Below are 58,848 nucleotides of genomic sequence, written 5' to 3' on the forward strand. Positions count from 1 at the left end.
CCTCCATGTCCCATCAGACCATATCAGACTCCTCATCTCTAACCCATTGGACTTCTAATCAGACCCTACAAATCCCACCAGACCCCTAATGCATCAAACATTTAACCCTGATCCCATATCTAACCCCAACTTCACCTTAATCTTTATTTCAACCTGAAGCATAACCTAAATTCAATCTTGATCTTAAATTTACTTCAAAGCTAATCCCATTTTTGGCTTTGGCTTTTCAATTTTATATCTTTAATCTTAACTTTGAACCCCATTCTCAACTCAAAACTCAACCCCAACCCCAGCCTGAAACCTAAACCTAGCTGCAATCTCAATCCTATTCTCAAATCCAGTCACAGTTCCAATCTCAACCTTCAGCTGGCCCTAACAATTGAAAAGGGTGAGGGAGTTCTCCTGCCTCCCCTAGGTCGGTACCCAGGATAAAGTTCCTTATGTATGTAGGCCATTTTTAGCCAGGCTCAGGGAGAAAAGTGGTTATGTCTCCCAAAGTCTCCAAGGGATAGGACGAGGGCATTGGCTCATGAATATAGAAAACCACCCATGCCATAGGCAGAAAGTGCAAGAACAGAAGGCTAATTCCATCACTGACAAAGAATTCTATTTTCTCACTTTTTTCTTTTTCTTTTTTCCCCCTCACTCTTAAGTAGCTTCAATAGAATATAATACAATAAAGAGAATTTCAGAATTTCTTTATTGACAATATCAAGTACTTTTTATTTGAGTCCAAAGACATTTCTCTATAGGCCAGAAAACATTCTCTAATGTGACAAGTCTTCCCACAACCTCCTCCTCAGTTGTCTTCCACCTTCCCATATCCTAGTTCTTCTTACATAACCTTATCCTCTTCCCCCAGAATCTTCCTCTGCCACAACCTCCTCTTTTCAAACTCCTTCTCTTTGCCACAATTTATTCTCTCTCTCTTTTTTTACATCCTCTCCCTTTTCCCCACAATATCCTTTTTCCAGACTATTTCTCTAATTTTCTCCTCCCTCTCATTCTATTCTCTCCTTTCTCTTTTTGTTTTCTCTCCTAGAAAACTGCCTTAAATATGAGCTGGTAACATAATGAATAGAACTGGGCCTGCATTCAGAAAGACTTAAATTTAGATCCAATCTCAGAGGCTTACTAGCCATGTGATCTAGGCAATCATTTAGCATCTTTTTGCTATGAACAGATAAAACGGGGATAATCTTAGCTCCCACTTCTCAGGGTTGTGGTGAGAATATTTGTAAAAGCACTCAGCACAGGGCCTGGCACATAGTAGGTGTGTGTAAATACTTGTTCCCTTCCTGTTCCTTCTTTCTTCCCCTCCACAGAACATCCAGTAATATTTAATTGGTTTCCCTACCTTAAGATCATCCTCATTTTGTCTTAGCTCTAGTCCCAGAGACTTATTCTTCTTGATTTACTTGTACAGAAGTTAAAAAAAAAAAGTCAACCAAAGAAGAGAGCCCATCTAACATTGAACTGTATAGGGCTAATGTTGGGGAACCCAGGGAAAGGGGCCAGAACCCAAAGCCCTCCACTGACCTTTTCCTTGTGGGCTCGTGACATTGCTAAGTCCCGGCCGAGGAAGGAATCCACAAAGCTCTGGACAAGGCTCCTTGGCAGGCTTCCTGCTTGGTATCTAGTGACTACATCCCGAAAGAAATCCTTACTCACCTCCTGAGACAAGAGAGAAACCAGAGATGAAATGCCTCTCATCATTTCCTCCATGTTAATTCATCAGTGGCCAGAATGAAATCAATCACTCAATAACCACTTATTAAATACTTATCATTAAATACTTATTATGTGCCAGTGCTAAGTGATGGAGATACAAAGATAAAAAATCAAAATATTTCCTACCCTCAAGGAGCTTATATACTACTGAGGGAGACACATATACATCAGTAAATATATACATATATACACATATTGCAAGATAAAGTGGGAAGAGAAGCACCAGCATCGAGAAGGCTCAAGAAAGGTAAGAGGTGTAATAGGTGCTGCTTGAGCAGAGTTTTGAGGGACACAAAAAATTCTAAAAGACTTTTTCTCATAGCTTATGCAGTCTCTTATTCTCAGCCAGCGTCCCATGCCCAGCTACCATCCGCCTTAGGGACCCTACCTCATTCACCATCTTCCACAGAGAGGAGTTGATGTAAAATGCCAGAGGTCCAAGACTCCAAAGTCTGCCAAGATTCCAGGATCCAGGAGCCCTGTGTCACAAAGAGAAAACAAAGAAAGGCATGGGGGATTTGAGGAGGGAAGTCCCTTTGACTGTGGGTCCTGGGCTTTTATGTTAGTTGGAGGCAATTGGTGCAGGAACCTGAAGTATAAGGAAATAGCCTGATTTTTGTGAACTTTATAGGTGACTTATGTGATACATTGAATTATTCAGTCTTTTTGAGGTGATAGGGACCCTGTACCTACTTTGTATTCCTTTTTTGGTCCCTATGAGCAGAGCAAGGGAAAATTAATTAACTCATTATTTCAGTAAGGTGGGCAGCACTCCTACAAATTTTTCATGTGATTTGACGGCTCCTTAAATGACTGAAAATGAGCCTGTGATCGAAGACTGGACCAAAGAGCTCCGACCAGGGTATGTGAGTTTGGCTAATCCTAAACATAAGGGCTTATTTGAACAATAAGTGCTAGTCTTGTCTGACGTTGGAGAACATGACAGAGGAACCAGCAATCTAGAGGAGAACACAGGAAACTGAGTTTGGGGAGAGTAACTTAGAAAATTAATTATTGTCCATCCATTCTGGAACTAAGTAGCTTTCTTTTTCGTACTGCTAGGCATATTACTTCTGAATTACTGTACAGTTATCCCTTCCACATCATGACTTTTCTCATCGTGATTTTGATGTATCATGGGATCAGTGTAAGAAATTAAATGGGAAATTTTTTGTGGAAGCTGCATTTGACACAAAAAGTTTAAAAACTCAAAAATGAATAATATATATTATTGTAGAATACTAACATTCTATCTTTTAACACCATAATAATAGTATTGTATAATACCAACATATTATATCTTTTAATACCTTAATAATTTAGATTTCTCTGGTACAAAAGGGAGAGCCAAAAATTTTTATGTGGATTTTCCAGGTCATAGGGGCTCAGGGACCCTAATTCCTATAATGTGGAAGGAATAAATGAATTCTCTTTTCCTTTTAAAATATATTTTTAAATAATTATGTGGTGTGGAATATGCAGCGGATAGAAGTAAGCAGGCAGAGAAGACCTGGTTGTGGTAATAGTAGAAAAAAGAGGAGAGTAATTAGGAATTGGGTCCAGCACATCTCTGAACCCAGAGTCAAGCAGGTCACTGGATCAGGAAGGTCAAGGAGATTTGGGCCTCAGGTAAAGGATTAGAAACTTATGAAAGTTGAGAATTTTGCAAAAGATAAAGCCCTGACTAAGAGCTCTTATTATTCCTAAGAGGGAAATTTGGTATTTGCAGAAAAGTGTTAATAAACCAGTGAAATCCAAGGCCTATCTCTATCAAAAAATAGGGCATTTGGATAGTAACACTCTTAAATGTGGCACTGGTTACGTGACCAAAACATGGCCAGGACCCAGCGTAGCCCTGAATGGAGCCCAAACTCAAAATCCCAGAACCTCAAATTGGAAGAGACCTCAGAGATCACTTAGTCAAATCTCCAGTTGGACCTAAATTCCTGAAAGATAAAAAGGGAGTGTGACATCTAATATACCCTCTCAGGGGCTTACATAGACCTGAGCATATTGGAGGCGCCTAATAGAAATCTGCTGAATGAATAAGTGAATGAATAAATGGAAGAACGTTCCAGGGTTTCTATAGCTTGCTGATCTCTCTCCAGGTGAGGCAGAAATTTGGAAATTGCCCAGTGAGTCTTCTCCTTAAGATACAGCTAAGTCATATTTTTCAGTTTCCTCCCCCTCTGAGCTAAGGGGCCACCATATAGGTAGGAGAAGAACTAGGAGAGAAGGAATGAGTACCTAAGGGAAGGCAATGATCAATAGTTAAAGGTTACCAAAATAACTGATAACTTCAGGGAGGGCAGTTTCATTTGAAGGTTGGAAACTAGGTTTAAGATGGTTTAGAAGAGAGGAGATAGAGGTCCTAATTATGGACAATGAGTTCAGTCACAAAAGGGAGAAAATACATAGCAGGAATAGTTGGATCAATGACTGTTTTTAAGGATGGAGGAGACATAAGCCATCAGGAAAGCAGTGAGGAGGTAGAAATCACGGAAGAGGGAGTAGGGATCTGCTGGAGAAGGTGGGATGGAGCAGCGTCCCAGGTGCATGCAGACAGGATGGCCTTAGTGAGGAGAAGGACCACTTCTCCATAGGAGACAACAGTGAAGGAGGAGATAATGGGGATGATGGCTGAGGGAGATGAGATGAGGAGGAGGGGGGGAGAAGGGAATGAGGAGTGTTCCTAGAGGTAAGTACAGGCTGCATTAAAATAGCCACATTTGCAGTTTATGCACTCTTGTGTCCAGTTGTAGGCATTTATAGAACAGCTGGTGGAGTTCAGGTGTCATTCTAAGAATGGAGGTAGGGCTCATTCTTGGGACCATTATGGCTTGATCTGGGGTTGGAGAACAGAGTGAAACATAAAGGACCACATCAGGATCAAGCTTTAGCTTTGGATTCATTATTATCAACACACTAACCCAAGAATTCTTAACCCTTTGCGTATATATCATGGACCCCTTTGGTACTCTGGTATATCCCTTTTCAGAATAATGTTTTTAAATGCATAAAAATACCCAGAATTACAAAGGAACTCATTGGTACATAATATATAAGTATTTGAAATAAAGCATCTAGTTCCATAGACTCCATAATATCTATCCACAGACCCCTCTGGGCAGGGGATGGGGTACAAGCTTAAGACCCCTTGCTCTAACTACTGGGATAACCAACCAGCTAAGTTCAACGAACCAGCCAAGTTTCACATCCCTTTGTCCCTTGGCACACTTCTGATTTGGCCTGAGAGAGTCATAGAAGGTGAGAGCTAGAAGGGATTTTGGGCACCGACTTTCTAATTATACAGAACAAGAAACAGGGGCCTGGAGAGAGACGGCCACCCAGCCCGCTGCTGTTTGCTGAGGGGGTGCTCCGTAACTGGGCAGCCTACCCCAGCCACGTGGCCCCGCTGCGAAGGAGAGCATTGAGGGCATCCCGCTGTCCTGCCGTCAGCTGGGAGCAGCGCTTCAGGTTGTCCAGGACGTGGGGGTCTGACTCCAGGATGACCGCCGGCTCCATGTCACAGACCAAGCCACCCAAAGAGCTCAGGTCCTCTTTGCTCAGACTGGTACCAGGATTTCCCTGCAAAGTCAAAAGGAGTAGAAACAGAGGAATGAGTTTTTCTGGGCTTAACCTGTACAAAGGCACAAATGTCATATATGGGGAACGTCCACGGGGCTAATTCAACTGAAAGATAGAGAACAGGAGGGGAAATAATGCGCAATCATCCTGGAAAGGTAGGCTGGGGGCAGGCTTTGGAAGGCCTGACCAGTCAAACAGAAGAATTTGAATATTACCCTGAGGGCAATGGAGAGTCACTGGAGTTTCTGGAGGGGGGAGATACACACTCCACATCTTCTGCCCTAATAATATCAATGACACATTTCTTCTCTGAACCTCCGTTTCCTCCTCTGTCAAATAAACTAGATGACCTCTCAAGTCCTTTCCAACTCAAAAATACCCCGAATACAATAATTAAGGTTCAGAGATCACATTGCAAGTCAGTGGCTGAGCCAGGGTTAGAATTCAGATTCTCTGACCCCTGGCCCAGGACTGTTTTGGCTGAAGTCATGGTTTTTCATTACGATTCTCTTTCTTTTCCAGGACCATGCAATTTTTGCCCCGAGTCAGGCTCTATTTCCCCCTTCCTCCCACCTAAAGGGGAGAAATGTCTGTACCAGACAGGTCAGGGACATGTTCAGTAGCTCCTTCTTCTGAGCTGACAGTCCAGACAGGAGGGTAAGGTTCCCCTGGGAGGCCCTGCTGATGAACTCCCGGCATTTGGCTTTGTCCACGTGTCTCAGGCTGTCAGAAATGCAAATCATTGTGAGTGGTCACACAAGTCCAAAGCTTACCCCTTCTTCCCCTCTCCCCTACCCAGCCCACACAGGAGAATCTGGGCTGGGGGGAAGGCTGCATTAGGAATAGCTAGACAAAGGAAGAGCTACGGTGAAATAAAGTTTATGGCAAAGTAGATCTCACACAAGTGTGGAAGACAGTGAGCTTCCCATTACTGGGAGAGTTCCATCAGAGACTTGGTTATTTTCCATTAGGGAGATTCATGTTGGATGAAATTAGATAATTTCTGAGGTGTCTTCTAGCCCTGGAAATTTATGATTTTATGACTCTATTCCTTTTTTGTTCCAAAGAGGAACTGTCTAAATATATAACATAACAGAATGGAAGCATTTCAAACACTGTTATAGGTAGGTAAGAGATAATTGTGGGAAAAGACTGGGAAATATTTCAGTTTGACCCTCTTCTAATACTTCATCCATCCATGGGTAATTTGGTTAAGTTCTCATTAAATGCAACAGATGGAGTGTTAAACTCGAAGTCAGGAAGACTAGAATTCAAATCCTACTTCAGACATTTACTAACTGTCAAATAATCACTATTTGCCTCAGTTTCCCCATCTGTAAAATAAGGATAATGATAGCACTGACCTTACAGGGTTATTGAAAGGATCACATGAGATAACGTTTGTAAAATGCTTTGTAGATCATAAAACTTCATATAAATGCTATTGATATTATTATTATTAATCTGATCAGAGGACACTCACTCATAGAAGAGCAGCAGGTCTGGCGGATAGTCAGCAAAGTCATTTGTCAAGTTATGGAGGGCCAGGAGGTTTGCCATACAACTCAGCTAGAAGAGAGAAACAAGCAGTGGGCAGGGGGGACAGACGTAGCTGCTCCAAATCCATCAAAGAGTATGAACACATCCCGACTCTAGCCTGTCCCTAGTGCACAGGAGCACCAGACCAGGGCTGCAGGGGTTCTAGCCCCAAATCTGCTTCTCAGTGGTCGGATAAATCACCTCCCCTCTCATCTGCCCAAAGGGTGGGCTTTTGTCACCAAAATCTGGCCTGTTTGGGCCGGCTGGGCTGGGGAGAGCAACATCGAAGGGGACAGACTCTACGTGCAGCTTCCCTAGCTAACCCTTCATCCTTCTGGGAGCTCAGGGATCCCAGCAGAGCGCTGGGAGCAAGGAGGGAGCAGGCGGGGTGTCCCAGCCCCAGATTTGAAGGGGAAGTGAGCCAGAAAAAAACAGCCTTTTTTCAGCACTTAGCAGCCAGTGGCCCCCTGGAAAGGAAACTTGGCCCAGCCTGATGCCCAGGGACCTTGCCTCATAGGATCTTAGCTTGAAACCTGAGAGTATTCCTTGGCATACCTCTACCTGAGGTGCATATTACCTGGCCATGTCATTACCTGAACACATTGCATAACACGGCTGAGCTCATTACCTGGCGTACATTGCCTGAGCACATAGCATCTGGCACAGGCCGGGCTGGCACACTGAATGCGTGTTACCTGGCACTTTTACCATGAATGTATTATTCACCTCAGGTAAGCACGTACCACGCTATTAACACAGGCGTGGAAACACAATTACCTGGCTACATCTATATCTGGATATTTGCCATTAACATACTATTTGGCATATATCTCCCTGAGATCAGACTTAATTGGCACTATTAAACCTTTGCCTAAATATATTACCTGGGGGTTGCTAGGTGGTAAAATAAAGCACTGAACTTGAAGTCAGGAAGACTCAGCTTTCCAAGTTCAAATCTGGCTGGTCTCACATTTTCATTATATATAAATTGTATTTATTTATATTGTATATTATATATTTATTTTGTATATAAATTTATGTTGTATATAAATATCTGTGAACGTGTCATATTCTCCTTCATCTTCTTGGTGTCATGGTCCTTTTGGGTCCATGTGTGAAGCTTGTGGGTCCCTTCTCAGAATAATGTCTTTATATAAATGAAGAAAAATTTAAATTTTTTTAGAGATCAGTGAAATGAAAAATGTAATCTTTTTCTCATTTAAATTCACAGATGCCCTGAAATCTATTCAAAGACTCCATAGGAGTCTGTGGCTCTCAAGTTAAGAACTCCTGACCAAGTAGATGTAAATTCCTCACTGATTTTTGTATTTGTATTCTTAGCACCTGACACATAGTGGGTATTTAATAATGCTTGTTGACTGGTTGAATATACATTTCCTAGGACACTATTATCTGGGTATATCATTTCTGAATATAGTACCTGACATTCCTTTACCGTACATGGCCACATTATTACCCGAACATATATCATGTGACGCTCCTCTAGCTGAATATTCTTTATCTGGAGCACCTTAACTTGGGCAGGCTGTTCCATCGTTCTGTGATTAACAGGCCAGCCATTGACAATTACCTTTTATATCCTTTCATAACAGGGAAGGGGACATAGCTTAGTCCACAGGGCTTCCCAATCATAAAAGGATGGATTTCTCACCCCATTTTCCTCAGGCATCATATTACCCTCTTCCAGCTGTGGTGCCTGGTGAATCCCCACCAACCCTCTTCTTGAACACTGTGAGAACAGCGTAAGGGATTCAGAACAACAAGAATTAAATCTGATAAACATTCAACAAGATTATTTCCCATGTGCAGGATGTAGAGGAAAAGAAAAAAAGGGGAAAGGAAAATAATTTATAAAATGAGTCCAAATTAACTTGGAGATAATTAGGTATAGAGAGCAAAGTTGTGTTGTCACAAGCAGATTATATAAATTTTAAATGCAGAATATATATTAAACATATGCAAATGTAACCCCCAATCCATCTAAGAGAGTGGCTCTGCCTACCTGTCTGACATTCAAGATGGCCTTCTGCTTCTGCACTTCCCTAACAAGGGAAGAAAACTGAGCCGGGTTTAGTTGACTGACCTCCTTGCACTGGAAACCTTGTAAGATGGAGGCAGAAAGGCTAAGACAAAAAACACAATTAGGGTCATTGGGATCAGGAAGGCCAAAGGAGAGAAAGCTTGAGGATGAATTCCATCACAGTCAGCAAAGAGTGAGAGCAATTACACAGATCAACTACTGTTCTTTTCACTGTTCACTTGTGGGCAAAGCAAGAAGAAAGGATTTGGAGCTGTAAGTTTGAGAGCTACAAGTTAGACAAAAGTACAATTTCCCAAAAAGGAAGAGATAAGACACACAAATTGGGAGTAGTCCTGGATATTCTTTCTCTGAAGATCATGAAAAAACGAATTAACGGCATTGAAGAAATATACACTGCAATTTAGGTTCAAGTCATTGATTTTAATATTAATTTATATCCAAGGCATTTCTAGCTTATAGAGAATCCAAATTGTACAGTTCTCCTTGCCTTTCAACATGCTTATCTCAAGTTAACATTGATTGGGAATGGAAATGAAAATGGAAAAAAGATCATAATATATTAAAATTCAATTTGGGGTTAACATTCTAGAAGAGTGCTATTCAGTTTTTTCTTGAGCCATTTCCTCTTAAAAAGAATTCCTTTCTGTGAGCAATGTATGAACCTTGAATTTCAAAAGGGAAAATATTGATCCTAGATGGTAAAGTCACCAATCACCCAGAATGGGAAATCAATCATCCCAATCAATCAATCAATCAAGTTTGGTTTCTTTTTTTTTAAGAAAATATTTCATTTTTTCTCAATTACATGTAAAACAATTTTAGCATTATTTTAAAAAATTTTGAACTCTAAATTCCCTCTTTTCCTTCCTGCCCTCACCCCACCTTGAGAAGGCAATCAGTTTGATATGGATTATATATGTGCGATTATGCAAAACATATAAAGCATGTCAGAAAGAAAACCTAAGGTTAGTTTCAAAAGAAGGCCCTAGCCTTTATTCTTCTTAATTTCCTAAGGGAAATGTCTGGAAAGAAGAAAAATATCTGAAAAAATAGTATTTATTAATATTTTTAGAGAAATAAGATTTTTATTAACTAACTTTTTAAAAAGTTTATTTTAAAGCTTTTTATTTTCAAAACATATGCACAGATAATTTTTCAACACTGACCCTTGCATAGCCTTGGTTTCAGATTTTCCCTTCTTTATTCTACCCTCTCCCCTAGATGGCAAGCAATCTAACATATTGTTAAAATGTATGTTAAATCCAATATGTGTAAACATTTTTAATATAATTCTCTTGTACAAGAAAAATCAGATTGAAAAGGAAAGAAAATGAGTAAGAAAACAAAATGCAAGGAAACAACATCAAAAAAAGTGAGAATGTTCTCACCACCCTCAGTTCCCACAGTCCTCTCTCTGGATGTATATGGCTCTCTTTATTACAAGATCATCGGAACTGGCCTGAATCATCTCATTGTTGGAAAGAGTCATGTTCGTCAGAATTGATCATCATATAATATTGATATTGCCGTGTACAATGATCTCCTGGTTCTCCTCATTTCATTCAGCATCAGTTTATGTAAGTCTCTCCAGGCCTCTCTGAAATCACCCTGCTGAACATTTCTTACAAAACATTAATATTCCATAACATTCATATACCACAATTTATTCAGCCATTCTCCAACTGATGAGCATCCCCTCAGTTTCCAATTTCTTGCCACTATGAAAAGGGCTGCCACAAACATTTTTGTACATAACATTTAATTTTTAAGGAATTTAAAAATATTTCTAGAGAGCCTAATAGAGGGTTTTTTTTTTTTTAAAGAATGTTTACATAATAGAATTACAAATTTAAGAACTGGAAGAAACTTTAGAGATCATCTCTAAAGAGTACAATCTCTTCATTTTTCACTCAAAAAAAAAAAATGAAGGCCCAGGGGCAATGGTTAAATTAAATGATTTGCCCAAGGTTGGAAGGAAACAATGAGAGAAACAGAACCAGGAGGTGGGTCATCTGACTTCTACACACTCCAGGGCTCTTTCCAATACGTCTTGCTGGGAAATGACTTGTTAAATTGAAAATCAGTGGTCAAAAAAGACATTCCCTAATAGACAAGAGGTCTCAGGATGAGAACACATAGTTGTCAAAAGTTGCAGTTGTCAAAAAAAAGTCTGAGCTGTCAAAAGAATTGCAAGTCATTAACAATCATGGGGAGGGATATTCCAAATCTAATAAGAGAAACACAAACCAAAACAACCCAGAGATTTCACCTCACACTCAGCAAATTGACAAAGATGGTATGAGATGAGAATAGTACATGTTAGAGGAATTATGGAAAGTCTGGCACATTAAATGGAGGAGCAGTGATTTAGTATAGCCATTCTGGAAAGCAGTTTAGAATTGTGCAAATAAAGTAAATAAAATGTCCATATCCTTTGACTCAGTCAGCTTGCATTTTTAAAGCTCCTATTATGTGCTGGGGCACTGTATTAAGTGACAGATCCAGAGATTTTACTCTTAGTCATATACCCCAAGGAGGTTTTAGATAGTTTCCCACAGATACCAAATTACTTAGAGCAGCATTTTTGTTGTAGCAAAGAATTGGAAATCGAGAAATAGCTAAACAAGTTGGACTACATGAATATAATAGAATATTCCTGTGTTGTCAGAAATAAGGAATATTCTGATTAGAGAGAAGCAAGGAAAACCTTACAAATTGAAGAGTCAAGAAAACAATATATGTAATGATTACAATAATGTAAATGGAAAAAGTAAGTATAGAACAATAAAAGATGAGCATCTTGACCCCATAGAAGAGATATGTATTAGTATTTTCACCTTTTTTGGTTGATATTATTTGTTTGGTTGGTTTTTTCCTTTCTCATGTTTTTTTCCCTTTTGATCTGAATTTTCTTGTACAGCATGTTTAGAAGAATTGCACATTTAACCTATATCAGATTGCTTGCTGTCTTGGAAAGGGGAAGAAAAAGAGAGCGGAAAGAAAATTTGGAACACAAGGTTGTGCAAAGATGAATGTTGAAAACTTTCTTTGCCTGTATTTGGAAAAATAAAATACTATTTAAAAAGTTGGTCTAAGAAAAAAAAAAAAGAAGAGATATGAGAATAATAGCTATCATTTACTATTCACCACACCGTTCTAAGTGTTTTAAAATTATTATCTCATTTAATCCTTCCTGAAAGGGAGGTACTATTGTTATCTTCATCTATAAGATAAGGAAATGAGACAAATATGAAGTATGTGACTTGCCCAGAATCACAATAACTAGTAAGTGTCTGAAGCTGGATTTGAACTTTGATTCCTTGACTTTCTGACTCCATCCATTGAATCGTTTAACTGGGAGAATACATCTCCTTTTCTATTTGCAAAGATATGCGGGTCCACCAGTATAGAACCTATGTTCTAATATGTTAACAAAAATGTCTAATGCACTAATCAGCTTTTTCTTTAAAATATTATAAAGAATGGCTCTTTGGGAAAGTAAAATTTAGATGATATAAAGTCACACTACCCAAAAGTATAGCTGGAAACAGTCTGCCTCTGACAGAAAACCACAATTCAAATACTAAAACTGAAGAGGTAAATTAAAAACAACAATAACAACAACGAAAAACCCTCTTACTAGCACCAAAATTCATCATAAATTTAGAGATACCCCTCCAAAAAGAAAGAAAAACAGGAACAATATGAAGCAGCTCCTCAAAGGAAATTTATTTTCCACAAGGAATATATAAATACCTATATGAAATAAAATAAGAGATAAAAAATGAAATAAAACCATTGGAGGAAAAAATTGGGAAAAGAATAAATAGTTCTGAAGAGAAAGTGGCAAATTTTCCAAAGAAATGAACTCCTTGAAAACTTAAATAGAACGAGCAGAAATCAATTTCTCTATGAGACAACAATAAGTATTAGAAAAAAATTAAAATATTGAAAAAACAGAATAAAACATATGATATCAAATATTTTTAAAAATTCACCTGGGAAACAGAAGAGAGAAAATTTAAGAATCACTGGACTCTCTGAAAACTATAATTTATATATACATTTTATATAAAAACATATATTTGGTATGTAAAAAGATGAACATTATATTTCAAGAAATCATCGTGAAAATTGTCCAAATCTATCAGAACTATATGGGAAGATGAAGATAGGATCTACCGATCACCTCCCAAAAGGAATCTAAAGAGGAAGAGTCTCAGGAATGTCATTAAAGCCAAAGTTTTTTACTCCCGGATCAAAGGAAAAAATACTGTAAGCTTTGAGAAAGAATTTAGTCTCACAGACTAAAGTTAGGTTTGTGCAAGAGCTGGAAGAACTCATAAATAAGAACAGATTTTGGAATATAATATTATAAAAATGGAAATATTACTGTAAGTTTATAACCAAGATTAGCTTAGTCTAAGAAGCTGAGCACAATCCTATAAGGGAAAATGATTGAAGTTGGATTTGAACTCAATTCTTTCTGACTCAAAATCCAAAGTTCTATCCATTGCACTATGCTACCTTTAAAGATAAAGATCACAACCTGCTTATATTGTGGTACCCACATATATGTCCTCCCATAGGGAGACCATGTGGTCAAATAACTTGTTAATTCATGTTAATTCAACATGCTGGGGCCACCCTGGGGTTGATGGCTAGCCAATGGAGCACAAAATGACCACTAGTTGTCTTTTACTCTAGATGACAGATTGATTCATTTTCTTTTCCAATTGTATTTGTTTGTGTTTATTCTATGTCTACTTTGTAATTTCCTGTTTGTAATACGTTATGACGTATTCACATCCACCATGTGCTCCTCCTTTGCCTGCTGGATATTCTTCATCCATGACTTGCAATTATACAACATTGCCAGAAGTATATTGGGTACTGTTAGGCTATTGATAGTGGGTCTTTGTTTCAGGGGAAATGTGGTCATTAAAATCATTTTACAGATGCTCAAAGGTAGTCCCTCATCTCTCTTCCTCCTCTTCAATTCTAGACCCAACTCATTCATTTGAAATGTCTGTCCAAGAAAAATCCATAAAAGTTCCATGGGTTGTTCATCTGATTACAAATTATAGCCCAGAAAACAAGCATTTTTCGTCTCCTCAGTCTTTCCTATGTGAATAGTAAGGCTGAACTCTTTTGAATAATCATGGGATATTATTTGGAGGGGAAGCCATGATCTGGGATGTATTGCTAATAGCATGGATCCAAAAGGGGAAAAAAATGGAGTGTTTGATGGATTTCATTCCTTTAGGAGATTTAGGAGAGAATCAAATTGAAATGCAATTGGAAAACATATAACAAAATAAATTTTAAAATAGAATACAGATAATGTTAATAGGTATTTTCTAAGTCAATATGTGACCTTCAGGGATCTTTATGTATTATTCAATGGCCCCAGTTTCAATTTGAGTTTAATGTCACTGCTCTGATCATGTTGAATATTTTTATTGAACATAATTTATCTTCTTTTATTAAGAGGCTTGATAATCAGCTTATCTCTGTCATATTTCTCAAGAAATCTCATGTAATTTTGACTCTTACATGGGAGGCACCTTGTTGGAGAATCTTTAAGATGCTGTCTTGTCTCATCCAACTAAATTCTTTTTTTCTGATCAACAAAGCTTAGAGGGATCTTATATTTTCTATACCTTTTAGTCTTGTGTGATGGTAAAAATGTGATCTACATATTTGCAAACACTTGCCTATTCCCATCTGATACAGAACATCCTTGATGTAGAATAATCTACATGGATTATTTTCATAAAAACTTTATATAAGAAAGCAAGCAACTAGGTTGATAGTTGCTGAAATCCTTTTTTGGATAATAATAAAATCTGAGCTTTTTTTTTTCTCATGCCTTTGATATCATCCCACATTGAGCATCAATATCTCTCAACGTCCTTAAAATTGTACCTCTTTCAGCACAGATCTCTTCTGTATAACCTCTAGTTGCTTTTTCCGTCTTTGTTTTCCTAAATTAAAACCTTGTGCTTGAATAACAAATACAAGATTGTAATGTTCAGAATCTAAATTGTAGTGGTTTCTCTGCCCTTTATGATGAAAAGAATTTGTTATAAACACTGTTGCCTAGCCTTCCAGTTTTGTCTGTTGTCCTTTCAGGTACACCCTTAAATGCTCTTGGGATGACTTTGCTTAATTGAATCTTTCACCAAAATTTCTGTTTTTCCTTCTATTGTTTATCATCACTTATTGAAGCAATATTGTTCAGAATCTTCCACTGGCATTCTCTGTAAAATTTCACAAATGAGTTTATATTCTATTTATATTTAGAACTTGTTTTGTTCTGGCCTTTCACATATCTCAGTTGATCAAATACTTACTGGCTAAGACGGCTTTAGCAACTACACAGAATTGTTTTAATCAGTATCAATGCCTTTTCTGCCATCCATTTTGGCATCAATAATTCTAAGTTAGGGTAGAATTGCACATCACAATTTTTCTTACATTTATTCTTTTTTCTAAGTTTCATTTTAATTCTTATCTTTACAAAGTTGGTAAATTGACTGTACATAGATCATTCAGAAATGACTCCCAATTAATAACCGGTCCTTTCCTTTTTGTTAAAATGCAATTTCATTTTTTTTTTTGATAATCTAATTGCTTGACCTGTTCAGCATCTCCCAGTTCTTTTTCTTGATGGGAGTATTAATGCTGTATGAACACGAGCTTCTCGGTAGTTTACAATCTTTGACCTTAGTGCTGAAACCTATTTCCCAACACATTTGCCGTTGCCCTCACCTATGCCTACTTTAGGATTGAAACCATTGAGTATCTAAGGATAGGCTGATTTCATTTGGAGGGCATTATGAAACTCCTCCCTGGAAGAGATGTTGCATAAGCTGCAGTTATTTTCATGTTTGTCTATTAGCAAATATTTATCCTGACTACTGCAATACAAGATGACTCATGAAATATCTTATGCCTTTGGATATAGGATAAAAACCAAGCCTGCCAACCTTTTTATCTCTCTCTCCAAGAGAAATCTGTGTGCCATCCTTTTCCGTCCAGCTGCAACTTTCCTTTTTTATGAATACATCTATAGTGAGAATGCCGACTTTGTTATAATTAACTTCCTCCAATAATATGCTCTTGTTGGTCACTGGACAAAGATTTCAAATGTAGAGTACCAGCAGCTCAGTTTATCTTTACCAGTGACCCATAAACTCTGAATCTCTTCTACCCTTGCTGCAGAAATGGAAGGAGACTGCCCAGGACCAAGCATTTCGCCTTTGTCTCTGTTTTCTGGATTGGAGTAGCCACATAATTGATCGGCAAGTGGCCATTAAGTAGGGGTGAGCCTATCCATACTGAGCCAGGCTGACTGCTCCTCAGAAAGCAGACACAGTCTCTTGCCAGAGATAATTTGCAGGATGCAAAAACGGCCAGAGCGCTCATTTCCTCAGCATAGCCTTTGAGAACCCAGGATTAGCTCCACACTACAATGAGCCATTGGAGGAAATGGGGATAATTAGCTTTAATCAATATTGACACTAGTATTTTGAAGAGTAGAGAAATAATTGCTGGTTTGTAAGCTAAATGCTCTGACACACCAAGGGAGAAAGCGCCTGCAGTTTAGTGGGAGCTACCATTTACCACACCAGCAGGACCTCCAGGGATATAGGAAAGTGCCTAGGAGAAAGTAACCTTCTCTAAGATGACTTGTCATCTACCTTGTGTGTACTCAGGAAATGAGTTTTTGATACATAGAACTGTCTTTTTATTTAGACCAAGGGCTCTCCAAGGAGGAGTTATTTATAACATCTCATCCCCCAAAGCCTTGTCCATTCCATCACGATGCTCACACACCCGCATGATTCCAATGGTTCAATAGGAACAGCACTAGCTTTGGAGTTGGACACCCGGGTTCAAATCCTGGCTCCATCCCAGCTGCATGGCGCTGGTCAAATAATTTGTCCTCCGCTGTTCATTCTCCACCATTATCATCCTCTCCCCCCCAGGTCAATAAGTGACACTGGACCACATCATCTCTAAGGTCCAGGGTTCTGTGACTCTGACTTCCTGCCCATCTGGTGCAACATCTTTGAGGTTGAATGAGCCAGTATAGAATCCTTTGGGTTCCTCTTTTTTACTTTCCTCATTGGCCTGAAGTTCATCCCCACCTATGGAACCAGATGGTCTCTCTCCCAAGGGACTGTTTCTATCAAACTCACAAACAACTAATTGCTCCCCTGGGGTCTTCCCTTTCTCTTCCTCTCCCTGGGTTGCTGACGTCTATGTCTCTTTCATTGAATCATCCAAAGAAAAACACTGATTTCATCCTTATCAGAGAGAATCTGGATTCAATTGCTCCATGCCTTACTTAGTGGGGAGCACCCAGGCTTTGTCTGGTCCGGCTTGGCTCTGACCTTGGGGACCCTTGCTTTAACTTGGGGGCTTTATCCAAATCCATCCTGGCCCTGCCCTTCAGAACTTCCTAGTTCTGAGGGCCACATCCAGCCCAGCCTATTCCTTTTCCCGGGGCACGTCCGGGGAATGTCGAGGTTTGACCGTAACGGGGTACTCACCGGGCCACTTGGCTGCCCACGCTGGAGGCCAGCCCTTGCTGGAAGAAGCCTGAGGCCTGAGGAGAAGAGCAGTGTGCAGTCAGAGACATAAGAAGGACAAGGCCCCGGGGCACTACGTAACCTGGAACGAAACCCAGACATGAAGAAAGACAGCACTTCTTTCTAAGTAGTAGCTGTAGCTACCCAGGACCCCTTGGAATGGCTCCCTTGAGGTCAGGTGGGCCCTTCCCCTCAGTGTTCACCCTAAAAATCTTGCTTACTTTGGGAATCCTTCCTTGATCCCACTCAACCTGGTCACTCCATCACCTCATTTTTCCAGGATGCTTTATGGTCTCCTGTAGTGTTCTGAGCACATTTCTTTCTGTCCAACTTATATGTATATGCTGCTTCCTTCCATAGGACAGGGAGTCCCTTATGCCATGATCTCAGATGTTTATCTTTTATTTCTCTTATCTGCTACACTTTGAACAAGGTAGGGTTTTGTAAACAATAAACATGTGTTGTAGACTGAAAGATCACTATTGGAATCGCTCCCTTCTCATTAACAGGACATAGAAAAGCGTCAAGGAATTATCTGCCATAGAGAAAAATCAGAAAGCCATCCCTCATGGAGAAGGATCAACGAGATGCACCACATCCCACCATAGGGAAAGGTGAGCTGTCCAACATGGAGAAAGATCAATGAATGATCTCTTATAGAAAAAGATGAATGGACTGCTGGTCATGGAGAAGGATCAGTGTGTGGTATTTCACAGAGAAGGGTCAGTGAACTGTCCTCTATGGAAAAGGGTCAGGGGGTCTGCTTTTCATGGTAAAGGATAAAAAGAAGGCTCCTTTATGAAGAAGGAAATGATCGTCTGGTCCTTCTTTCTTGTCTACGGGAAATAAATAGTTATTGACGTTTTTCTTTGGAAGTGGCTTCCTGACCCTTCTCTTTTTAAAAAAAATTATTTATTCATTTATTTATTTTTCTGAGGCGATTGGGGTTAAATGATGTAACTTGCCTAGGATCACACAGTTAGAAGTGTTACGTGTCTGAGGCAAGATTTGAATTTAGGTTCTCTTGATTTCAGGGCTGCTACTCCATTCAGAACTAGCCATCTAGTTACCCCTCGACCTTTCTTCTTTAAGGAAAATTACCCAAACCTTCTCCATAAGGGTCTACCTCTCCTTTCCCCACAGGTGGAAATTTATGGAGAAGTGGGCATTTTCTCTGAAGATTACTCCTTGACCCTTCTCCATAAGGGGGATTCCCCCTTGAAGGGCCTACGTGCCTCAATGCCACCCTGAAGGGCAGTTAATAATTATCTGTCCTCACGGACAAGGATCAAGGTGTTATCCCTCACGGAGAAGGGTCTCAGCCATTGCTCCCGCTGCTCCCACGGTGGCCTGGATTTGGAGATGCTGGGTTAGAATCTGTGTGAATGATATCTCGTTACCTGTGTGGAGCTGAGCTAAGTCCCTGGGACTGAGAGTGCTCATCTCTGCTCCAGGAAAGCTCCAGGGTACCCCTCCTCTCCTTGAGCCTCGGTAATGCTATTGCACCTCAGTCTGTAGGCTTGTGCAAGATTGGCTCAGGCAGCCCTGTGGCCGGGCCTCAGGCCCACATGACCTGCCATAGAAACTCCGCTGCGTCAGCCGGGACCCAGCAGCCTTTGGGGAGCTCCCTTATCTCATTGGGGCCTCTTGGGGACCATTTAGTAAATCACTTCTTCAGCACTCCAGGCGTCCTTGGGGACCCAGAGGATCTGCCTCAACAAGACTCAGGGCCAGGAGGAAAGAAGCGAAGGACTGGAAGGAAAGCACCCTTCTTTCCTTCTCCCCCACCTCCCCCGCCCACCCCGCAGGGGTCTAGGACCCTCAAGCAGAAGGCAGTCCTGTCATAGGTCCACAGAGAACATCACTCTTGTGTTTACTGAGTCATTACTGAGAAAATAGAAATGGGAGCCACTAAACCATGCACATGGGTCTCAGCTGGACTCCTATCGGCTTAGAAAACCACATATTAACATCATCTATGTTTTGTGGTCTGTTAATTTACTTTGTTAAATATTTCACAATTACATTTTAACATGGTTCTCAGAGTTCCTGGGGCAGAGATGCCCTAAAACTTAAGTCCTAAAACTTAAGAATTTGGTCTCAAAAGCCATTTAACCCAACCTCCTCATTGTACAGAGGAGGAAACGAAGGCCCCATATAAGTTAAGTTCCAAAATCATGAAAAGAGGGAACTCTATATCTTTACTTCTTCCCTTCTCCCCAAATCGGCTGGGTCAAAACTGATCTTCATTTCATCATCCTGGCCTTACATCTGAGAGAACTCGACCTTACGGGAAGGTCAAGAGCACTAGGTTTGGGCCTGAACTCTGGTGCTTCAAACCTATGTGATTTATATGTGCCCCTCTGTCAGGCAACTTCCTACCCTGTAAAGGAGGGCTGCACATCAACCAGGAAAGCGCTTTGTTAAACTTTAAATCAACAAAGAAGTGTGAGCGAGGGTTATTACTGTTGTTATCTTTTTTATTTTACTGAGAGTCGGCTTGGTTTAGTGCAGAGAGACCTAAAAAGGGAAATTAAAAAACCTGGATTCTTATCTTAGCTCTTCACCGACTCATGATGACATTAGAGCCTTCCTAGCCCTGTAATTCAGTGTCTTTACTTGTAAAAAGGGAAGGAGCAGATTAGAATTATATAAGTGGAAAGAATATTGATATCTGGGTTCAAATTCAACCTCTGACATTTACTACCTGTCTGGCTTTAGACAAAATCACTTAGCCTCCCTAGGCTAATCTTTCTTATCTATAAAATTAAGGGAATTGAACTAGATGGCCCCCAAGGTCACTTCCAGATTGGAACCCATGATCCTATAATCTATAAAGTTTCTTCCATCATTAATTCCTGTGGCTGCAGTCCCTACTTCAAGCTATTGGAAATATAGTCCTTTTTTTATTACTGTCACTGGTGGACTCCCAGCCAGTCCTGGATTCCTCTTTCCCTCAGAGACTCAAAACAGAAGCTGGGTATTTGCCTCTTAATCCTAGTGTTTTTCTTCTTTTTACAACTTCCTATTTGTCGTACACGGCTTACTTTATGTATGTTTGCATATTGCTTCCCATTAGATCATAAGCTAATTGGGGACAGGAGCTCTCTTTTGCCTCTTTTTGTATCCTCAGTACTAAACACATTGTTTGGCACTGGTAGGCATCTAATAAATGTTTATTGGATCAAATTTTGTAAAGAACTTTTACCAATGAAAAAGAATTCTTGATTGAGAATCAGGAAGCATCCTCAGCACTGCTACTACCTTACTGAATGATTTTTGGCAAATCATATTCCCTCTTTGGTCCTCATTTTCCCCATCTACAAAATGAAAGACTGAGAAGTTCTTTCTATCTTTGATTTAGTGATTGCATGACTGGATGGTCTTGAAAGATCTCTACCCCTTTAAAATTCCTATGAAAAATAGGTTAAGAGAGTCTAGAATCATTGAGTTCTAGAGCCTAGAGGTGTGTTACCAGGACATTAGAGGCTAATGTAGACTTTTGCATTCATTAGATCTGTCCCTTCCTTCTCTTTTCCCCTCCCTCCCTCTCTTTCTTTCTCCTTTCTTTTTTCTTTGTTCCTCCTTTCTTTCTTTCTTTCTTCCTTCCTTCCTTCCTTCCTTCTTCCTTCCTTCCTTTCTTCCTTTCTTCCTTCCTTCCTTCCTTTCTTCCTTCCTTCCTTCCTTTCTTTCTTCTTCTTTCTTTCTTTCTTTCTTTCTTTCTTTCTTTCTTTCTTTCTTCTTTCTTTCTTTCTTTCTTCTTTCTTCTTTCTTTCTTTCTTTCTTTCTTTCTTCCTTCTTCCTTTCTTCCTTCCTTCCTTCCTTCCTTCCTTCCTTCCTTCCTTCCTTTCTTCCTTTCTTTCTTTCTTTCTTTCTTTCTTTCTTTCTTTCTTTCTTTCTTTCTTTCTTTCTTTCTTTCTTTCTTCCTTTCTTTCTCTTTCTCTCTCTTTCTTTCTTTCTTTCTTCCTCTCTCTCAATTTCTTTCTTTTTATAAAATAAACAAATTATAGTTTTAGAATTTTGCTTATTTTCTTAAAATTATCAAGTTTTAAGCTTACTAGGTTTTATATGTGACCAAGAAAATGCACGTAAAATTGGTCCGTATAGCTCAATAGATTTGTATATTTAATAAAAACTGTCATAAAGTATTTGTGGTTTGTGTGGTTAAATCTGATCCTTTCTAACTAGGTTTTGGACTTTGCTCATAATGCCATAAATATTCCCCATGACTAGATTTCTCTCTATAAGGGAAGGGCCCATAGCATTTCCCAGACTCATAAGGCGCAGCCTAAAGGTAACCTGGGAAGAAAGTCTGTATCCAGACACATCACCATCTGAAGGCTTTGTGCTACTGATTCCAGTGAAAAGTGCCCACCAAAAAGTGTGAGACTGGAAGAATCCCATCAGACTCTTCCTTCTCTGATCCCTTCTCTCCTCCTATCCCCTAAAGCCAGCCTTATTCCTGACTCTGTACGGCCAGGAATGCCCTTCCCCACTCCTGCCTTGCTGATAAAAATCCTTCCTGTGCTTCAAAGACCTTTCAGCTCCTCCAGAAAGCCTCCTCATCCTCTTCCAACTCACACCAATCTCTGTCCCTTCTTATAGCTCCTTAGAATCCAAACCTCAGAGTTCAGCACTGCCTTATTCTCTCATTGATCTCTGCATGTGAATCCTGCCTCCCCAAGACTGTGAGTCCCCAAGGACAGAAGCTGAGTCTGTTTCTGTCCTGTCTCCCCCCCGACTATGGACTCCCTGAGGGCAGGGCCTACATCTGTTTCTCTCTTTCAGACCTCAAGTTTCATGAGGGAAAGACCTGGATCTCCTTTTCTGCTTTCCCTAGACTGAAAAAAAAAAAGGTTCTGGACCTGCATTTCTTTATAATCTCCCAAAAGACACATCTGGTTGTTTATTTTTCTTTCTTTGGTTTTTTCTTTGTTGTCTCCCTTTCACATGGCCTTTCTTAAAACAGGGTCTGGGTCTGTTCTTCCTGTCTCCTTTTCCCCTGAGGCTCCAGGCTCCCAAAGGGAAAAGGCTGTGTTTTTTCCTTCCCTTCTCTCCTACAGTGTCTAGCACTGGAGTACTAGGTGAAGACTGGGAGATTGATCTAGGTACAGTGAAAATGGATCGGGATGAATTGGCCCCAATTCTGAACTTTTCTGATAATGCCCTGTCTGCCATCTTTAGAAGAGCCTAACCAGCCCCTAAGCTTTAGTGGGAGGGCTCAGGCTGGGTCAGACCAACAATCCAGCCTGATTTTAGTGACCAAATGAAACAAGCTTGATGAGTGTCTGCTTCTGTCACCATTTCTCTTAAATGACCACTGAGGAGGGACTGAGTGCCTGGAGGCACTGACATTTTAGGAGAACGGACATCTTGGGAAGATGGATTATTTGGAAAGAGGGATGCTCTGAGATAAGAGTTATACTCAGAGAAGGGATAATCTGGGATAAGCAATGTGATAGGGCTGACACTCTGGGAAGGGGGATTACCCTTCTTGGGAAGAGTAACAATCTGGGAAAGGGGATAACCTGGAAGAAAGAGAAATGGACCCACTAGAATGAGGGATATGTTTCGAGGAAGGATAACCTGAGAGAAGGGATACATAGAGATATCTTGGGAAGAGGGGAAAACTTGGAAGAAGGAATAATCTGGGGGAAAAGAACCTGGGGATGGAGCAACCTAGGAGAAGAAGAATAAAAAACATACTAGAAGAAATCAAATTCTAACTTTATTTTGAATTTTCCCTCTGGAGTACTTGGCTTCCCTGGAATCTAGAATAAGCTTGGATTTGTCTCTGTTCTCTTTTCTTCATCATCATCATTATCATTATCACCATTATCCAAGGTTCTACAGAGACTGGTCTCTACAGTCCTTACCCTCAGGGAGTTTAGGGACTCATTGCTTGAGGTCTTGTGAACACTATCACCACCAACCCATCATCTGACCTGTCTGAGAAAAGATATAGCTTCAGAGGGCCCAAAGAAACAAGGACCCAAAATTCATGGTTTGTACCTCACTTTGTATGGGCAAAAGGGAAGAGTTACTGCTCTAGCTCTAAAGCTCTCTTTGGAAGAATAGGAGACAGGGTGTCTGTGGCAAGATAGGGGAGGGGAAAATGGGGGCAAGTTACTTTGAGGATCAAGCCATAGTGGGAATTTCCCCACTCATCTCCCTTTGATATAAGCATCAGACCTCACCTGTTCTGGTTCCCATGGTTGCTCAGTGATGGCTGACAGGTTGGCTGTAGTGAGATTGTCCCAGAGCAGGAAGGAGCTGGGGATCAGGGGCACCAGCTCCGGGGGCACAATCTCCACGATTTTGGTGACGGGCAGCGCGTGAAAGACAATCTAGGAGGCAAGAGGAGGCAGATTCAGCTGCTATGGATATTTCCTGTTGCCCTGATGCTGCTGTCATTCTGCTAATCCAGCGACCTCACGTCTTCTACCCACCCGGGCTCCTCTGAGAGCTCACCGCTCATTCCCTCCATGGCCTCATCCTGCCCCAACGGGGTGTGTGAGGTATGGAAGATGAGGGACTTGCCTGGGGTCACATAGAAAGTCAGATGTCAGATCCAGGACAAGAACCTGGGTCTCCTGACTCCCGGTCCCCCAGCTCTACTGCACTCACCAGCCACCTCCCATGTCTCTGGGGAGGAAAAAAGTCCCACAAACAAATGCCTGGGTTTTAGGAAAAAGGGATTAGGCAGGGAGGGAAAAGCCTATGGGAACAGGCACCTTTCTCAATCACCAATTAAATCTTATGGGCCCCCAATTTGATTCACAAAGAGATGCTTATTTAAAAAATTAATGTATATGTATAACCAGAAAAGAAAACAATAAAAATATTTTAAAAAAATTTTGTGGGCCTCAAGAGTACAATTTGTTTCTAGTCATCTAATCAGTTGGCTGACAAGTATTGATTGAATTAATGTGAAGTAATATGCAGGGTAATAAGGAAAAAAATTATGGAACTTAAAAATGAATGTTAAAAACTATTTTCCATGTAATAAGAAAAAAACAAAATACTATTTTAAAAAATAAAAATAAATAGTACTTGAGATAAGGCTCAAAGAAAGTGAGAGATTCTGTGAATACTGTTCTAAGGTCCCATCAGATTAAAAAGCATTGGATTTAGAGTTAGAGGACTGATTCTGGCTCTACTGTTTACACCTTTTGTGACTGGGAATTACTACTTCCCCTGTTCTCAGTTTCCTTAATCTGTAAAATAGATAGTTTTGACTAAATGGTCTCTGAAATCCCTTCCAACTTCCAGTCTATGACTTCATGACCTACTGTTTTATGTTCGAATATTCCTTCTAAGGCATTGGCATTTTATGTCCGCAATCAAAGGGCACAAAAATTCCTTGTGATTCTGTCCAAAAGGCAAACAGAGAAGGTTTGGATGTTACAGATTGGATCACAGGACTCCAGAATTAAAACCAGAAGAGATCTTAGGGGTCATTAGTCTGACCCCCTCATTTTACAAAAAGAGGAAACTGAGATCAAGAGAAGTTATTTGTTCAAGGACAGACTTGGACGAAATCACTTAGTAAGATTCAAACTCAGGTCTTCTCATTTCCAAATGCAGTGCTTTTCCCACTGCATGACAGATAAGCCCTTCAGGAGGGAGATAATTGGAACTACTGTATAATCCAACTGGGGGCATAGTGAAAGAATAATTAAGCAGGCTGGCCCTCTGGTATATTAAGTACAATGTCACTTAATCACTCATTGTTTACAGGCAATTCTAACAATTCAAACTGTAGTTCCATATAACAGTAAATTCAGTGGAATCACAGGAAGATAGCTGGACAGATGGCAATGGAGATAGAAATAGAGACGAGGATAGGAAGAGAGAGACAGAAAGAGAGAGAGAGAGAGAGAGAGAGAGAGAGAGAGAGAGAGAGAGAGAGAGAAAGAGAGAGAGAGGGAGACAGAAAGAGAGAGAGAAACAGAAAGAGAGAGAGAGAGACAGACAGAAAGAGAGAGCTAGACAGACAGAAAGAGAGAGACAGACAGAAAGAGAGAGACAGACAGAAAGAGAGAGAGAGAGAGAGAGAGAGACAGACAGACAGAAAGAGAGAGACAGACAGAAAGAGAGAGACAGACAGAAAGAGAGAGACAGACAGAAAGAGAGAGAGAGAGAGAAAGAGAAAGAGAGAGAGAGAGAGAATTCCCTTATGATTTTTTCTATAAAACAAGAAAAGAGGCTTCCTCTGTTACAGGGAGGAAGACTGGATACTAGATATTAAAAGAGACCTCTTAAGTCATTTAGGATACTCTTCTCTTTTCACAGATGAAATAGCCTTACAGGAAGGGTAAATGATTTGCCTAAAGTCACACAGGCAGCAGAGCCTAGGTCCACGTTGTTTCTTTCCTGTCTCTAAACCCCAAACTATTCAGCCATTTCTCCTCCCCACCCAAGGACTAAGTGCTTGAGGTAAAGCCAGGCTAGACTGGGCTGGGAAAATGCTCGGTGGATCTATCACAGAGGCTCCTGCTGGGTCTTCTGGCCTGGAGTAACAAGGGGTAACAAAGGTGGGAGGCGGTTGATTGCAGCTAGTCCCAAGTCCCTCAGACCCACCTGCTAGAGAAAGTCCAGATAAGTGTATTCTCCTCCCAAACTCACCCTGCTAAGGACCTCACCCCCAGACGCCCCCTTCCAGAGCACGCTGAGCTGAGACGTCGCCCCAGAATTAATCCCAAGCTCAAAGGGCCCCATCCCAGACTCACCCTGTTAGTAAAGACCCTCTTCAGATAGGCGGGGGCACCTCGGAGGCCACGGAGGAAGGTGGAAGCTCTGGCAAGGTGAGAGGCATTTGCAGGGGAAAGGGCACAGAGTACAGCAGTGGGTAAGCCAGGTACCAGGGATCCCAGCGTCTCCAGTTTGCCAACCTGTGGAGGCAGAGGTATGGGGGCAAGAGAAGGGTACTAGCTTCCGCAGGGGCACCAGCTGGCCCCCTTTGGCTCATGCTCCCCCGAGCACCCGCTTCATTCATTCTGGGACTGGCAACAAGACATGGCACGGCTCCTGCCTGCAGCCGTAGGAGCCGGGGGCAAGCAGGACTCCTGGAGGGCGGCAGGGAAGGGAGTGTGTGGGCTGGTTCTATGAGACAGGTGATACGGTAATATCTCCCCAGGGCCCCCATGATACAATCCCGCACCTGCTCCTCCCGCTTTGCTCCCCTGGGGGGACATCAGGGGAGGCTGAGCTCACTGTTTTCCTTAGGTCACACGCCTCTGCTCAAGGATTCACCCATCTGCAAGCTTCCTCTGGTTCCAGAAAAAGTGTAAAACCTGCTGCTTCCTGCAGGCAGTCCTCTATGATTGCTCCCCACCCCAGGGTTCCCTGCTGGCTTCTCACAGCTTTTATCACCTAAGATTTGGACTCTCAGGTCCCTAGTTTGTGTCTCTGTGTGTGTACATACATATGATGTGTATAGATTGGACATACACATAGACACATACATAGCCCACACATACAAAACTGATGGTAACCTTAGCAGGAAAGGTTTTGGCAGCTGGGGAGCCCGAAAGGGGTATTGGAGCTGTGTTAATAATCAGGATACGTGACAAAGTTTGCCAAGTGCCGTTTGACTCTTATCTCGCTTGTGAAGTGGGTGCTGTTATCATCCCCATGGGGGAGAAGTTCTCTGAGAGAGACTGACTGGCCCAGCCTAAGTGAGGGCTAGGAAGTCTCTGAGGCAAGACTGGAAGTCCTGATTTCTGCTCTAAGGGAATGCTGGCTCTAATTCTTCCAGGGCCGCCCACCTGCTTGGAAGGTAAGGACCTCTGGTAAGAAACCCTCTGATGAAAACTGTCCTCCAAAGAAGCTTTTCTTCCTCCCAACTCCTACGGTTAGTGTCTGTGCCCACAGTCTCTCTTTGTATTCACTGTTCAGTGCTTTCTCTATACTAAGATTTCCCTTGAGTTTGTCTAGAGCAGTAAGTTCTCCAACTTTTGTTTTCAGTGTCTTTATGCTTTTAGGAATTATTGACAGAGTTTTTGTTTACGTGAGTTATATTTATAGATATTTACCATATTAGAAATTAATTAGAAATAAAAACAAACTTGGAATTTGTAGATTCTCTGAAGGGGTTTCAGAGATCCTCAGGACTTTCTGGACAACATTCTGGTCTAGAAAAGGGCAGGAACCAAATTCCTTCCTTCCTCAGTTTCCTTGGGAAGAGTACAGCACTAGGATGGCTAGGGACTAGAGGTTTAGTAATAAATGTTATAGATAATAATGATGATGGCATTTATTAGCACTTAAAGATTTGCAAAGTGCTTTATCTCATCTTATTCTCACAATAGTCATAGGAGGAACATGTTCTTTTTATCAGATAAGGAAACTGAAACATACAGAAGTTAAGTAATTTATTAAATGACACTACTAAATAAGTGACTGAATTTGAACTCAGCTCTTTTGGATTCCAAGTCTAGCATTCTATCTAGTGCTAGATAGCACTGTGCCCCTTGGTGGGCCCATGAATGCAAATAATTGAAATAGAATAATGAGGAATAATGTGGAATAGAAATGGGAGATAGAATATAATGGAATAAAATTGAATAAAGTGCTTGGGGCTGAATGAGATGGGTTAATGTGGGATTGGATAGTATAGGATGGAGTGGAATGGGATTGGTGTAAAATGAAAAAAATCTTCCTTCCTGGAAATGACTGAAATCTTGATCTTTTCCTAGTGCATGAAGGAGAGAAAGAGACAGACAGACAGATAAACAGACACAGAGAGACAAGGAGAAGGAGAAGGAAGTGGGGAGGGAAGAGGGGAGAGAGAGGGGGGAAGGAAGGAGGAAGAGAGAAAGGGAGGGAGGGAATGGGAAGAAGGAAGGGAGAGAGAGAAGAAAAGGGAAGAGAAGAGGGAAGGAGAGAGGAGAGAAAGAGATAGAAAAAGGAGACAGGAAGAGAGAGAAAGAGAGGAAAAGAGAGAGAGAGAGAAAGAGAGAAGAAAAAAGAGAGAGAGATAAAGAAAGAGAGTGGAAAAGAAGAGGGAGAGAGAAGAGAAAAGAAGAGGGAAGGGGAAGGGAAATAGAGAAAGAAAAGAAGGTGAGGGAGAAAGAGAGAGAAAAAGAGAGAAGAAAGAAAGAGAAAGAAAAGAAAAGAAAAGAAAGAAAAGAAGAAAGGAAGGAAGGAAAGAAAGAAGGAAGGAAGGAAGGAAGGAAAGAAAGGAAGGAAGGAAAGAAGAGAGGAAGAGAGAGTAAGAATAAAAAGAGAGAGAGAGGGAGGGAGGGAGGGAAAGAGTGAAAGAAGGAGGGAGGGAAAAGGGCAAGAGGGAGGGAGGAGAGAGCCATGAAGCTTCTTACCAGGAGCTGCTCAGGTGTAAGCTTGGACACCAACTCGTTCACCTGGCCCTGGTCCCATCCAATGACTTTCCCAAGAGCCTCCACTGAGGCAGCCACGTCCTCCTCAGACAGCATGGCGATCTGTCCCTTGGTCAGGCCCACTGCTTGCTGACCCAGGGCAACAAGGGTGCTCTGGTTAAATGCCGGGATCTGGCCCACAAGCAGAGTGGCCAACTAGGAGAACAAGCTCATGGTTACTGCGCAATCAAAGCAGTCCAGGCAGAGGCTAGGGCACAAAGGAAGAAGAGGGGACCAAAGTAGAGACTTCTGGACCTGGAGAGTTAGGCAGCTGGGGAACCATCTCAGGGGAAGGGACTCTCCTTTTTAGGATGTAAAACTGTACTCTCCTTTGGGATATTCCAGAAGCATGCTCTGCAATTCCCCATGAATTCAAGGCTTAGAATACAGCATTAACACGGACAGCTCACAGTTTTGTTCTTATTAAATATGATTTCCCTGCCACAGACTGACTCCCATCCCACCCTGGCCGGGGCTCCAACTGTGCCTTAAACCCTGGCTTCTGACTAACTCCCTAATCGCAGTTTAGGAAAAAGGAGCCCTTTACCTGCCGAGCAGGGGGCAAAGGGGCTCGCAGGACATCCGTGTCAGTCCTATGGGAAGGCCTACAATTGTCATTCAGTTTCCTTATAACCTTCCATAGGGCCTCTTCTCCAAGGGAATGGAGGGCAGGGGCCTCAGGTGAGAAGCAGAGGAACTTGTCTGGGAGCCTGTGGGAGAGATAAGTGTCAGTGATGCTAAATGGTGGGGAAATTTTGATCTCTCTCCAGGCCAAGGAGTCTGGTTTCCTTTAACACTTTTTTGTGTTCTGGACTCCATCCAGCAGACTGATAAAAGCTTATGGATCCCTTTCTCAGAATAGTAATTTTAAATGCACAAACTAAAATACACAGGATTGCAAAGGAAACCAATCAAAATGAAATGAAGACGCAATTTCTCTTTTTTACTCAAGTTTACAAACTCCTTGCAATCTGTCCACAGGAAACCTGAAATTAAGAATCCAAATTGTCTTCAGTTGAGGCTCATGGTTTAGACTAGTGTATCCCATATCATTTGGGCAAATCATCAATCTCTCTTTGCCTCAGAATTCTTATCAATAAAATAAGGGGCTTTGCCAATGATCTCTTTTAGCTCTTAATCCTATGTTTCTAGGAATGAAATGAGAGTTTTTAGCCACATCAATGGATACCACTTGTTCTTTGGGGACATCTAGATGACGCCATAGTTAAAATTCAATCTCAGGTACTTCCTAGCTGTATGACCCTAGATAAATCACCTTCATAAAATGGGGATAATAATAGCACCTAACTCCCAATGTTGTGAGGAGCAAATGAGATAATAATTGTAAAGCCATTAGATACAGTGACTGGCATATAATAATTTATATGTGTGTGTGTGTATACATACATATGTATACATATATGTGTTATTATTATTATACACAAAACATTGCTGGATGACTTCAGAATATATCACATTCATAGGTAGTCAAATGTGTTTATTTTACCTTCCATGTTACATTTTATTCTAGCTGATAGCAAAATGGATCTGCTTTTCCCAGTCGGGAAAAGGAGATTAAATTTGTTTTCAGGGAGAGAAAGAACTGACCCCAGAACTCAACATTTGCTATTTTTTTAAGTCACCCACTGAAAATAGGTTGACATAAGATAAAAAGCAAAGGACTTTCCCAGAAGATCTACCACATGGGAAATGCTCTTCTTTACAAAAGTTCTGTGTTCAGATATATATTGTTTGCTTTAAGCAGATTCAGTTTGTTTGGAATAGTTGCTAATAGGTAGTATTAGGTAATAATTTGGGTTTTTAATTATTTAATGAGTTGAGCTTATAAAAAACCCACTATAATAAAATGCGTTTGTTGCTTTAAAGAAAAAAAAAACAACTTCTGTGAACAAGTTGTTTTTCGTTTTTTTTTAGCCCTTGGTTTTCTTCTCTATTAAATAGGGGCAATCATAACACAACCCCCTCCCCCTTCCTCTTACTCAGAGACAGTGATGTTAGGGGTCTCAGCCAGAAGAGCAGAGGTGAGTGTCCACATCACGTTCCTGGGGATGTCCTGCTGACTGAACAGCTGGAGGCTGTCCTGTTGAGAGGCTAGCATCTGCAACTGGAGAATGAACCAGATCAAGAGGAAGAAAATCAGAATAACTTTCTGCAACTCCGTCTGTGAAAGCCAGGCTCAGTTCTAATGAAAACCGGGCAGTAGATCTATCATAAACTAGGCAGTAAGAAAGCAGGCAGGGGTCCAAGAGACCCTGAAACTCCTCTGTCTCCCTCAGACCCACCTTCCAGCTAAAGAGCTGGTCCCCCAGGAAGTTGGGCCCAGGCCCCACTCACCAATTGCTGGTCATAGCCCAGGAAGTCACGGATGTCATCAACACTGCTCAGGTGGATATAATGACCCAAGTAGGCTGTGAACCAGCCGTGGCTAAGGGGATCACTTAGATTGTAACACCGGGGCCTGGACTGGGTACCTGCAGGATTGATCACGGGAAATCATCAAACTGGGGTCACAGGATCAGACTTCTGCATAAGTAGAATATACATAGGCATAGGAGGAGGGCCAGGAGAGACTTTTAAACAGAGGCGTGCTGGAGCCAATTGGAATGATAAATGATAAATTTTCCGTGAGAAATTGGTAAATGCTACAAATAAGTGCTTGGTTTATGGATTTGCTGTTTGCCTAAACTGAAGAAAATGATCAAGAAAATGTAAATAATGAAGATTAAATTTTAAAATGTGCCATGCTTACATCCCCCACCCAAACTGGCTTTTAAACATTTACCAGCACACATTTATTCTTTAATTAAAATTAGACACTTCACTCTTTGGGATAAGACCTTGAAAGACAATGTTAAAATGCACATATATTATCTGAGAGGTAACTCATTAACCTATTTGTTTATTAAATTAGTTCTCCATCTTACGAACCTATAATCTGATACAGAGGGAAGGGAAGGGAAAAGAGGAAAAAGCATTCATTTAGCACCTACTACATGCCAGGTGCTGTGCTAAGCCCTCACTTGATTATCTCATTTGAGCCGACTTTGTAGGCTCAGCTTTCTCATCTGTAAAATGAGCAGTCTAAGCTAATTGATCATCAGGGTCCACTTGAGTTATAAATCTTATTATTCCATCACTTGGCAAAAAGCAGGATCCCCAGATGCCATAACACCAAGGTTTAGAGGAGAGGAGGGGAGGTAGAAAGGAGGTCAGGTAGTGGTTGGAGAGCTCAGAGCACAGAGAGGGGAGGCTTGGAGACCATTTCTGTCTTTCCCCAGGTCCTCTGTCCTTCCTTCCAGGCCCAGGAGTGCTGTGCCTTACCAGTCAGGTAGGAGTAGATGTGATGATATACCTCTTCTTCCCGACCCTTCAGGATACGCGGACCATTGCTCACACTAAAAGTGAGAGGTGCAGAACAAAGAAAATCAGTCTGGTCCGATCCAAAGCTGAAAAAGCAATCCCCTTTACAGTGGCTGACAACTGGTCCTCTACCTTTTGCTTGAACACCTCACATGATGTAGAACTCACTACCTCCTAAGCTCATCCACTGAGGTGGTGATCAGAGCACTAGAACTAGAGAACTAAAATTCAAATCCTGTCTCTGATATTGCTGGATGACCCCGGTTCTCTGAGCCTTGACTTGGATTAAGTGACTTCTAAAGTCTTTGACAACTCTAGACAGGCAATTCTGTAATTGTTGAACAGTTCTTGCTTTTTAGGAAGCTTCTCTTTACATTTTGACCAACCAAGTGTTTATTAACTCCTGCCGTCTGCTAGATAGAAAGGTACAAAGAAAATCAAAGCAATCCCTGTTTTCAAGGAGCTTCCATTCCTGTGCTAAAATCCACCTTCTTGCAACTTCCACCTATTAATCTTTTCTCCGAGCTAACCAAATACATCGACTTCCTTCAACTGATCCCCACAAGCATGGTTTCAAGCCCCCTAAATTTTAAGCTTCAGTGGTCATTCTGATCATTGTTCTCTGGATTAGCACCAGTTTGTTCATTTCTTCCCCACTAGAAGAAGCTGGACACTGTGTGCCAGATATGCTCTGTCCCATCCCTGCCATTGGGCCCCTTCCCCTTACTCCCACCCTGCCAGAGATTGGCTCACTCACATGGCTTGAAAGGCTGGGCAGCTGGTGTTCTCTGTAGGGAGAAGTTTACTTTGAAGGAAATAGAAATAGAATAACGTCCGTGCATCTGTCCATGTGGCCACAGAAACGTTGCCATTGGTCAGTAAAGAAAGGCTAATCTCAATGACCTCCTTGGTCCTGTTCAATAATGACTCCTGGGAAGAAGGAGGGAGATAGGCATAATGGGCCTGGGCATCCTACCCCATATGGTGGCAGCTTTAGACTCTCAGGCCCCCATCTCAGGCTATAAGGATGAAATTTTCTTCTAGGTTAAACATGTTCTTCAGTTCTGCTAAATATATTTCTATATGCATCATGCTATGCAAAAAAAAATCATATCAAGAAGGAAAAAACAGCAAAAAAATAACAACCAAAAAAAGGCAAAAATACTATGCTTTGATCCACATTCAGTCTCCACAGTTCTCTCTCTGGATGTGGAAGAGAGTTTCCATCACTATTGGGATTGTTGAAAAAAAGGATTTTAGACAATATCCAAAAGTATCTCCAGGAACCAAAGTACTCAAATTTTGCCTCAGAGAAGCAACATAATATAATGGGAAGAGCACTAAATTTGAAGTCAGAGTGTGTGGATTTCATTATGACACTTACTATGTGTGTGACCATGAGATATTGCTTTCCTTCCCTGGGCCTCAATTTCCCCATCTGCAGAATGAGGGAATGGGACTAGGTGACTCCCAGGGTCAGTTTTGTCAGTTGTTGTTCAGTCATGTCTGACTCTTTGTGACACCTTTTGGGTGTTTTCTTAGTAGAGATAATAGAGAAATTTGCCATTTCCTCCACTAGCTCATTTTACAGATGAGGAAACTGAGGCAGACAAGGTTAAGCGATTTGCCCAGGATCACACAGTATCTGAGGCTGAATTTGAACTCAGGAAGATGAGTCTTTTTGACTTCACGTCTGCTACCTAGCTGCCCCCCGTATATACCTTACCTTTCCTAAATTTATAGTCCAATTATCTTACATAATTTTTCCAAGGGCTTATAGGTAGGTAGAAAGTTCAAGAGCTGAGTTCCTTTCTCTTTCATCTTCCTGAATCAATTCAGCTCAACTCGGTCCCAAGATCATTCTGTAGATCCCCCGCTCCCTGGATTGAATCTATGTCATGGGGAAGAAGGAAGAACAGGAAACACAGCCCCTACTCTCAGGAAATATCAGACACTTACTAGCCAAGTGATTCTGGGCAAGTCACTTAATCTCTGCCTCACTTTCCCCACTTCTGAAATGGAGATGATAATAACAAGGTTGTTTAAGCTCAAGGGAGACAGTATTTGTAAAGTGCTTTTCTGAATCTGGAAGTTCTAGATAAATGTTAGTTATTGTTATTACACTCAATTTATCTCTTTTTTTTGTTTTGTTATTTTTTATGTAGCATCCCATACCCTTTTTTTTCAGAAATGTTAGTTATGCTTTGTAAATTAATTAATTAAAAAATCAAGTGCTTCCTTCCTTCTCTGTTTTTCCTATTTAAAAAAAAAGAAGTATTAGTCAATGTGACCACAAATGATTTCAAGCTCTGAAGCCCAGTGCCTTTAAGAGAGTCACCTCCAGGAAGCCCTCCCTAACATAGGGTTAGACACACACAATCAGCATCCAATCAACATGAATAGAGAATTGAGGGTACATAATGAGATATTGTAACTATTGAGTGTTCCAGGCCTCCAATGCCATGGAGCAAGTCACCTGCAATCTCTCCTCACCCTAGAAAAACATTTGGGACCAAAATACCTGGATTTTATTTCTCACTCTCATATTGGTCCCATTGTGTGATTGATCCTGGGAAAACATCTCTCCTCCCTGGGCCTCAGTTTCCACAAGTTAAAAAAATAAGGACCTCTACCTCTAGGTTCTCAAACTGGTTGTCAGTATCTTTATATACAATTGAAAATTATTGAGGATCTGTCCAAAGAGTTTTTGTTTATGTGGATTATGTTTATAGATATTTACCATATTAGAAATAAAAACTAATTTTGAATTTGTAGACCTTCTTAAAAGGTGTCAGAGACTCTCAGGGTTCTCTGACCCGCACTTTGAGAACCAGTGTTCTAGATGATGGAGGGGGGACTGTCAGGGATGAGAAGTGTGGAAAAGCATGGGGAGAAGGAGACTCTAGTTCCCTAGTCCTGGATGTGAATTGCTTACAGAGCAGGGCAAAAGCTCAGGGAACTGAATTCCCTGCCCAATGCTCCCGAGGGGGCCCATTTGCCAAATACCAGCTGCTAGGTGATAAATGAGCCCTTGAGGGTAGCTGAGGGTTGATGATGAGTCTCTCTCCCGCCTATGTGTTTCCCCTTCTACAAGGAGGGTTCTTGGGAAAGGACCCAAATAGATGGGGGGACCTTGATTCATGAAAGTTACTAGGAAACTCAAGGTGAAAAGGTAGGTTCCGGGTAAGAGCAGTGAGAGATGTGAATAGAAAGTCCCTCTCATTTGTGATTGGTAGGAGTTGTGTGGATTCTTCCAGCCCGCCTCACATTCAGGGTACAGGGTTTAAGGCATGGGATGTGGATCTAGCTCAGGCTTTGGAAATGGAAGTTGGCAGGTGGAATCCATGGCACTGAGCTGGCAAAGGGCCCCTAAAAGGAAAGAGGGTGACTTGTACACGGGTGTGTCACTTTTTGGGGGGAAGTGATCGGGCTTAAGTAACTTGTCCAGGTCACATAGTAAGTGTCTGAGGTCAAATTCAAACCCACCTCCTCTTCATAGGAGAGGGAAAGGAGATGCAGAGAGCAGGTGGGGCAAAGTTACAAAGGTGACAAAAGTAGGATCTGAATACGGATTCTCTGACTTCAGAGTGTTTTCTTTTCACTTTACCACATTGTTCCTATCAATAAAGCTTGAAAAAGTCAAGAAATGAAAGTTGTGGAGGCAGGGGAAAGGTCCTTTTGATTAGTGACAGAGGAGCTATTGCTCTAGGAATTTCACCTAGAATCAAGAGAGATATCAGGCTGACGTGTGATCCTTTACATTCATCCCACATACTCCTCACACCCAAACCCCTACAATATAGTGTAGTGAGAACTGTTCTGGCTTTGGATACAGGTGACTTGACTTCAAATCATGGCTGGGCAAGTCCCTTCACCTATTTTCTTCATCTATAGAATGATGCAGTTGGACTTGTGTTGTTCAGTCATTTCAATTATGTTCCATTGTTCATGACCTCTTTGGTGTTTTGTTGGAGTGGTTTGCCATTTCCTTCTCCAGCTGAGGCAGAAGACAGGATTATGTGACTTGCCCAGAATCACACAGGTGATTTTAATTCAGGAAGATGAGTCTTTATGACTCCAGGGCTGGCACTCTAGCCGTGCCTTTGTGACCCTATTTTTTTTTTATCCGTAGAATGAGGAATATGAATTCGATGACCTCTAAATTCTATCCCAGAGAAGTCCATAGCTTAGAAAAACACCCATAGAAAAAGAATAATGTTAATTATTAACTTATTAATAATATAATAAAATTATTATCAAATTATTAAATAATAATCCAAAAGAATCAGTCATAGTATTATAGATCTAGAGGCCTTTTTGTCTAAATCCTCCATTTTACAGATGAGGGAACTGAGCATTTCATGCACTCCAACATCATCATAGGATCATAAATTTAGTGCTGGAAGATAAAGTGAAACCATCTCCCCCAAACTTCGCCCATTTCCAACAGGTGTTTGGCTTTCACTTGCCTGCCCTCCCTCCTTTCTGCACCTTTCAGTCCTTCCTAGCATTATTAGTGCGCAGATTCTGGAGGCCCAGCCAGGGCCTGAGGGCAGCTGTGAGTGATGGAGGTCACAGCGGTCCTTACCTGACAAGGGAAGTTGTTTGGAAATTCCTCCACCATGGTCTCATTTAAGGCACCTTTGGCAGCTGCAAGCTGAGCCAGCTGCCTCAAAGTGAGCCGGTCCAGGACTTGGAGCTGGGGACGAGCCAAGGGGAAGGAAGATAAAGGGGTTAGACTAAGCCCACTTGGACCATCCTCCGGGATGGGAGAGCAGTAACTGATGGAGCTCTGACTCTTAGGAAAGAGGCCTCCAGGTGGCGTCAAGCAACAGCCAGCAGCCAAAACTCTGGGGAAGAGTGTGTTTATTAATTGTCTCAGTCAAGGTCAAAGGGAATCCCCTTAACTCATCAGTTATTTTTCCACTGGGGAGAACTTGGTACCAGAATGACTCCTAGACTCGAGACTGACCCCCATCTCTAGTTCTGCACTGAGACTTTGGGGAACAACTGATTTAGCTGATGTAGACCTCTATCTGTTATCCAGGCTGCCTCTCATTTTGGGACCCAATCCCAGGCAAGGGCTGATACAATTTAGGACATAGACTGTCCTCTAACCGGCCACAGCTAACCTAGAGACGCAATCCCATCCCAGGCCATAATTTAGACTCTGAAACATTATCTGGTCTGGACACAGGTAGAGAGGTAAAAAGCACAGTGCTTCTGTAATCAGAGAACCGGGTCCAGTGTCTGGTTCTGCCTTTGGTGTGACTTTGAATGACTCTGGATCCTGTTCTAAAATGAGGGGGTTGGACTATCCAGCCTTTGAGAGCCTCTCCCTTTCTAGTTTTGTGATCTCAAGACCTCCAGGTCTGGCCCTAAACTGACTCCTATTTTTATGTGTAGATCTCAGTCCCCGAATACCTCAGGCCTTAACTCTAACTGGAAACGGCTTCTAACTGGGCTGTCTTCAACTCCAGCTCTAGCCCTGGCCTAAGAGAGAGTCTTAATGCAAGCCACAGACTGAGACTGGCTCCTGGATCTTAACTTTTTTTTAACCATCAAAAGTTTCCTACTTTTTTCAATAATAGCTTTTTATTTTCAAAATGCATGCAAAGATAGTTTTCAACATTCACCTTTGCAAAAACTTGTGTTCCACTTTTTTCTCCCTCCCTTTTCCTACCTCCCTCCCCTAAACAGCAAGTAATCCAATATAGTTAAACATGTGCAATTCTTCTAAACATATTTCCACATTTATAATGCTGCCCAAGAAAAATCATATCAAAAGGGAAAAAATGAGAAAAAAAAGCAAACAACAAAAAAGATGAAAATATTTTGTGATCCACATTCAGTTCCCATACTCATCTTTCTGGATGCAGATGGCTTTCTCTAATTGAAATTGGCCTGAATCACCTCATTTTAACTAAATTCTTTTCATTTATTTAATATTTTGTTGAAGTTTTTTATTTTCAAAACATATGCAAGCATAATTTTTCAACACTGACTCTTGAAATCCTTATGTTCCAATTTTCCCCCTTCCTCCCCACCCCCTCCTGTAATCCAATATATTTAACTAACTTCTTAAACTGGTTCTAAACCAACCCAGCTCCAGACTAACTCAGAATACTCTCTAACCCCAGACACTAATTGATCCCTAATTCTGGAACTCAGGAGATTCTAAATGTGGCCAGTGACTAACTACCTCCACATTCATTCTAGTTCCCCATCTCACTCCCAGCAGTGTGATAGAGCAAAAACAGCTCTGGATTTGGAAACAGAGGACCAAATGGCTCTACTGGAGATCTTCCTCCTTTTCCATGGACCAGAATTGCCCTCTAAATCCTGGGATGAACATGGGTGAGCACTAGCAAATCTTAGGTACCCCTGGAACCCAAAATTCCTCGATTTCTCTGTTCATTCCACAAACTGGGACTTACCCCATCAAACTCAGTGTTGAGAGTAACCAGGTCCTGATATGTGGCAAATTGGCTAAATCGGCCCAGGTTAGCATCCAACCAAGCTGTGCTGCTGTTGGCCTCTGGAACGCAGGTTAGCCCTGGCAGAGACATGGCCCATCACCAGTCGTCCTTCCCCTCCCTGCTTCAGATGGGATACATCCATAGTAGGACATGTGGGGTGGGATGCTGGCAATCAGCATTAGGGCAGAGATGGGAGGGGAAATGAAGTAGGCAGAAGGGGGAGGAACTGATGAGCAGCCATCTAGATCTTCTCTGTCCATTTCTACTAGGCTATTTTGATTTCCTCCTCTGCTCTATTTTCTTTTTTTCCCCTCTCTTAGGTTCTTCATTTTCATCCCTTTTTTTTTCTCTTTCCATCAGCTCCCAAGTTCTGTATTTCTCCTGTTTGTATCCCCCTTTGCTGTCCCACCCTAACCCACTCATTTCTTCCTCTCTTCACCACTTTCCACTCTCCTATGCCTTCTGAACTCAATTTTTCCTCTCCTCTTTTTCCTCCACTATAAAGAAAGCCAAAAGGAGGAGAAAGTGGGTGAAGGATCCTCACCACCGGTGTTCAGGCGTGTCAGGACAGGCCGCTGGAAAGTTGTGTAGACAGCTTCTTGGATCTCTTGGCTCATCCTCTCAAATTCCATATCCAGCCTTTTCACACTGGGACACAACCCCAGGGGCTTTTTAGAAAACCAGACACTCACATGGTGCAAGACCCCAACATCCCCTAAATGATCCTTAGATGACCCTCTTCATCATTCCCTTCAGAGAGGACAATGATAGCATACCTGCCAGGCTTAATTAGATATGACAATTGGGATCAGCAGTCTGCAAAAATGTGCTATGTATATATGGAGGGGAAGGCACCTTCCCCTGCTCCAGGTTAGAGTAGGAGAGGTACCTGTAGGAGATGGGATATAGGCAGGAGACTAGACTGGTGATAAAGGGGAAAAACCAGTATCAGTAATCTGATGCTGTAATCTAGACTGATCTAGGATGGGTGAATCTCTCTCCATCTCATCTAGTTCAGTCTCAACACAGAAAGAAATCCTCACCATAACTCCCTCAGAGACTGGTTATCTAGGGCTTGCTTGATGTCCTCCCATGACAGAGTTTGCTACCTTATGAGGAAGTCTTTTATTACTAATTGTTAACAAGAACTATGTTCTTAGCCTTACAGTTCCTAATAATACCTCTTTCATATGACTGACCCTTCTCCACCAGACTCTGAAATCTCCAATTTCTTCAAATGATCCATGTCTGTTATAGTTATGGGTCCCCAGATCACTCTTTTGAACACACTTCAGTTTATTAATATTTCTCCTAAAATGTGGTGTCCAGAACTGGAAGCAATATTCTAGTTGTGTTCTCATCAGGCGATGGGGTGGAAGGTGATTACTTCTCTTTTTCTAGGCAAGATGCTTCTATTAATGTAATCTAAGAACACATTTGCTTTTTTCCCTAAAAATCAATGACACTATTGATTTGTATGCAGCTTGTTGTCCAATAACAGCTTTAGGTCTTTTCCTTGTGAATTCTCCCATATACCTGTATTAATCCTCTCACGCTCACATCTGTATGGAATCTTGCAGTGACCAAGGTATTTTCACAAGATAGTTTGAGAGTTGTGAGAATTGAAACAGCAGCCATAGAGAGACAGGGCATGTGCAGGGTTTAACTGGACTGATGGGACAGGGCTGGCAGGTTCTAAGTAAACCACCAATTCCTTGCTTTTCTACACTTAGCTAAGAGACAGATTTGAGCCTTTAATGGAAATGTGTGTGAGGATGAGACAGGACTCATGAGACTTTAGGATGGGAACCTGATTGGGAAAATAGTTTTTGTGCCCAGTAATAGAAGCCTCCGGGTTCTGCTTCTGCTGGTATGGGACCTCACTGTGTGAGTTTATCAAAGACAGATTTGATTTTTTTCTCTCTTAGGAAGTGGGTTCCCTGAGGACCAGAGCCATTTCTCTCTCCCTCAGACAGAGTTCCCTGGGAGTGGAGGCCATTATCCTCCCTTCAGACATGAGGATTGTGTCTCCTCCCTCAGATTGGGGGCTCCTTAGAAGCAAGAGCTATGTCTCCCCATCAGAAAGGAGGAGAAAGGGCAAGAATACTATCTCTCTCTCATGCTAAGGGTTCCCTCAGGTGGCTCCCTAAGGGTAAGGGGCAGCTTGGGAATGCCCCAAGAACAAGTCCCCTCTGGAAGGGGCTCTCTGAGGGCAGAGACCATATCTCTCCCTAAAACTGGAGGCTCCCTGATGGAGGATTATGTCTTGCTCGCACACTGCAGGCTTCCTCAGAAGGGGGAAATGTTATCTGCTTCAGTAACAAAAACAGGGATACAGTTCCCCTTCAGACTTATGGGAGTCATGTTGCCTTTTGAGTGAGCAGGGACCAAACTTTCCCTCAAAATGAAAGATTCCTGGTAGGGGAAGGAGTAAAGAATGCAGATCTCAGACCAAATATTTCCCAAGGATGGGAAAAGGTCTTCTGAGATTTAACCTTCAGAGGATGGGGGCTATATTTTAACCTGCCCAGACCAAGGCTCCCCAAGGACAAGAATACTACCTCCCCTCATACTAAGAGCTCTCTCAGGGGGCTTCCTAAGGGTAAGGAACAGAGAACTATGGGGCACTAAGGGCCATAGACCAAGAGTTTCCTTAAGTACAGAGTCTTCTTACCTTCTCTATTTCTCCCTTCCACCTCCCAGCCACAACCCAGAATGATCGGTTCTATATTTTGAGAAAATAAAGCCCAAACACCTTCTATGTTGGGGGAAATAAAGTTGTTGATTTTGATTAGCCTCCCCATCTGGGTTCTGGGAAGATGGAAAAAGAATCCAGTGTCTAGCAAACCTACAAAGCCTGGTATTGTTTGCAGTTCAGGGTATTGAGGGGAAAGCATCGTTCATCTCTGGACAGTGATGTCAGAAAGGGCTGGAGGAGACCCTGGAACCACCAGCGCAGGGATGGGGTATCCTTAAAATCCAGTCGTCCCTGTAGCATAAGGGTCCACAAAGCTTTCCTAGTGGCAGCGTGGCAGAGAGAGCCATTCAGCTGAAACAAACACAGGCATTTTCCCCAAAACATGTTATCCACTTGTCGGTGAGTAACCCAGGGCCTGCCCCCGCCCACCCCAGCCAGGGTCCTCCATAGGAAAACAGAGACAAGAGACCCAAGGAAAGGTACCAGACAGTCTAAATGCCAGGTCATTTCCTGGGTGCAGCTCCCTCCCTTTATCATATCATTCAGCCTGAGAGCTAGAGAAGACATGTTAAAAATTCTGGGTCACTAGGATTTGTGAAACACCAGATATTGCGTGGTCCCCTGCCCAGAGCCCATCCTTCCATCTCCCATCCCATCCCTCAGGGGGTCTCCCACAGGTACCTGGACAAGGATGTCTTGGAGTTCTGTGAGGACGTAGCTAAAAATCAGGACCAAGGTCTGTATTATCCCTTGATCTTTACACTTGGCCCTGCTCAGTCTCACGTCTAGTTCTCCTCTGTTCAGCAGTGACCCTTGGGCTCTCTGGGGATCAGAATCCAGAGGGAAATTTCAAAAAAGTTACAGAACTAAGCCCCTCTCCACTTCCACCCACAACCCCCCCACTTCCCCACTCCCTGGTTTGCTGCTTCACAAAACCACTAACTTGTCAAAGCTTGTTTTCAAGACTTTGCCACCTTCCCTATGCCCTGCAGGGCTCTTCTCTTCCTCCACAGGACCCCCTATCCTTGGTGTTCAGACCCTTGCCCCATAGTCCTCTACCTTTCATAACTTCCCAATTCAAAAGATTTCTAGAAAAGTAAAGTACCTGATTCATAAAGAAATGTGTGTTTTAAAAATAAATAAGATAATTATTTTTTTAATAAAATACCTTAGAGACCATAAAGTTAAAGATCCAGACTTGAGAGTATTGTTAGAGACCACTTAGATTAACCCCTTTATCTTACAGATAAAGAAACTATAGCTAAAAATCACAGATAGGAGATTGTAGAGCTAAGTGCAGAGTCTGTGACTATAAACTCTATATGTTTTCTCTCCACAAAGCTGTTTCATAGAATAATGATAATATTATTATTCACAAATAATATTATACATATAATATAATAATAATTACATGCATAGAAAACTAATAATAGCAGTCAGCATTTATATAGCACCTATTATGTAGCCAGGCACTAGCCTAAATGCTTTACAAATATTCTCATTAAGTTGCCCAATAACTCTGGACAATCAGTACTACTATTATCCCCATTTTACAGTTGAAAAAACTGAGGCAAATAGAAACAAAATGGTTTGTGCAAAGTGACACTGCTATTGAGTATCTGAGACTAGATTGGAATTCAAGTCTTCCTGACTCCGGACCCAGTGCTCTACCCACTTCATCATCCAATTACTTAGTCCAACCCATGAACCTTAGAGATAAGGAAACTGAGGCCCAGAAAGTTTATAATTTGCTCAAGGCCACCTCATCCCAGGGCTTTTGAGGAGAAACCAAAGCAAGAAACTAGGAGAGAATTCCCAGAACCATTGGGATAAATGGAGGAGGAAATGGGCTCCATCCAAACACGTTCCCAAAAAGCCAGGAGACTGTGTGGAATTTTTAAGGTCAGAGGAGCTAGGGCTTTGGAAAGCAGAAATAGGACTTTGTAGGTGAGATTTTTAGTCTCCAAGGGGCCAGAAGAGAGGACATGGCAGGAGAGAAAGACTGGGAATTGGTGTCCATAGGACCTCCAACTTACCTTTTGGCAGATAAAATCCCTTAGGCTGATGTCTTTGGCACTTTCTCCAGAGCTGAGATACAGGAGAAAGAGAGAAAAAGAGAGAGAGAGAGAGAGAGAGAGAGAGAGAGAGAGAGAGAGAGAGAGAGAATGAGAAATCACTCTATGGTCATCACATCTAGCCTCTACTTGACCATTAGTCCCTCTCCACAAGCTAAACACTGTCTATCATTAAACATTTGGGATGAATGCTGACACTTTTCACTATAACTTGGGACTCACTGGGAGAATCAGGGCTTCAGGGACTGAAGGATACTGCTTCCCCTACTTTCCTTACCTTTCTGGGGTTCCCTGTTAAGAGAGTAGATAGGTGTAGTATGTAACTTAATATGATCCATACTCTCCTACCTGCTCCCTACTTCCTTTGAGAAGCCACAGAGCATGGTTAGAACTCAGGAAACACTACTTTCTTATTAGGAACCTATCAATTTCCTCTCCTTTCAATGTCCTCTATCCTCCATGGTTATCCCTGGACCTCCCAAGGGTGACGGCAGGAAACATGGGACAGTTAACAGTAAAAGACTATGGGATTTGGTTTTGTGGCAAAGTTCTTCCACTACATCTTAATAACTATAAAACCTTTCCATTTAACTCAGAGTCAAACCCTCCTCCCATTTGAGAGCAAGAATAGTCTTTGCTCTTTGTATACCCAGCGCTTAGCACAGAGCTTTGTACATAGTAATCACTTAATGCTTTCCCACTCATTCACTCACTCACTCACTCATTCATTCTTTCAAAGGCTTTACTAAAAAGCCTTTGCTTTTTTGCTTTTTTTGCTGGCTGGGTGAGAAGTCCTCTGCCAAGTGCAGCAGACCTCCTGCTGGTGGTGTGCTGAGGATGCTAAGAGTAGATGAAAGAGTGAGGACCAGGATAAGTTTGTCAGGGAGAGGGAGGAGTAAAGGGCTTAAGAGAACTGAGCTTGCTTGGAAGGTGTTCTGCTAAAAACAGGTGTAGGAATAGCTGGATGTAGAGAGGCATTAAGGAAAGATTTTCTCCTTCCAGGCCAAGAGAGTGTAGGAGAGGTTTGGACCAAAGGTGATTTGTAATGGGAAGGGGACAGAAAAAGATTTCTCAAAGACCAGAGGAAGGGGCAGAGGAGTCTGATGGAGGAGATATCTCCCAGCCTAATTTTGTTTTGCCTTGGTCCCTGGGATACAAGTGAGGGCAGAGGCTGTGCTGGGGGCAGAGCTGGGGAGATTTTGAGGCCTCAAAACACCTGACCTGGATAGGGGCCACTATCTCTGCCCATCCTTTAAGTGGAAGAACAAGCAGGAGAGATAAAGAAGCTAAATTCGAAGGTTTTAGAACACAAAAATGGGAGGTAGGGGAGTAGGAAGAAGTGACTATAAAATAGGATATGAACTGAGGAGTCCAGAGGTGAACAATGAATAAATGCTTGTTGATATTTAACATATATTGGATTGTTTGTTGTCTAGGGGAGGGGATGGGGGCAAAGGAGGGAGAAAAGTTTGGAACACAAGGTTTTGCAAGATTGATGTTGAATTGCATATATTTTGAAAATAAAAAGCTGTTATTAAAAAAGAAAAAAAATAAATTCTTGTTGATTGAATGAATGATTGCTTTCTAGGAAAAATATAATTGTAAGCACATATCTTCTATAGAGATAATCTCTGGAGTCCCAACAATTCAGGTTGCTGAATTCCCCTTTAACTCCAGAGGGGTTAAAGAGCCCCCAGCTCCACAGAACTCTTACCCCTTTCTCCCTAAATCCTTACTCCCCTGGAGCTCTGGCTCCCCTGACTTCTAACTTTCAGGATCCTCCCATTCCCACCCTCTGTTCCCCAGATCCTTGGTTTCTGACCCCTAGATCCCCAGATAGCTTTCAACTCCCTCCCTCCCACCCGAGATCCTGGTCTGGCCTGATCAGAAATTAAGTAGCACAGTGGATAGAGCACTGGCTCTGGAGTTAGGAGGATCTGAATCAAATCTCAACACTTACTGGCTATGTGACCTCCCCTCCTGCCCCCCCAACTGCCCTGAACCAAAAAAAAAGCAAAATAATGTGCTCCTTACCTGAGCTCACCACGGCACAGTGCTGTTTCTGATGGGGAGAGAAAGGAGAGTATAGTGAGGATTCTTGACTTAGAATGTCCCAAGAAAAGGAAGGAAAATAGGAGAAGGTATGTGCTTCTGAGAGATCAGACACTCACCGTTTATCCCAGAATCCCGGCACTAAGGGAGAAAAGAAACAAGGAATATCTGATGAGATGAATCATGGCTTTACTCCCCACCATCCTGCCATCTTTCCTAAGCCACTTCCTTGCCTATTCTGGGTTACGCTTTTGGGGGATCTAGGAGAAGGAAGAGACATGGGCCACACCTTTAGAATAATAACTCATACATAGCAATATACAGAGCTTTACAATTCAGAGACCATATTCCCACCTGTTATCTCATTTGATTTCTGAGGGAATCCCCAGAGGGAAACAGGTGTCTATCACTTTCGTTTGACAGAAAGTGAGAACAAAATCCCAGAGAAAGGAGGTAAACTTTAGCTCCAAACCGAAAATTAATGGCAAAGATACCACCAGAACCCAGGAGTCTTGACTCCGGTTACCCAGTTTAGAGTTCTTTCCTTTGAGTCAAGTTCCTCCATGTGTTAACAGCAAATCCCAAGCCCAAACCAGTCTAGTTGAGTTCAGTTTAGTCCTTCATAGGCCTGTTCCTCCCCACGCCACAGCCAGCCAGAGCTGGACCCCAGCTCTGAGGAGGAGGAGGATGATAAATACTGATAATCACATTTTTCAGAAGCCGTGTTCTGTATTCCAGAGCTGGCCTTGCAGAAAGGAAAACCTGGATTTATGGTCTATTTCTAACCCATCCTAGGTGTGCGGTCCAGGCAAATCACTTAATTTCTATTCAAACCAAAGGCTTTAGATTAGCTTCTTGAACTTTAGGTTACAACCCATGAAGGGTCTCATAACTGAATATGGAGGTCACAAAATCATGATTTCTCATCAGCAAATGTTTGATTTGTGTACTTTTTATGTACATTATGTATGTAACATGTAATATTATGTACATATTATTATGTATGAAATAAGGTATTATTTCACCTTTCAGGTGAAAAGCTGAAGAAGCCTTGGGGTCTGGAGTTTCCTGATTGCAAGATCCCACTACCAAAGAACTCATGGCACGGGCCTACCCGCTCCCTCCTAGGACAGGGGTTTGCTAAGCCCTGGGAGGGCCTTGGTCACCATGAGACAGAGCCGTGGGATGTGGCTGTGGATGCTGTGTTCATTTTTCTGGAGAAGCTCAGAGCCCAGGAGAGCACATGGGAGGAAGGTGACTCAGAAAGAGCCTCGGATCGTAGCATCCCCTCCCTCCAGCCCCGTAGCTCTAACTCACCCGTGTGTCTTCCTCCAAAGGGCTGATAGTCTTCGCCAAGACTCCCTTGCTCCCTGTGTTGGCGCTCCCCGTGGTGACATTGCTCCCCAAGAGTGGAAGCATGGTAGCATTGTTCCCCAAGGTGTCTCCGCTGATCCCCGTGGAGACACTGTTCCTTGTGGTGCCGTTCCCCAGAGTGACGTTCTCGGAAATTTTGCTCCCCATGCCGGGGTTCTCTGTGGTAAGTCTGCTCTCCAGAATGGCACGGCTCTCGGTGGTGAAACTGTTCCCCACGGCAGTGTTCTCTGTGATGATATTCTCCAGGATTTTGTTCTCTGTGGTGGCGCTGGTCCCCAAGGAGGTGCTGTTCCCCAAGGGTGTGCTGATCCCCATGGAGACGCTCTCCTGGGTGCCGGTCTCCGCGGAAACGCTCTCGGGGGTGATGGCGTTGGTCCCCCAGGTAGCGTTCTGCGTGGCTCGAGTGCCGGTGGTGGAATTGGTCTCCGAGGTACCGCTGCTCTCCGTGGCTCGCATCTCGGTGATGGAATGGCTCCCCAAGATATCGCTGTTTTCCGGGGCTTGTCTGTCGGTGGTGATACTCCCCAAGATATTCTTGTTCTGCAAGGTTTGGTTCCCGGTGGTGACATTGTTCCCCATGGAAGCGTTGCTCTCTGAGCTCTTGTTCCGCAGGGTCCCTGCGGCGGTAGTGCTCCCCATGGTACTGTTGGTCACTCGAGTTTTGCTCCCCAGGTAGATATGCATCTCTGCGATGGTACTGTTCCCCATGATATTGCTGATCCCCAAGATTTTGGTCTCTGTGATGGCACTGTTCCCTGTAACCGCATTGTTGTTCCCCATGGTAGCGTTGTTCCCCAAGACATGTTTGGTCTCTAAGGTGATTTTGTAGTCCCAAGTGCTGTTGTTCCCCGTGGTAGCACTGTTCCCCAGAATGGAGTTGCTGGCCGGGGTGCCATTGTTCTCTGTGATGGCATTGTTCCCCACGGTGGTCTCTGTAGTGGCGTTGGTCCCTTTGGTGGTAGTCCCTGTTCTGATAATCCCCAGGATAGAACTGTTCCCCATGGTGGGGTTGTTCCCTGCAGCCCAGGACAGCCCTGTACAGCAGGGATGAAGACAAGGAAGGAGCTACACATGTTGCTCTCAGGGGAAACGGAGGAAGGGTGGACACTGGGGCTAGAGGGAGATACTCTCAGAACAAACAGGTAAAGGTATTTTCTGGGGAACCCTTGGGATCATCACAATTGGCTAGATTTATCCTATTCTAACTCCCTCTCCTCCAGAAAGCTCCTTCGCTTAAAGGAAGTCGATAGAAAATGGGGGGATAGAAGGGAGGCAAAGATGGCCCTGCACTGGAGAGTCAAGAGCCCTGGATTCCATTCTCAGCTCTGCCACTAAGTGACTTTGGGCAAGATTTTTCTCCCAAATTCAATTTTCCTCACCTATTAAAAAAAAGGTAGGGATGGGTAGATAGAGTACGGACTAGAATCAGGGGTCCTCAAACTTTTTAACTAGGGGAGCCAGTTCACTGTCTCTCTGACTGTTGGAGGGCCAGACTATAGTAAAAACAAAAACTTTGTTTTGTGGGCTTTTAAATAAACTTCATAGCCCTGGGTGATGGGGATAAATGTCCTCAGCTGCCGCATCTAGCCCGCAGGCCGTAGTTTGAGGACCCCTGGACTAGATAATCTTTGAGGTCTCTTCCATGTAGGAGAGAAAGAAAAGATTAGGGAGACAGGACAAAGAAAGGACAGAGGAAGAAGAAGAAAGGGTAGAGAGAAGGCTCACTGGGTAAGGCTGCCCAGCCACTCAGCTCACCAAGGCATAGTCCCGGCAGCAGAGCCAGGAACTGGGTGGGGAGGCCCATGGCTTCTAGATCCTCTTCCTCCCAAGGAGCAGCTCCTGAGCCTCAGAGCAATATGGGGAAACCCTCAGACACAGTCCCAGATGTCCCCTTCTCAGCCCTGGGCTGAAGCAGAATAAAGGAATTCTCCTAATTGGGGCAAAAGGGGGTGGGGGTGAGCAGAAAAAGGTCTCAGTCAATCACCCACCACCCTCTCTCCATACTCAGCCTGACTCCATTCTTTCTACCACCCCTTTCTATCTCATCTACAATCCCTAGTCTACACATCTCAGGCCCTCAGCCCTATTCCAGTCCTTGGATATGATAAGATAAGAATAACGGGACCTGAAGGAAGAGAGGAGCAATGACTGGCCTTTGGCGTCCACTTGGGAGTGAATATGGCCACTGAACCCCAAGGAAATGGATACAGGTTCCTGCTCAAGTGGGAGCTATAGCCAGTTCAGCCCCACTATGCCAATTGAGGATGGGTGGGTGGGAAATCAATTTTATTTCCCACCTCCTCCTCCTCCTCTTCCTTCTCCTTGCAAGCCAGCCCTGTCCCAGTGATCATAGCCTTAAGCCAGGTCCAGGGCATCCCTGAGAAATAGTGGATACAGCCCTGGGAATATGATGAATTCATTTACTGTATAATAACAGTTATTAATGATGGCAATTTGGTCCATTGGGCTGAGGATTCCTATTTCTGTTCAGCAGCATGACATCCACCCTCAAACCCCCAAAGCAGGAGACAGAAACCTTATAGTAATAATAATAAAATAAGACCTTAGGCTCTGGAGGACCAAAGTTCTCTCTCACTACTCACCCACTTTGGGACATAAGTGCACCTAGGTGGTCTTACCTGGGAAGGGGAACATATGTTGACCTAATGGATGGGATCCAGGTCTGTGTGTCCCCCAGAAGTAAAGAGTCCAGACTGAGTGTACTGGACAAGATTTTATGGGATGGGAGGTACTGAGGAAAGGGGTGTGGTAGGAACTAAGCCAGAGGTTCTCAGGGGGAATTGAATGGCAAACAGGACAGCAATTTCATCAGAAACTTCCTTCTGAGACAGTGTGTCTTACTCATGCTCAGGGTGACCTAGAGGCCAAAGACTAGTCCTTCCATCTGCCCTCAATCCTTTTCCTTCACTCTTTTGCCCACGTTCCCCCTCTTTCTCCTCCTTTCTTTGTTCTGTTTTTCCATCCCTTTCTCTACAACAAAGACAAAAAAAAAGTACAAAGGGAAACATAGCAGAAAAAGAAATAGAATAGTGGAAGAAAGAGCAGGGGAGAATCACAGAATCCCTGAAGATTTGGGAAAAAAACCTCAATGATCATCTAGTATCCAGCCAGCCCATCACTGAGTAGGAATTCTCTTCTGTGACATCAATAAGAAATGGTCATCCACCCACACTGCCTGAAGGCCTTCAGGGAAGGGGAACCCAATGCCTTCCAAGACAGCCCTTTTCATTTTGGGAGAGCCATTTTGTTAGGAAATTTTCCTATATATTGAGTCTAAATCTGCTGCCCAGTTGCCTCAGTTTCTGTCCTCTGGATCTAAATTGAATTAATTTAATCCCTTGTTTCACCTGACAGCCTTTCAAGTATTTAAAGACAACAATTATGTTCCCACTGGGTCTTCTCCAAGTTAAACAGCCTGGAATCCTTCAATCAATTCTCTAATGGCACAGGGTTTCCATTTCCCTTAGTATCCTGGTAGTCCTACTCTGTAGACTCCCTAGCTTGTCAGTGTCCTTCTTAAAATATGGTTCTTTACATTAAATACAATGTTTCAAATATGGTCTGGCAGGGCAGAGGGAAGCATAAATGGTACCCCCTTCCTTCTGAACCTTCCTCCTCTTGATGCCATCTTCTACAGTTAAACTGTCATACTGCTAACTCATATTGAATCTGAAATACACTCAAATCTACAGATCTTTTTGACACAAAATGTTGTCTAACCACAGCTCTATATCATTCTTGTGAAACTGTTATTTTTTTTAGTCCAGGTATAAGGAATTTACATTTTTCTCTGCTAAATAATTAAGTAATAATAATTACAGCATGTGCCAGGAACCATACTAAGTATTTTATTAAATTATCCCATTTGATCCTCATAACAACCTTAAGAGATGGGTGCTGTTATTATCCCCATTTTATAGCTGAGGAATCTGAGTGACATTGATGGAATACCTGTCCTGGATTTGGGAAATTGCTCTTATTGTTCAATCTTTTCAGCCATGTCTGACATTTTGTCACCCCATTTGGGATTTTCTTGCCAAAGACTCTTGAGTGGTTTGCCATTTCCTTCTCCAGCTCATTTGACAGATGAGGAAAGTGTGGCAAACAGAGTTAAGTGACTTGCCCAGAATCACCCAACTAGTAAGTGGCTGAGACTGAATTTGACCTCAGGGAGATGAGTAAGACTTTCTGACTCTAAGCCCAGCACTCTCTCCACTGTATTGCCTAGCTACCCCAGAATCAGAAAGATCTGAATTCAAATCATTTCTTCAACTAGAAAATAGGGTAATAATAGCACCTGTCTACCAGGGTTGTTATAAAGATCAAATGAGAAAACATTTGTAAAATGCCTGCCATATAGTAGGTGCTATATAAATGCTATCTATTGTTATTGTTGTTATTATTATTATTATTATTATTATTATTATAAAACAGAGGTTAAAAGATTTGTCCAAGCTTATATTGCTAGTATCTGAGGCTGGATTTGAACTCAGGTCTTTGTATCACTTTCTTCATCTGTAAAATGAATTGAAGAAGTGGCAAACCATTCCAGTATCTTTGCCAAGAAAACCCAAATGTGGTCAGACATAAATGAACAGCAACACAAAAAAACCAACACAAAAAAAACTTTCTGACTCTAGAGATCATTTCTCCCTCTCTTGCTCTTGATGTCTGCTCCATCCTCTCCCAAATGTGGAATGAAAGGCTTAGGTCAGATCATCTCGAAGGATTCTTCTAGTCTTGAAAGGCTGTGTCCTGTGATTTCATAGGCTCATGAAACAGAGGCACAGAGAAGGGTTCAGATTAACCTAAAGTCAAACAGGGAGTTAGAATGGCAAAGTTGGGACTCAAAACTCAGGTCTCTGATTCTGAGTACAGAGCACTTCCCTATTAGGGTGAAGGTTTTAAAAACTGGAAAGGAGAACAATGAGTCCTGGTCCTGGTAGAAAAAGTAAAAGGCTCAAACAGGAGAATTTCTACATGCCAAATGGATAGGACCTTGTAGGTGCCAGGATTTGAGTTCAAACAGAGAGGGTTGAAAAACGAATTCCCTCTAAGGAGGATTCAGACTTGACCAGGGACCAAAGCAGCAAGCATGGGTTTGAGGGAAAAGCAGACTTCTGCAGGGAAGAGTCCCAGAGGCTTCTGGGAGCAGCATGTATAAAAGCAGCACAGTACAAACTGGGCTGAGGGGGTGATGATTTAGGTCCCATGGGCAAGGGCTGACCTTTCCCAGGTCAGCCTGAGAGCAGAGATAGAGGTGGTTGATTGCTGTCCAGTTGATAGTGATTGTAAAAACAAAGCACTATAAACTATTACTTTTCTTCAGCTCCTGTTCACATGACTTTTAATATTTCCATAGCTGCCTAGTAAAGACTGAATAATCTCCAACTTTGCTTTGGGTAAGATAAAAGGAGAAAGTTTCTGTCTCTAGTTTCAGCAAGATGGAGTGGAGAGAGGAGATGAAATCTCCTTGCAGGTCCCAGGCTGGAGACGGGGGCAGGTGTCTCAATAATCTCAGAGTGGTTATGGAGGCATGAGTCTATTGGATAAGGAGAGAGAAGGCTCAGGTAGGATGACCAGAGCTTCAGCTGCCATTTTGGAGCGCTCACCTCTTGGGAAGAATGGCATCCTCACATTCAGGTCATGAGTTTGCTCATAATCTAAAGGAAGCAGGAAATGTCTCTGTGGAATAGATTAGATTTTCAGAAGCCTATGATCCTGAAAAGACCTTAAAGATCATAGAATCAAAGATTCAGAGCTGGAAGGGACCATGGAAGTCAACGCTTCCAGTCTCTTAATTTTAAAGATGAGGAAACTAAGTTAAGTAGCTTACCTATCATCTCATTTAGTATCTTTTTTTTCCTTACTAGTTTTAAAAAAAAGTTCAGGGGTAACTAGGTAGTACAGTACACAGAGCCTTGGACCTGCACTCAGGAAGATGAGTTCAAATCCAGTCTCAAACACTTTAATAGTTGTGTGATACTGGGCAAGTCTATAAACCTCCATTTACCTCAATTTCCTCAATTGTTAGATGGAAGAGAATAATAGTACCTGCTTCTCAGGATTGTTGTGAGGATCAAACAAGCTAATATTTGTAAATCGCTTAGCACAGTGCCTGCCACATAGTAAGTGCTATATAAATGCTTATTCCCTTCCCCTTACTTTTATTCCCTTGAAGTGATATGTTCATATAATGCAAATAAATGGCCTTGCCAGACATCTTACTCTCAGTCCAAGTTCACTTTCCCAAAATATTTGGTCTTCTTATGGCATAAATTGAAATCAAATGGTATAGATAAATTCAGGAAGAAAAGAGTTCCTGAGATTCCAGGCCAAGGGAGACTTCCTGGAGGAGGTAGGAAGAAAAGGGATCCCAGTGGTCTGAGATTCCAGGCCAAGGGAGGTTTTCTGGATCTAGACCAAAGGTAGGAAAGGAGGGAAGAGTGAGAGCTTTCATCTGAGAAGGCTAGCATTAAAAAAAAAACATGTAAGAGGAAATGAACTATGACAAAGTATTCAGTTTAATCGTCAAAGACTATAGATGTCTCTAGCTGCCATTTTGGAATTGTCTGGATTTCTGTTTGGCCTATATTCATCTTTAAATTCTTACTGTTATTTTGAAATTTCCATTCCTCTTTCCCTACCCTACAGGCTATGAAGTTCTCTATCAGCACCAAAAATATTCACAATACCCTTCCAGTACCAAGAACTTACCCTGACCTCTCTCTTCCTCCGGCTCAACATGGAATTCCCCTCTTTTCCCCTTCTTGCTGGCTCTCCTCCATCTGTACCCCATAAATATCTGTCCTGTTTGTTTGACTTTAGCACCAGCTTGTTGTTTGTGTATATAGATATCCTCTACAGACCTGTCCCTCTACTACATGACTTTGAAAAGTTATCTGTTTTAGATTGAAATCTAGAAATATGGCTAATCCCAGTAAAATGCCTACTCCACCCTCTGGGTAAAGGGGAACAAGTTTATGGGTTCATAGATTCAGAGCTGGAAGTGACTTTAGTCATATTCGATCACTTTACAGATGAGGAAACTGGAACCTAAAAAAATAAAGTAACTTGCTGAAAGTCAATGTGGGACAGTGTTTTGAATTTGAACCATCATTCTTGCCACTTGATTAATGCCTTCTAGTTGAGTAGAATGAGGCCCTGGGGTCCTGAGAGAGTTACTGAACAAAAGTTTCACTGGAGAAAGTGAGCAACTGGAGAAAGAGGCTCAACACTACCCAGATTTAAAAAAAAATACATTTTAGACATTTCTAAACTTCACTCTCATATTAAAAGTTTTATATCTAGGACAAAGAAGGTGATAGTCTTAGAATCAAAGTTGTTCAGTCAGAAGAAATCTCAAAAATTAGCATTTAGTCCAAAGGAGAGCAATCCCCTTAATATCACCAAGTAGTCATCTAGCCTCTGCTTAAATACATTCATTCTTCTATAATCCACCAAAATCTGCCTCCCTCTAACTTCCCTTTATTAACTCTAGAGCTCTCCTTCTCCCCCCACCCCCAAAAATTGAATCTCTCTTTCTCTTAATGGTCCTTCAGGTATTTAACGACTGTGGTCATGCTTTCTTCCAAATCTCTTCTCCAAGCTAACCCCAATTCTTTTAACTCATCTTCAAGAGACAGCTTCAAGTCTCCTCACCATTCTGGTTAAGTGCTCAGAATGGGCATATTCTGCCCTGGCCAGACCATGATTAGAGCATTCTTTCTTGTTTGGATGCCAATTTTTTGGGGGGATAGATGTTAGGGGGGAAGCTAGAGCAAATCTGGAGAAGGGTAAGGATAATGAATCAGTATCTAAGTAATTCTTAATTAAAGGAACCTGAAGAAGGGGAAGATTTCAAGGATGGCAGGAACTACATAATTGTTCTCTTCAAATATCTCAAGACTTGTGATGGGGAAGAGGAAGGAGAAAGTCTGTCTATCTCCAGAAGGCATCTGGGAGCAATTAGAGAAAAATTACATAGAAGGTGATTTTAGCTCAATAACAATAAGGGCTTTCTGATAGGCCACTATATGGTAGACTATGGCGATAGTCCACCATAAAGGGGGTACCTCTAGGTTAGTGCACTCATCTCTGTAAGTATTCACACAAAAGCTGTAGAGACAATTATTAGGGATACAACAGAAGGACTTCCATCATAAGGAGGGAGGTGATCCCAAGGGTCCCTTGTAGCTTTATACCCTCTGAGTTTAGGATTTGAAACCTTCTGGAAAAGACAAAAAACCTGGTTTGAATTTTTCATCTGCTATCAGTGCCCCATTTTTCAATTGAATCCTCCTTTTCTGGCATCTGTTCACACTGCCTCTCTTTATCCTTGGTCTTTTAAACCTCTTTATAACTTACTTCATTCGATCCTTTTTCTACTCTCTCCATTCTTATTCCTCTATTCACCCATCCCTCCTACATACTAGACACTGAAGGGGATCAGAATTTCCAGGCTGGTAGAAGTGATAAAATATTCATTACATTAATAACTATGATAAGTAAAATGTGATAGAATTTCCCTTGTCATTAATTATCTTATTGGATCTTTATAATAATCATTCAATGAGTCAGTGGCACAGTGGGGAACCAGAACCTAACCCTCCTGATTTCTCTCCATGTTTCCATCCCAACCTTAGGAACTCAAAGTTCTTAACAATGCATCTCTGTCTCTCTCTGTGTCTCTCTCTTTTTTCTCTCCTCTCTCTGTCTCTCTTCTTTCTCCTCTCTCCCTCTTTCTCCTCTCTCTCTCTCTCTCTCTCTCTCTCTCTCTCTCTCTCTCTCTCTCTCTCTTCTCCTCCTCCTCTCTTTCTCTCTCCTCTCTCTCTCTCTCTCTCTCTCTCTCTTCTCTCTCCTCTCTCTCTCTCTCTCCTCTCTCTCTCTCTCTCTCTCTCTCTCTCTCTTCTCTCTCTCTCTCTCTCTCCCCCTTTCTCTCTCTCTCATCCTTCTCATACTCTTTTCCTTTCTCTCTAGAACTCCCATCTTTCTTCTCCCTGCCTCCCTAACAGGGTCAGTCCACGAGAGAACAAAATTGTCAGGACCCTCCAGCATCTTTTTCTCTATCACTCTCTTCCCAAGGAAAATAATACATTCATTCTCATTTTGGAGTGAGAAGCTTTTCTTTCAAACTGGAAGGGACCTCAGTCCAATCCCCTCATTTTAGAAATAAGAAAACTGAGCCCTAAAGGGGTTGAGTAAGTTGACCCAGAAAACAAAGTTTCTAAACACCATTGGTGGGATTTGAAGCTAGGTTTTCTTACTCCAGAGGCAGTAGTGATTGTGCTTCTTAGAACTAGCTCCAGCCTCCAAGCTAAGAAATCCTGAGTTAACACCCTCTGATTCACACTTGCAGCAAGACTCTGGGACAAATCATATTTCTCTGAGCCCTAGGCAACACTTTGAGACCATAAATTTCAGATAAATGCCAATCTACCTAGGTAGAAGGAGTCACCTCATTACACAAACCAAGTCACAAATCTGATTTCTGTCCCTTAAGTAACATAATTATTAGCCCAAAGAGGCGATTCTCGAACTGTGGATTGTTAGGAAGGCAATGTGAAACGGCATCTGGGGCCGGAAGGACTTTGCCAGTCTCCCTCATTTCACAGTTTCATAGGTAGCTGGTGAATCTGTCGATATTTAGAACCCAGCCAACTACCACACTGACCACAGGCATAAGCCGGGGCTAGTATGAGTGCCAGAGCCTCTCCCTCCCCTGGATGGACTCCAACTTGGCAGTTCATCCCCATCCCAGACCCCATAGTGCCACCTCAGAGGGAACCAAGGCCCCAGAGCTCGCGGCACTTCCTCATCCCCCAGTGGTTTCCAAGAAAGAACAAGCCAGGTCCCCTGCCCCCTTTTTCTTCCCACCCCTTCCCACCCCACTCTCTTATCTGGTCCTTTAGAAAGGCTGATTTCCACACCCCTGATTGCCGAGGGCAAACACGCCAGGACCCCGGCCAGAGCCCATCAGGAGACCAACCCAGAACCTTTCTTAGAATTAGAATTGTGGAACTATAAAGGCATAGAATGTCAAGGCTGGAAGGGACCTTAGAGACCATCTAGTCCAGCCCCCTCCATTACAGAGGAAGAACCTGGGGGTCTAGGTCAGGGAGAGATCATACCATGAGATAGTGACAGAGCTGAGACTAGAAAATCCAGGTCTCTGCTCTCCCAAGCATCTCCCTGCTCTCCCCCCGTTTAACAGACCCACTCTCAGCTAATGGGGTCACAGAAATGGAGGGAATCTTAGACACAATCTAGAGCACAGACTACCCATTTTTTTTACAAGATCTTGAGACCCTCCATGACTAAATGGGAGATGTGTTCAATTGTCAGTTAGCCAGTGTATGGATCGTTAGAACAATGGTATCTGCTCCTCCAGAGAATTCAGTTCACTGTCTCTTCCTACACATATACTCAGGGAAATTATTGACTTGATTGCCTTCATCTGCAATGCCCTTCTCAGCCCACATTGCAAATCTTACTCATCCTTCAGGGATGGAGCTTTCCTTCTCTTTTCCACTGAATTATTTTATTCCCTATATTCTAGTATTAGGGATGGATTACCCAGGCCATCCTACATCCCATCTCTCTCTCTCTTTTTTTCTCTCCCTTCTCTCTCTCTCTCTCTCTCTCTCTCTCTCTCTCTCTCTCTCTCTCTCTCTCTCTCTCTCCTGTTTTTCCCTTTCTCTCTCTCTCTCCCTCCTTCTCTCATTCCTTCCTCCTCTCCTGAACTCCCCACTCCCGTTTCTCTGATTTGAGTTCTCCTTGACTACCAAAGAAAAACATATGTATAATTTGGGTTCTCCTTAACTACCAAAGGAAAATATATGTATAATCTCCTTTTTTCTCCTTCCCTTCCCTTTTCCTCCCTCCTTCCTCCTCTCTCTCTCTCTCCATCTCTCTCTCCCTCTATCTCTGTCTCTGTCTCCCTCTGTCTCCCTGTCCCCTCTCCCTCTCTTTCTCTCTCTCTTCCTCTCTCTCCCCCTTTCTCTTTCCCTCTTCTCTCTCCCTCTCCTTTCTCCCTCTCTCTCCTCTCTTTCTCTAACCCCCCTTTCTCCCTCTTTCCTTTTCTTTCTTACCCCTCTGATTTGAGCTCTCCTTGACTACCAAATGAAAACATATGTATAATTTGGGCTCTTCTTGCCAAATAAAAACATATGTCTATTAATAATAATAATGATAGATTTATACAGTGTTGGGTAGCCCTTTTACAAATCAGAAAATAAGTGGGATCATTATCTGCCCTTGATAGATAAGAAAAATGAGGTATAAATCAACTAAATGGCTGACTTTGGCTCTCATAGCTAGGTTGTGACTGAATTGGAACTGGAACCCTAGTCTTTTTACCCCCCAGGTCAATGGTCACTCCAATATACTATTCTGTATGTTTCTGTTGCTACCAGCTTCCCATTCCATCCCCACTATATGAGTCATTGTTGCTTTGTCAAGTCCAAGTTTTCCACAGCTTCACATCCCTCCTCAAAATTATTATCCCCTCAGAAATAGAGTTAATCCTCTGTCCGCAGTCTTAATATTCACAGAGTGACTCTGTGGGGAGACTTGAACAGGGATTAGCTAATATACTTTTAAAAAAAAGAGTATAAGACCAAGGACAAATAGACCCAAGTATATGGGAGTGTCAGCACATCCACTATCAAGTCAGAAAAGGGCCAACAGGAGACCAGAGTGTCCAGGCTGGAGGAGGGGATAAAGCTATCTCTAATAACTTCTTTGCTTTCTTTCAATCCTCAGCCCTTGATTCAATGGGGAAAGACCCCTGAATCGAACATAGGAACAAATGGGGAACTGAGATGCCACCCAGGAGAGGATGGAAAAGGTCAGATAAGATGCTAAGGACA

General features: G+C 42.3%; 2 protein-coding genes across 4 annotated transcripts; both read right to left on the reverse strand.

Annotated features, from left to right (window-relative positions):
* Nucleotides 1–5,124: 5,124 nt before the first annotated feature.
* On the reverse strand, nt 5,125–39,390 carry LOC127545699 (uncharacterized). The gene is made up of 17 exons (XM_051973150.1): nt 39,303–39,390; nt 38,717–38,835; nt 36,868–36,978; nt 33,037–33,209; nt 32,241–32,314; nt 31,254–31,390; nt 30,899–31,023; nt 29,446–29,608; nt 28,842–29,054; nt 26,253–26,414; nt 23,718–23,867; nt 23,466–23,469; nt 17,482–17,602; nt 8,882–9,002; nt 6,803–6,888; nt 5,916–6,042; nt 5,125–5,319 (listed from the first exon to the last, which is right to left on the reverse strand). Exons 1-17 carry the CDS (start codon nt 39,388–39,390, stop codon nt 5,125–5,127), a joined length of 2,169 nt encoding a protein of 722 aa, XP_051829110.1.
* Nucleotides 39,391–41,514: 2,124 nt separating this feature from the next.
* LOC127543242 (mucin-22-like) lies at nt 41,515–57,017 on the reverse strand. 3 transcript variants are annotated; one of them, XM_051969306.1, is made up of 7 exons: nt 56,908–57,017; nt 46,901–47,991; nt 45,703–45,724; nt 45,566–45,593; nt 43,493–43,544; nt 42,138–42,278; nt 41,515–41,807 (listed from the first exon to the last, which is right to left on the reverse strand). In XM_051969306.1, the coding sequence occupies exons 2-7, from the start codon at nt 47,957–47,959 to the stop codon at nt 41,607–41,609; spliced, it is 1,503 nt and encodes a 500-aa protein (XP_051825266.1). In that variant the 5' UTR covers nt 47,960–47,991; nt 56,908–57,017; the 3' UTR covers nt 41,515–41,606. The 3 variants fall into 3 exon arrangements, with proteins under 3 accessions (XP_051825266.1, XP_051825252.1, XP_051825257.1); XM_051969292.1 differs by lacking the exon at nt 56,908–57,017 and adding an exon at nt 53,696–53,792; XM_051969297.1 differs by lacking the exon at nt 56,908–57,017 and adding an exon at nt 48,713–48,868.
* Nucleotides 57,018–58,848: the final 1,831 nt, after the last annotated feature.

Source organism: Antechinus flavipes, chromosome 1, assembly GCF_016432865.1.
Source record: "Antechinus flavipes isolate AdamAnt ecotype Samford, QLD, Australia chromosome 1, AdamAnt_v2, whole genome shotgun sequence".
Lineage (NCBI taxonomy): Eukaryota > Metazoa > Chordata > Mammalia > Dasyuromorphia > Dasyuridae > Antechinus > Antechinus flavipes.

Bases quoted from the DNA above. Each gene is read 5' to 3' on its own strand.
- LOC127545699 (XM_051973150.1), bottom strand. From the start codon at position 39,390: ATGGAATTTGAGAGGATGAGCCAAGAGATCCAAGAAGCTGTCTACACA. The intron at 38,836-39,302 runs GTGAGGATCCTT...TGTCTCTGCCAG, and splicing joins GACACGCCTGAACACCGGTG to GGCTAACCTGCGTTCCAGAG. The intron at 36,979-38,716 runs GTAAGTCCCAGT...GCTCGTCCCCAG, and splicing joins TCAACACTGAGTTTGATGGG to CTCCAAGTCCTGGACCGGCT.
- LOC127543242 (XM_051969292.1), bottom strand. From the start codon at position 53,777: ATGGGGTACAGATGGAGGAGAGCCAGCAAGAAGGGGAAAAGAGGGGAA. The intron at 47,992-53,695 runs GTAAGTTCTTGG...CCTGCTGTACAG, and splicing joins GGAGGAAGAGAGAGGTCAGG to GGCTGTCCTGGGCTGCAGGG. The intron at 41,808-42,137 runs GTACCTGTGGGA...TGTTTGTTTCAG, and splicing joins TCCAAGACATCCTTGTCCAG to CTGAATGGCTCTCTCTGCCA.